Raw genomic sequence first — 72,089 nt, forward strand, 5'->3', positions numbered from 1 at the left:
TTTTTTGTAACATAAAACTAGATGTCATTTTACAATTTACCAAAAAAATTTTTAAAAAAATTGTAAATTGCAAATACACTTTCTGAAATTTGCTTAAAATATGATTTGCCTCCTATGATTCTGATAATTACAGCTCGCCCCTTGAAGTTTTTAAGTTCATAACAAATGACCCCATTTTATTAATAAAGTATCAAATCAATTAACAGTTTTTAATAATATTAAAAATTTATTTCAGTTAATAATTAAGGTAAATTTTATTATTATATAGAAAAGCAGTTAGGAATTTCATTTTTGAGTTAATTTTGTCAAATAAAAAATTCTAACAATGAAATATTTATAATTTTCTAAACCACATGGAGAAATTTGTATTTTAAGTAAGTCTCAGGGATGTATTTGTAATTTATCCAAAAAGAAAAATCACAATTTTGACACCCCTCTGTTTATTTGAAATTACACTGTCACCCCTTTTATCACTGACCTCTCCCATCAGTTAACATTATAAGTTCAATGATAAAGCTACTATATTACCCTTCTTGTTAAAATTCCAAAAAAAAAAAAAAAAACCCCATACCACACCATTTCTTCTTAGTTCTTTGCAACATGCTCGGTTTCTCTGTTCTATCATGGATTTATATTTGATATGTGGGTATTATTATGTATAAATTGAGTGATTTGAGGTTGCTAAGGTTAGGAAAGTGATACTATATCTTTTTAACTCTCTATCTCTATCTTGTTCATAAGGTGTTTGAGGTAATGCCCCAGTGGCTGTTGATGGGTTTGTTATAGGTCTATGTGCGGTAGGATTGAGACGGTAGGGTTGAGACTAGGGATGATTGTGTATATGGCAATGGAAATGGGGTTGGAATTGTGGCTGAATGGTGTATGGTAATGAGAATGAGACCGAGTGGTATATATCGACTGGGGTAATAAAAGTGTCATAGAGAGTGGAGTTGGGTAGTGTATGGCGGTGGACGCGAGGTTATGGCAGTGGTCATGAGGGAAAGAGATATGATGGTTGAGTAATGAGACTGGATAGCATATCTTGGTGAGATAGTAAATAGATAGAGTGATTTAGGTTGGAGGAGATACATCAACCTTTACAAGGGCAAAATTGGTATATTTGGGTGTATTTTTATTGATGTAAAAGTTTTCCGTTAAGTCAATTGATGGTTGCCTAATGAAAGGGTTAAACTATTACAAAAACTTTCTAAATAAGTGATGTCACTGATATTTCAAAGAATAAAGGAGTTAAGTGTGATTTTAAAAAAAATGGAAGAGTTGTCAGTGTAATTTATCAAAATAATAATATTAATAATAATAATGAAAACCACCAAAAGAGTGGCATTTCAGCAATTAAAATTAAAGAGAAGAGTAATAGTAACTTTAAAAATTTTATCAAAATCTTTATTAAAATTATCATATAAATGTAAGATTTATATCCTATGAATTCTATGCAGGTGTTATATCCATCATACAGATATTGGATAAAAATTTAAAATTTTGATAGGTTCTCCAGCATTTTTGTCAAAGAGAAAGGGCATTCGGCTGCGACGTGTCGCCCCTGGTTTCAAATTACACACACACTCTCTCTCCTCTTTCACTTCCGCAAACAAAAAAGGCATATGAATTCCTCGCAGACTTCGCTGGAGAAAAACAATCCCATCCTACCATTCTTCACATACCAATCCAACCCAAACCCAACTCAACTCAACTCCTCCAAAATTCAAGATCCACACCAGAACCCCGTAATGGCGACTCGTCTTCCTCAATCATCTAGATTCAGAAGAACAGAGAAGAGAGTGACTGAGATTGAATTGGATTTTTACTTATGTAATGTAATGTAATGCATCAGAAGAAATCTGAAGTTCAGATCGGAAAAGAAAGCAGCGGCGTCTCTTCCGGTTTCAATCCAACACCGCCTCTACTTTTCCCTCCTTCAATCCACCAAAAACACACTCAACAACAAACCCACAGTCACAATATTCGCAATTTCAATTCAAATCTCCATTTAAATCTTCCTCCTCAATCATTATCTTCATCCTCTGAATCAAACCCACAAATTCTCATAGACCAAGCACAAACACAGACACTGACCCAGAATGACCCAATTGCTCCTCCACTATCTTCTTCAACACCAACGGCTAAATCTACCCCTCACAAGCGACCTCTCATGATCCAAACAAACAACCCATCTTCATCTTCTTCCAATTCTCTCTCTAAATCCCCCACTCTGTCTAATTCCCTTCACCAATACCCATTTTCTTCCAACCCACCATTGACATTGAAATCCCACTATTTGTTAAATTTCTCCAACCGCTTGCCCACCAAAGTCACCGTTTTTCGGTTCCTCCGCCGCCGCCTCTACCATCTCCGCCGCCTCCGAATCCACCTCCGCCTAATTCTCTTGCTGTCTCTTCCATTTTTCTACTTCTTGGTTTCCCATCCGAGTCGCTCATTTGTGCTCGATTTCCTCTCTGCCTTTGCCTTCTCCGCCGCGCTCTTGTTCTCACTCAATCTCGCGGTCCCTCGCCTCCCTTCCATTCGCCTATTCCTTGCTCGATCATTCCCAATTAAGCTCTCATCATCGACCAACGGGTCTAGACCGCCTTTGCCGGTGTTTTGGTCCATTGGTTCGAGGCCAAAATCGGAGAAAAAGGCAAATTCAGGATGTTGGGTCCAAGCTTATAGCAATGGAGATGTATACGAGGGTGAATTTCATAAGGGGAAGTGCTCGGGTAGCGGGGTTTATTACTATTACATGAGTGGAAGGTATGAAGGGGATTGGATTGATGGAAAGTATGATAGTTATGGGGTTGAGACATGGGCGAGAGGGAGTCGGTATCGTGGGCAATATAGGCAAGGCCTTAGGCATGGTTTTGGGGTGTATGGGTTCTATACCGGAGATGTTTATGCTGGGGAATGGTCAAATGGGCAGAGTCATGGTTGTGGAGTTCATACCTGTGAGGATGGCAGCCGGTATGTGGGGGAATTCAAGTGGGGCGTCAAGCATGGGCTCGGTCGCTACCATTTCCGGTAATTATAGATATTGGTTCGTTGGTTTTCTTTGTTAGTTTTTGGTTTTGTTGTTTAAATATATTTGTGGGTTAGCAGGTTATTGTTGATTAAAATTGAATTCCTTTGAATGCTTTCTTGTATGTTTATGCTTATAGTTCATTGGGTATGTGGGCAATTCTAGATTTTGGTTCATTGGTTTTCTTTCCATTTGTAACGACTTAAAGGGCATTCTTCTAGGTTTTTGGTTTGGTGTTTAAATACATTTGTGGGTTAGCGGGTTATTATTGATTTGAATTGAATGCCTTTGAATGCTTTCTTGCATGTTTTTAGATTTTTATGCTTGATTTCATTGGGTATGTGCTTTGTAGTGTTAGGTTTTTGACTCGTAGCTTGTCGTGTGTACATGGGTTTCGTTGGGCAGATGGGTGGATTTTGTCGTTGGGTTCGGTCATAATAGTATGGGATGCATTATTCTTGTTATTTCTGCTTTATGTGTCATGAAGATACATTTGGTAATTAATTTAAATGTAGAAAATATGATATTTTGTATCTTTTTGTATCTCTTGAGCTCAAAAGCATCTTCATCACAAACACTTCTAAGGTGGCGTGTCTGTGTTGAACATGTGTCACCAACAATTGTTGAATACTCTTCGACATGTGTTGGACATGCATCCAAACATGTCCTATTATTTTATAAAAAATTAAATTTTCACATAGTTGGGAATGCACGTGTTCATCTCATAGGCACATATAAAATAAATTACAAGTTTGAATAAAATAGTTTTGGATCCAATGATGGAAGGAAGAACAATTTAGATTTGTAATTATTAATTTTTTTGATAAGTAACCTTTAGAAATTAATGTTATGTTGTAATTTATATTATCTTTAAATGGAATATTCATATTTATGGCTTGTAATAAATATAATATATATGTGTTGTGCATCCTCCACATTTTGTGTTTTGCGTCTTTAATTATTATTATTATTATTATTATTATTATTATTTGTGTTAGGGTGTCTCTATCATGTGACACGTGTTTGTATCCATGTTTCTTAGCTCTCGAGAATCAGAACTCAGCTTGAACAAAATTACCACTATTTGGTCATTTTGCTTGGATGATGGCTAAAACAGAAACAGAGTCTGTGTACAGCTATTAGCCAATAGGCAATCATAGCAAGCCCGTGTTTGTAGGACATGTTACTATGATGATGACATTCATAAAGTGTCTTTTGGTTGGAGTTGATGTACTTGAAATATTTAACCAGATTTGGCTTCTAGAATAGAAAATTCGTGAAGTGAACATTGTATCACTCAACAAATATTAGACAAATTTGCAAAAGTTAGCTTAGGCACGCAGTTGGAATACTAAGCGAGCAAATATGCCTAACCTCATATGGCTTTGGCATTTACTAGTTTGTACTTGTAAATTTGTTGCAACAACATTTCTATATGTGAAGTGTACATAAGTTTTAAGCTGTGCTTCTTGTTCTCTTCTGATTTATGATAGATGGTAGTTCAACTAAGGTCAGAGCCTCAGAGGACAAAAAATTTGTAGGTTGCAAATGAAGTCTACTAACTTATGAATGGTAGTGATGCAAGAAGATTAGGGATGGCAGCAACAGTGGGTTTGTTAGGCTGATTTTAATTGGGTTTATGGTTGAAATTGCAATAAAAGTATAGGGGTTTTATGGGTTTGTTTAAGGAAATGAAGGGGTTAAGAGTTTAAGCATGAAAAGATGAGATTTTGGCATTGTTTAGGGACTGTTTCAAGGGGCTATGGAGAGTACTCGTGAACAATAACTTTGCTGTAGTGTAGAAATTTGAGAAAGAAAAAAAGAAGAGAAAGATAATTCTAGGAATCACTCCTTGAGACCTTAGGCATCACGCCTGGGGCTTGATTGCATCATAAAATCCATAAAAGAATTTCAGCGTTCTGCAAATTCTCTAAAATATCAACTCTGTTAAATTAGAAACATTACATTACTTTATATAGATTTTACAGCCTTTTTTAACTAACTAGAATACCAAAATAGAAGACTTTGACTTCAAAACTTATTTAAGACCAAATAAGAAATATAAATGAAAATCAATTAAATAACTTGATTCACAAGACAATCCGTAGGCGACCCCTACAACCCATGTCAGCAAGATATAAAAATTATCAAAATACCCGTGACCTAAAATCCCTAGAAAATATAAAAATAATTATAAAATAAAATTCTGATAATACTAGTAGCTTGAAACCATTGCAATTTCCAAATATTGCCACTTCTTTAACTTTGGTTTTCTTGCTCTTCTTGTGTATTGCATCAACTAGCAGTGCAATAAATATGCCTTTCTACTATAACTTGCATGTGTTGTCCTGTGGCTTTGATGTCAACCAAAAGATGAGTGGATGAATTTATAGCGTCTTTGTGTACCCCTCTCTGTTCCAGTTTTCCAATTTAGTTATTCTTATGCAATTAGTTTCCTCCTTGTGTCTTATTCTGTCTGAGATGTCCTTTCATGTCAATCATAATACAAAAAGATTTAGGGTGCGTTTGGAAAGTAATCATTTTAGCCAATAGCCACTAAAAATGCCAAAAAACCAAAAGGTTTTCAACTCATATTAGAAAGTCAGATTCTTTCTCATTCATTCTACTTTTTGCTCCTTTTTTATTTTTTATTTTTTATATATTAAAAGCCAAAAAGTCCTTCCCAAACATATTAATTTTTTCACCTCATATTTCAGCCAAAAAGACACTAAAAAAGCCAATTCCTGAACAGGCTCTTAGTTTCTAATCATCCATCTCTAGAAGGAAGGATTGATCATTTGCTTTAGATACAGATGAAATCCTGCTAATAAAGCAAAAACAGTTCCTATTTATGTGTGCCAAAATAATTAAATTTGCCGGATACAATGGATTACTGCACTGATACAAATATAGGAACTGAAATACATGGGGTTTTTTTGACAAGTATCAACCAAGGTGCATGAAACATGCTGTGCTAAAAGGAGAAATAACCTGGCTGCTTGGAGTTCTGCAGTCCTCTACATATATTTTCAATGAACCTAAAGAAACTTTAATGGTAGCATAAACTTCTCCATAGAGAAATAATAATTGTTACAATGTGAAAATATCAACATTAAACATCTAGGGATTGTGCAGTGTTTGAACATCAATTAATGAAGGAATGGTATCCTATAAAAAAATATAAAAGGGTCAAAAATTAAGAAACTATACATGACATTGACTTTAGCAATATAAGCATTCTTTAATAATGCAATAAATGGTGGTTGTTTGGAGGACTTGAATTCTCATTTTGTTTGAACAGGTTTCCATTTGAAGATGATATTGCAAAATCTTGAATTAGGTTCCTTGGTGCATGCATTGTAAAATTCAAGTTGCATGGTCACCAAATGTGGTTTTATTTGTTTGGTGCAGGGCAGATTTGCATACTTTCTTTCATGCCTGTTCAGTATTGTCACCTAGCTTCCTATAGTAATAGTAACAATCTAAGAAGTATGGACACTTCTAAGAAGGTGGTGTGTCCATGTGAGACACCGACACCTGTTGGACACTTTCTGACACGTGTCATATATACGTCCAAACATGTCCAATTATTATTTTTGGATAAATTACACTTGATCCCCCTAGGGCTGGGCCCAAAAACATGGAATCCCCTTATCAATTACTTCTCCCAATGGTAAACATTGAAAAGGTAAAAAGATAAAAATAATCATGCTATTTCACAACTGCCTAATTCACTTCTTTCTCTTTCTTCTCTCCTCTCTTTCACACCCTTCTTTGCAACCTGAAGAGAACCAAATACTCACCACCACTGAAAACCACTATCGCCCGTGGCTGACCCACATCAAACCTAGATAGTCACCCCCACTGCCGGCCAACTCCACTATCCACTGGCAAATCAAATCCATCCGCTACCACAGTCACCACCACCACTACCCCACACAGCAAATGCATGACCCATTTAAATCATAAACGCAAAAATTAGCACATAGATGGGGCCAGTGATGTGTTGTTGTGGTTGTGGTTGTGGTTGTGGTTGTGGTTGTGGTTGTGTTACATGAACTCTTATATTTCTCCCAGAATACTTGTGTCCACCAGATATGACAATAATAATTGTGTGAAATGTGTCAGACACCCTTACTCAACTTAAACACTTGTATTAATCAAGGCTACATCTAGCCACCTTTGCTCCTAGCTGTTGAACCTTTTTATGGAGAAAATCACATGGGTTAGCTTCCTAGAAAATAGCTACTTTTTATGGGTTGTAGTCCATCTCATTTATGATGAGACTAACTCACACTATAGCTGTTCAAATAGCGGGGTGGTTGTGGGCATATTCAGAGTTAATACAGCACATGCTGGTAATATTGTTAAGGCTCATCAAATGGATGAGATCTCAGAGTCAGACCTGGACAACCCAATTTGCCGAACTTATGAAGGGGCTTATGAGTAGGGCTGTTCAAAAATCCATCCGACCCGACACCTAACGGACAGTTTCGACAATAGTTTGAGGCGGTGGCAGATTAAAATACTGCATTTTCTCGGTTTGGCAGTCAGATGTTGGGTAAGCAATTTAAAAATCCATCCCACCCGACCCGACCATAATACAAAGAGAAGATTTTTCAGTCTACGTGTCATACTCTGATGGGCTTAAGAAATTACATTTCATCTTTATCCCTTTCTTATCTCAGATAATAATAATCACCTAGAAATCTACAACCTAGAGATCTACAATGATAACTTAGAATCTATAACTTACAATGATGACCTAGAGACCTACAACCTAGAGATTTACAACTTACCCTACAATACAACTCAAGAGTACAAACTCCTGATCTGCTTCTCTCTCGTTTTTTTCTTTCCCAAAGTCATTTGTCTTTTCCTCTCTCTCTCTCTCTCTCAGTTTGCAAAAGATATTTCCCTCTCAATTTACAAATGGCCATGGACAATTGACGTGTTGCTTTGCTGCTCCTATTCTATCTTAGTTTCGCCATCTCTGCCACTGCCTTCACATTCTTTACTGCCACAACTTAGCCTAGGCCCCTTCAAATAGAAACCCTTGCTCCTTTGGCTCTCTACTTCGCCAGTCATCGTGCTTTGCTTCGCTGCCATGGTCAATATCAAAGTTCCTCTTTTTCTCACCACTTTCCTTTGACTGTAAATTATTTTCAGTTGAAGCATGAATGGATTTTATTATATTATTTTTGGTTCTTGCAATTTTTTGTCCTTTAAAAGTCTTGGAATATTTTTTTGTCCAAAGATACTAAATGGGTTAGAAACAACGAGTGGTCGGTTTCGACTACCGACCGAAAACTTCAAATCTGTTCCGTTCGGTTTCAAACATGTAGTGGGTCGAAATTTGGTAGTTCATTTTCCAACCCGATATGGTCGGTTCGGGTGGCAGATACACAGCAAAAGCGATCTGATCCGTCCCATGAACACCCCTACATATGAGTAAAGAGTGAAGATGTTGGTGAATTAGACAACCTAAGTTTACTGAACTTATGAAGGGGCTTAACATATTGAAGAGTGATGATGTTAGCCGTATTAAAGAAGTATCTTTTTAAAGAAAATTCCTGATCCTTTTCATAACAACTTTTCTTCCCATACATTTTTGCCTTGTCAAAGGGAAGGAAATAGGAATGTGAGCTAAAATTCCTTTTTAAGTCTCTGGTTTGGAGCAATTTGTAAATTTGTAAATTTTCTCATTTCGAAAAAATTAATCTAATCTTTTGGAGAAGGCATGATAATTATATCTGACTACCAGAAGTGACCAGGAACTTTGATCAAATTAAATTCACAGCAACAACACGCTTTGGATAAGCTTTGATTCTTAATAAAATTCCCACCTTTCCAAGTAAGTATTCTAGAGTTTGACACATTTAGAATTACTCGCTACACCAACCATTAAACCCCATGCCGCACCACTTCATGCATTTTTATATAATCTAGTCAGCTCTAGTGCAATTTATACAATGCCAAAACCCTGATAGCTCTCTAGCTTTCACTCATCATATGTGCCTCCTTTAATTTTCATGTCCCAACCCAACCTAAACAGGACTCTTCAGCATACATGATACCCCAATGTGCTGCCTATCAAGGCTCAACCTCTGCTAAAAATGTCAATCCAACTTTCTCCCATGTATACTCTTGCCAAGATGATAGATAATATCAGTCTTTTTTATTAACTAATATAAATTAAACTATAAAGTTAAGATCACCTTATATCCAATATGAAACAAGTTCTACTTTTCAACCTGCCATAATTTGTGCAACTCAATGTCTCTTGATCATCTGATTCCAGCTCTGGAATAAATTAGTCAAATCAAATGGAAATTTAAATGCAAGATTGATGAACAATGATTGTTTGGGGAAATCAAGCGGCAAGTCTCATGTCACTGCATCAAGTTTTATCCAAAATGTTAGCATCAATACTCATCAATGGAGTTCCCTTTGTGCCATATTATTCAATCTTTAAGAAATATACCGTGCTTTTTGAATGTCAGTACTTCATCTTATAATTGGTATAGCCTTTGTTGATGGCCTGAAAATTGTATGCAACTGCAATGCCGTTTTCACTCTGAATGAATTTTTGTATGAGTTACTAGTGTAAATATAAGCTTACAACCATGTAACCATCTTAATTTTTGAAATTCTGTGTCAGCCTGAGTCTTTAGTTACATCAGAATAATGCAAAACCATATCATTCCCTGATGTTTCATGGATGGTTTTTCTCATTGGTATGACTGAAATTTTTATTGATCACTTTGACTCTGTTTCATCTAGATGAATGTGATAGAGTTTCTTTTTAGCTATTGTTTTCTGTTACATCATAAGAATTGGTCTAGCTGCTGCATTTGACCTAGCCCAGTCCAGGAGTAAAGGGATCTCTCCTAGAGACATCTGTTGTTATCTATGAAGCACGGTCTGGAGGTCACCTACCAGTGTTGGACACGAACACACTCTTGACACTTGTTAGACACGCTTGGACACTTGGGACACGTTGAGGACACACCACCTTGTGTCCCATTTATTTATTTATTTACCCAAATAACACACCCAAGGTTGAAAATTTTGATGAAATTAAATATTTAACACAAAATAAATATTTAATATTTAAAAATATGATATATAATAAATATATAAAATTATATATTTTGCATGTGTCCCCAGCGTATCGTGTCTTGCATTTTTTGAAAATTTCCGTGTCCTTGTATCTATGCTTCTTAGGTTGCTATGCTATTGTGGCCATTAATGATCAAAAGATTTAGAGACACATTCATTTTGGCAAGTGAAATCTAAGAAGCACGGACACTTTTAAGAAGGTAATGTGTTGTGTTTGACAAGGTGTCCAGGACACTCGTTGGACCATAGTTGCAGGAATCGTGCAACTAGGTGACGATTTTGAGTAAGAATCGCGATTTCGTGATTCCTAGAAAGAAACATGTAAGAATCGCGTTTATGTGGAGAGAGAAACGCGATTCAGTCCTAGATGGGATCGTAAAGGGGGGAGAGAGAGAGAGAGAGAGAGAGAGAGAGAGAAACCCTAACCTTTGCAATCGTCTCTGCTCCTCTTCTCTTCTCTTGTCGCGATCGTTTTCCTCTTCGTCGCTCTCTCTGTGCTTCTCTCTCTCTCTCTCTTCGTCTCTACTGCTCTCCCTGTTCATCTCCTCTGTTCGTCGTTCTCGCCGCGCTCACTCTTCAAAGACGAAGACGTATATTAGATCATATATAATATATATCATATATAATATATATAATTTATCACATATAATATATAATTTATCATATATTATATATGTAATAAAAAAATATTTAATTATTATTTCTTAAAATATCATATATAATAATAATTTTTGTAAATTATTATTACTTAACTTTTTAACATATAATAAATAAAATAAATTATCCAATTATTTAAAAAAAATCTAATTAAACCATATATAAAAAAAAAATTATAAAATAAAATATCTAATTTTTCTTTGTATTTATTTTAACATAATTTATTATTCCTTATTTATTATAATTTTTTATTTATAATATATATCAATTAAAAATAAAAAAATAAATTAACAATAATTCATTATTTAAAAAATATAATAAATAAATAAAATAATTTATGTATATTAAAATAAAAATATTTATAAAAAAACTTCTAATGTGCATTAATATATATATATATATATATATTACCGCTTCCCGAGACGCTCCCAACCTAAGAACCTTCTATCCACTCACGATTCCCCGCCCCCGCTCCCGCCCCCGTCCCCGCTTCCGCTTCGTGCAACTAAGCGTTGGACACCTCCCAGCACTTAGACACACATGAAGCATGTTACAAATTTGAATAAAATTACGATTCAATGATAAAACAAAAAAAATGTAAATTTATATCTATTCTCTTCCTTTAGATTTAAAAATTATTATCTTTAAATATTCATTTATGACATATAACAATTATTTATCCTCATATATGATATATAATAAATAAAATTATATATGTTGCATGTGTCCCTCACACGTCTTGTCCTACATATTTTGAAATTTGTGTTGGAGTGGCGTGGTGTCACAAATCCGTGTCCGTGTCCGTGTCCGTGTCCATTCTCAATGTGAAATTAATTTATTTAGATCTGACCATTCACTTATTTGTATCTCATATCTAGAAATGGGGATGTTTATGCTGGAGAATACTTTGCGGACAAGATGCATGGATTTGGAGTGTACCGTTTTGCAAATGGGCACTGGTATGAAGGAGCCTGGCATGAGGGCAGAAGGCAAGGACTTGGAATGTACACTTTCAGAAATGGGGAGACCCAATCTGGGCACTGGAACAATGGGATTCTTGACATCCCGAGCACCCAGAACACCACCTATCCTGTATCTCCTGTTGCGGTGTATCATTCCAAAGTACTCAACACGGTCCAGGTATATTTAATATTATTTCCATCACTCTTATAAATGTATCCTTGTACGTATTGAAAGAAAAAAATTGTTTCTATTGCTGTAACGTGTGATGCATAACTTCATAGCATGTTTGAACTGTTAATTTTGTCCGATCCCAAATATCCCCTAAATTCTTTGGGTAGCAGCTATTTGATTGATATTCCATGTGGTGCAACTAGTGATAATTTTCTGAGCATTTTTTTATCTGTTTTCCTTGCACATTTTTCAAGGCTCTTTGGTAAGAAGACATTGCAGTCTTGTAAAAATGTTTAATGGAGAAAAGTGTATCCTGCATGCGTTTCATTGACAAAATTTTGCAACAATCATTCCCAATTGTCAATAGCTATTTGTCTGGCCATTTTTTTTCTTCAAACGTTACCAACTTGGTAAAATATGAACTTTTTTGAGGTTTTGGCTAAGGGCATGAATTCATACAATTCTTAGAAGTTTGTTAGGTTAACCTGCCTTGTCAACATGAAATTGGAGCATCTGTTTACTTTTATGGTTAATCTTGTAAAATACTTGGTTCAATTTAATAATGATAATGATCATCGGTCTTGAATGTATCTTTTGTTAGACCTTATGTATGATTTCCATCTTTTGATTGAAACTAGATGCTGTAGTTTTTTAGTCAATCCGGTACTGGTGGTTGGGATCCTCTAAATTAGTCCGTCATGGCAATAAGTTATTTTCCTTTCAATCTGACAGGCATCGAATTAGTGAAAAATCAGAATTTGTACAGCTGAATCTAAACTTTTGTCTTGGGATCATACGGCTAACATCTCGTTCTAGTTTTCATGGTTTCTGTTAGGCACCCTACATCACTCTCTCAGTGTTGGGAAACATACTTAAAGATGAGAAAACTGTATTCAATTTGAAATACTAATACATTTTTTTTTGATAAAAAAAAAAAAAAGTTAATAAATAGAAGAGATAGTTGAGAGGCTTGTCTAATACAATCTATTTCACTATCAGGAAGCTAGACGAGCATCAGAGAAAGTGTATGACGTGGCGAAAGTGGACGAAAGAGTGAACAGAGCAGTGGCAGCGGCTAACAGGGCAGCAAATGCAGCTAGAGTAGCGGCGGTAAAGGCGGTCCAAAAACAAATTCAATACAATGGTAACAACGACAACATTCCTATGCCTTTTATGCAAGACTGGTAATCCGACTCTAATATCACTAAAATCATCAATCAAGCTTCTACTACATGAGATGGCTGCTAGAGAAGTTGCATTTTGTGATTTTCCTTCTAGCATGCCTGCATTTTCCATTGCATTTTCCTTTCCTTTCCTTTCCTTTCCTCGAGAGTATTATGTAATATGAGGCCTTTTTCAGTAGGAGGAAAGGGCTGAACTAATGAGTATTAGGTAGTTGCTAAGTTGCCCCTTCTTGCTCTAACATTGTGTAAGAGAGAGAAATGAGTGGCATCCAAAATGTATTTTGATTTTAATTTTCCATTTTTCTTCATTCTTGTAAAGTTCGGTTAGTTGTGAATTTGTAATATCTCGCGCTGGTGCCTAGGGAGAAACCTTAATCCGGCCAATGTTGTATGTGGAGTAATGATGATGTGGCAAAATGGAATATAAATGTTCTCTTTTTGTTGTTGGGTAGACTCGAAACTTTTGATTTATTTGATGAGGTGTAGGGATTCTAGCTAGCTGGTCTAGCTCTAGTTGGTTTTAGATAGATACTGATCATTATAGCTATTTTATTAAGTTGGGGGAATTACATCCGGTGGGACAATATATATATATATATATATATATTTTTGTTTTTCATACATAAATATGGAGTGGTGCAAGCAAGTCACACTTTGCACTCTCACATCACAATATTTCACTTGCATCCCATTACAAAATCACTTGCACTTTACATGTTTTTGTAATTTTTTTCCTTTGTCCCACTGTATTATAATTTTCCCTATTAAGTGAAAGGTGTTGTTTTGTAATGCTTGTTTTTTGTTTTTTTTTTTGGGGAATTATAAATGAAAATTTGTTTGATATATTGTACCCTCTAGTTCGATCACGGACTGAAGGGAAGCCCTGCCCAATAATAATGACAATTAACCCTTTTTTTTTTTTTTTAATAATGAGTCTCTTGGTTCTAGGGTAGTCTCTTCTGGATTTTTCCAGAGTCCTAGGTGTTTGTGTAACACCATTGTTCTGTGCTACGTTAAATAATCTTAATTATGATTGTGATTATGTGTCTGATATGATTTTGAGTGTCAATTGTATGATTACATATGTTTTTGAGTTTTTATCTGTTTACCGTAGGAAAATCTGTCCAATTTACTAAGATAATTTAAAAATTGAGGGCCGTAGTGGCGACAGAAATTGAAATTGTCTGTACCAATGTGATTAACGTGATTTTTAGAGCCTATGATAAAATTTAATTAAAAATCGATTCAGACCAAGTTAATTAGATTAAATTAATTGAAGTAAGCATAGTTAATTAGCCTTAATCAAGTTTGATTAGGCAAGTCTATATAAGGGCCTATGTACACTTAAACTCATCCTTTGGAGCTCATTTTCATACTTGGCTGAAGTTACACTCTAGAGAGAGAGTGACGTTACACTCTAGAGAGAGAGTTAGAGACAACTCTAGAGAGAGAGAGAGTGAAGGCAAAATTTGAGAGTTGGGCAAGGAGCTTGAAGATTGAGAAGGATAACTCAAGAACTAGCTAGGAATTAAAAGATTAGAGCTTCTAGGTGAGTAAATGAACTCAAATTCATGATTCTGATATTCGTTAGTTCTACGGATTTGTTAATTTGAATCGAATATTCGTTATGCCAATGATTGAATAAGGCCGTTGGAATACGAATACGATTATGATATGCTTATGATCTCAAGCATGAAATGTGCATAAACATAAATGATTGGGCCAAAGGCTGTTTGACATAAATAATTGAGCTAAAGGCCGTTTGACATGAATGAATTGGGCTCGAGGCCGTTTGACATGAATGAATTAGGCCCGAGGTCGTTTGACATGAATGATTGGGCCAAAGGCCGTTTGGCATGAATGAATTGGGCCCGAGGCTGTTTGACTCGAATGATTGGGCCAAGAGCCGTTTGACACAAATGAATTGGGCCCCAGGCCGTTTGATAAGAATAAATTGGGCCCGAGGCCGTTGATATGTTTCGACTTGAGGCCGTTTGATGTATTAGATAGAAACATGAATGGGCCTAAGGCCATTTAATATGTCTGTTACGAATTTCATTCATGTAACTTCTTTATTTTGATATTATTCACTGGGCTTTCACTCACTCTCATTTTTATGCATGTAGGTGAGCAAAGAGATGTCCAAACCCAGCTTCAGTGAAGAATATGAGAGGAAGTCAGTTTTGTGGAGTCAGCCCGATTGTCTCATGCACGAGACTTTGTTTTTGTACTTTTGTTTACTTTATTTTTGCTATCTTGGTGAATTCGTTAGATCACCTATGTACATAAACTTTTGCTTGGCTGATTACATGTTTGAAGTTCCTGGATATATAAGATGTTAATTCTGCCTATATGTATGAGTTATTATGGAATGCTTTTAGAACAATTTTGCTATGCCATATAAGCATAGCTCATTGGATGAAATTTTTAGGTCTGCTTCCGCTTTGGAACCTTATTTCTATTGAAACATGTTTCATCAGAATTGAGGCCGTAGGTAATCTCTTGATTACTGGCCCGTTATAACCTTAATCCATAGGGGCGGGTTCAGGTCACGACAGAGTGGTATCAGAGCACGAGTTAATAACTCACATACTTGTCCAAATGAGCAATAAGTATTTAGAAAAGATCTAGGATGCATTCATGTGATAAGTATGAATTTGAAGACATTGAGAATATGCTTAAATGTTTCGAAATGAATGACTGTGTGTTATATGTTTTGTGATTTACTTGCATTGTGAATTATTTGAATACATATGCTCTTTTGTATATGTGTACTTGTGAACATTTTTGTATAAAGAATAATATAAGTCTAATAAGATAATGGTGAGAACAAGAGGTGATGAATTAGGGGAGTCCTCTACTGCTAGAATGGATAGGATGGAAAGATTGATACAAGATATGGCAAAAATATGAGGCAACAACAACAGCGATAGCAACAGTGGCAACAGCCACACCCTCTACCTTCACCTTCAGCACCGCTTATACAAGACCTACAGAAATGATGACCAAACAATAGCTCTCACCAAAGAGTTCAAGTAGATGAAACCACCACAGTTTCATGGGGGATTGAATCCATTGAAGGCTAAAGCATGGGTCCTTGGCATAGAGAAACTATTTGAGGTGTTTCCTTGTCTAGAAACACAGAAAGTATTGCTAGCCACCTTTACGCTAAAAGATGAAGCAAGAAGGTGGTGGATGTTAATGCATGAAAACAATAAAGATATTGGTTGGGAACGATTCTTCAAAATTTTCTACGACAAATACTTTCCACAATGTGTCCATGATAGGAAAGTGTCAGAGTTTATGGGACTTAAGCAAAACATCATGACCATAGCTGAGTATGAGGCCAAGTTTACTGAATTAGCCAGATTTGTACCACATATGGTCGATACCGACTATAAGAAAGAGAGGCACTTTGAAGGAGGGCTTCGAGATGATATCTTAGAGAAGGTGAATGCACTCAAGCTGGAAACCTATATTGAGGTGTTAGATCGGGCCATAATATCAGAAACTAACATAGCCAGGTAAACCAAATCATCAACTAATTGGAAAGTAAAAGGCAAGGCTTCTTTTCAAAGAAACAAAATACGGGCTCCTCAAGCACTTCAAATTCTTCCAGAGATACGTCTCTAATGTGCAACCAATGTGGTAAAAGGCATCGTGGGGTTTGCTACCGTGTATCAGGGGCCTACTTTAAGTGTGGTAAAACAAGGCACATGGCCAGGGATTGTAATCAAAGCAGTGGGAAGTTAGCTGCTAGCTCAACTGCATCGATCCCAAAATCGAGAAACACTACGAGGCCTACTACCACCGGAGACACCGTGGGGCAAGGGAGAGTCTTTGAGCTTGTTCCGGGCGATACATGGAACACATAAGCCATTGTCTTATGTATTATCTCTATATGTAATCAGGATGTTTTTGTGTTAATTGACCCCGGATCAACACACTCCTTTGTAACTTATGCATTTGCATCTAGATTGAGTAGACCTCTAGAATCATTGCCATATTTGTTATGTGTATCTGCTCCATACGGGGAATCTGTATTGTGTACATCTGTATGTCGATTTTGTGATATACGTATTGGGAATGCTACTTTGTATGTAGATCTGTTACCCCTAGGCATGGACTGGCTATCTAGATACTGTGCCACCATTGATTGTGTAACAAAATGGGTTGTATTTAGACCACCGGGGCAGGAAGAAATTGTGTTTATGGGTAACAGGGTAGTGCCTCCACCTTATTTGATATTTGCAATGAAGCATGTAAACTAATCAGGAAGGGGTGCCAAGGTTACTTCTGTTGTGTATTGTCTGAACAATCTGTGAATGTTGAAATGAACAGTATCCCTATTGTTAGTGAGTTTCCAGATGTATTCCCAGATGAATTGGTTGACAGGGAGATAAGTTTACTATTGATATTGTGCCAAACACTCAGCCTATCTCAAAAACCCCCTATAGGATGGCTATTGCTGAAATGAAAGAACAATTGCAAAACTTACTTGACAAAAGGTTTATTCGACCTAGTACTTCACCATGGGGTGCACCGGTATTATTTGTGAAAAAAAAGATGGAACATTGCGCTTGTGTATTGATTACCGTGAATTGAACAAGGTAACAATAAAGAATAAATATCCTTTACTCGTATTAACGACTTGTTTGATCAGTTGTAAGGCTCACAAGTATTTTCTAAAATTGATTTGAGATCTGGGTACCACCAGTTGAAGGTAAAGGCAGAGGATGTTGAGAAAACTGCATTTAGAACGAGGTATGGTCATTATGAATTCAATGTTATGCCGTTTGGGGTGACTAATGCCCCTGTAGCATTTATGGATCTTATGAACCAAATTTTTAAGCCTTACCTTGAATGAATTTGTTGTAGTTTCTATTGATGATATTCTGATATATTCAAAAAGTAGACTTGAACATGAACAAACATTTGAGGACTGTCTTGCAAACACTTAGATAGAAGAGATTATTTGCTAAATTAAAGAAATGTGAGTTTTGGTTGGATGAAATTATTTTCTTAGGGCATGTCATAAACAGAGATGGGATTTCGGTAAACCCACAGGAAGTAGAGGCAATTGTGAGTTGGCCTACACCAACAAATGTAACAGAGGTCCGCAGTTTCAAGGGCTTAGCTGGATACTACAGAAGGTTTGTGAAAGATTTTTCGAAAATAGCCATACCACTTACTAAACTCACATGCAAAGGACAACCATGTGAATGGACTGATTAAAGGGAGGTCGCCTTTCAAGAATTGAAAATGAGACTAAAAATTGCACCAGTGTTGACATTGGCCTCTGGTATGGAAAACTTTGAGATATATAGCGATACTTCTTATAAAGGTTTGGGTTGTGTATTAATGCAGAATGGAAGAGTGATTGCTTATGCCTCTCGACAGTTAAGACCAGATAAGAAGAACTACCTATCACATGACCTAGAATTGGCTGCAATTGTATTTTCTTTGAAAATCTGGCGGCATTACTTTTATGGGGCAAAATGCGAAGTCTACACAGATCACAAATTTTGAAGTACTTCTTTACTCAGAAAGAGTTGAACATGCGGCAAAGAAGATGGCTTGAACTAATAAAAGATTATGATCTTCAGATTCAGTATCACCTCGGGAAAGCCAACACAGTTGTTGATGCCTTGAGCAAAAAATCGACAGGGAGTTTAGCTTGCTTACTTACTGAACAGAAGGAAATCTTGCAAGATTTTGAGAGAATTGAGATTGAAGTTGTGTTACACGAACAAGCTGGGTTGATAGCCGCCATTTCAACTGAGCCAGTAATAGTTAATGAAGTTAAGCAAAGGCAAAAAAATGATGAATTCCTCAAGACAATACTTGATGAATTTGAAGCAAAACTGAAATCAGAATTCAGTATTGATGGTGAAATGTTGAGATTTCAAAACCGAATTTGTGTCCCAAACATTCCTAAACTAAAGAAGAGAATCCTGGATGAAGCTCACTAGTCGATGTTTGCTATTAATCCGGGTAATAACAAAATGTATCGAGACTTGAAACAAAGCTATTGGTGGCCCAAAATGAAGAAGGAAATTATAGAGTATGTATCCAAGTGCCTTCAATGTCAGCAAGTTAAAGCCGAACATTAAAAACCAAGCAGTCTACTTTAACCTCTCCTTATTCCAGAATAGAAGTAAGAGCATGTAACCATGGACTTTGTTGTCGGCCTACCACGAACTCCTCAAGGTATGGATTCCATTTGGGTTATAGTTGATAGACTGACCAAATCTGCACATTTTCTACTTGTGAAGACTACTTTTGATGCTTATAGACTGGCCACTATATATGTTGATGAGATTGTTCTCTTATATGGGATCCCGGTAGCCATTGTCTCGGATAGAGACCTGAAATTTATATCTAGATTGTGGAAAAGTTTGCAAAGATCTATGGGAACAAAACTAAGGTTTAGTATATCGTTCCATTCACAAATAGATGGGCAGTCAGAATGAACCATACAGACCTTAGAAGACATGCTTAGGATGTATGCCTTGGATTTTCAAGGGAGTTGGGAAGATTATTTGCCACTAGCAGAATTTGCATACAATAATAGTTTCCACTCCAGCATCGGTATGGCATCATACGAAGCCTTGTATGGTAGAAAGTGTAGATCACCAATTTGTTGGACAAAAGTCAGGGATAGGGCTCTACTTGGACCCGAAATTGTGCAAGATACTTTTGAGAAAATTAAAATTATTCAACAAAGGCTCAAAACAGCACAGAGTCGGCAAAAGAATTATGCAGATGTTCGAAGAAGACCTTTTGAGTATGAAGTTGGTCACCATGTATTTATTCATGTGATTGCGATGAAGGGATAGTTGAGGTTCGGTAAGAAAAGTAAATTATCACCGCGTTACATTGGACCGTTTCAAATTTTGGAAAGGCTTGGTCCAATTGCTTATAGGGTTGCTTTACCACGGGATTCGAACAAATGCATAATGTATTTCATGTATCGATGTTGAGGGGTTACCTTTGAGATCCATTTCATGTGATTGATTACCACCGGATAGCTCTCGATAAAAATATGGAATACGAAGAATGGCCAGAACGAGTCATTGACTGGCAAGTGAAACAGTTGAGAAATAAGTCCATTCTAATGGTGAAGGTATAATAGAAAGAACACTATGGGAAGGACGCTACATGGGAAAAAGAGGATGTGATGCGACTACGCTATCCACATTTGTTTCCGGACGAAGGTAAAATAAGTTTGGAGGACCAAACTTCCAAAAGAAGGGAATATTGTAACACCCTTGTTCTGTGTTATGTTAAATAATCTTAATTATGATTATGATTATGATTATGTGTCTGATATGATTTTGAGTGCCAATTGTATGATTACATATGTTTTTGAGTTTCTATCTGTTTATCGTAGGAAAATCTGTCCAATTTACTAAGATAATTTAAAAATTGAAGGCTGTAGTGGTGATAGAAATTGAAATTGTCTGTACCAATGTGATTAACGTGATTTTTAGAGCCTATGATAAAATTTAATTAAAAATCGATTTAGGCCAAGTTAATTAGATTAAATTAATTGAAGTAAGCATAGTTAATTAGCCTTAATCAAGTTTGATTAGGCAAGTCTATATAAGGGCCTATGTACACTTAAACTCATCCTTTGGAGCTCATTTTCATACTTGGCTGAAGTTACACTCTAGAGAGAGAGTGAGAGATGGCTCTAGAGAGAGAGTGAAGGCAAAATTTGAGAGTTGGGCAAGGAGCTTGAAGATTGAGAAGGATAACTCAAGAACTAGCTAGGAATTAGAAGATTAGAGCTCCTAGGTGAGTAAACGAACTCAAATTCATGAGTTTAAGTTCATAATTGCATGAGTTCTAGCATAGTATGTGACCAAGAACAAGAATTGAGTTGAATATGATGAAATTGAAGTTTGTATAGACATGAGTGTGAGCCTTTACCATGATTATGTACATTTGAGCTTATAGCATGTTAAATATGTAGAATTAGTGGTTAAGTTAGACAGGCATCCATGAATTATAGGACTATGGAACTTGGTTGAATGATTTTTGAAGCTATAGAACTCAGACCCATATTATAATGATGATAGATGGGAGTTATGTTGAGTTCATACTTTCATGGAAATTTAAAGTAATGATTTACCAATTTCATGAAGTTTATGTATAAGAAATGTAATTTTTCAAGCATTAATGTTCAAATATATGTCTTTGAAGTTTTGGGTAAGTTATGCATGAAATTGGCCTTTGAGCTTCAAACAGATTTTTGGAATTCCCAAAATTCGACCAGTCCGCTCGAGCGAGGGAAGTCTCGCTCGAGCGTGAAAATCAAGCTCCCAGAAGTTTTACAGAGAATTACACGTTAGCTTGAGCGCCAAACCTTGTGCTCGAGCGAACCCTGTTTTAAAAGACTCCTCACTCGAGCGTCAAAAGTCTCGCTCGAGCGTAAAATTCATGCAACCAGTACTTTTTCAGAGCTTTGTAGTCCGCTTGAGCGGAGAGTCCCGCTTCAGAAATTTTGAAAAGTTGTTTTATGTTTTGTTTTTCTTTCTCTTTCACTTCTAAACACTCTTAGGCATGCATTGAGCATTGTAAATGACCTAAAAGAATAAGAAAATGGCCTACGAGAAGGAAATAAATTAAGAACAGATTGAATCGCTTGTGACCTAATGTTATGTAATCTGTAGGGTCAAGCGCAATAGTAAATCCATCGGCAGAACACTGTGAGTAATATCTTAGTAAGAATGTGTCAAAGTATGCTACTTTCCAAATGCTTACTTCTGTATGAGTTCTATGGATTTGTTAGTTTGAATCGAATATTCGTTATGCCAATGATTGAATAAGGCCGTTGGAATATGAATATGATTATGATATGCTTATGATCTCAAGCATGAAATGCGCATAAACATAAATGATTGGGCCAAAGGTCGTTTGACATGAATGAATTGAGCCCGAGGTCGTTTGACATGAATGATTGGGCCAAAGGCCGTTTGATAGGAATGAATTGGGCCCGAGGCTGTTCGACATAAATGATTGGGCCAAATGCTGTTTGACATGAATGATTGGGCCAAAGGCCGTTTGATACACTACAGGAAATTCGTTTTTTAGCGACGTTTTTAAAACGTCGCAAAAAGCCTGAAAAACGCCGTAATATTTTATAGCGACGTTTAATATTTTTGTCGCGGATACGGCCGCCGCAATAGCTTTCCAACGTTTAAAAAACGTCACTAAAAATATGAGACGGCGTTTTTTAAAACGCCACAAAATCTTTGACATCTGTCCCACCTTCCGTCCCAAATTAACGTGTGATGTCATAATGATGTCATTTAGTGACGTTTTTTGAAAAAAAGCCACCTTTTAAAAAAAAAAAAATATTATTTGGTCTCCTGCTGCTGCAAGAAATTAATGTGCACAATGACGTCATTTTAGTGGCGTTTTTAAAAACGCCACTTTTTTTTTTTTTGTGGGCCCTGATATTTCTCTGTGCTGCTGCTGCTAAACTGGGTTCACAATTTGGGATCTCATGTTTTATGTTTTCTCTATGCAACCAAATTGCTAGATTTATAAGCAACTAGGATCCCAAATTTTCCATTTCTTTGCCTTTTTTCTAGCCATTTGCAATGACCAACCAGTTCAAAAAGTTGGGCTAAAATCCAACCAGTGAAATTTGTGCTTAAGCAATGTATAAAGCTTGTGATCATGTGCCTCTTGGCACTTCTTCAATTAAATTATCAATACAAACATCTAGTAGGCAAACATCAAAAAAACAAGTCAAATCCACTGCAACAGTGATATCATTAGTTAGTCAAGACCATGATTGTACAATGCATTATATATGGACTCAAGTTCAGAAGAAATCCTTAAGTAGAGCATTATATATGGACTCAAGTTCAGATCTGCACCCATCAAATTCTTCAATCTTTTTCCACTTCTTTCTCAAAGAATCTTCAGCTTTCTTCCTTGGCCCAAACCTCAGACATCAATGTATTCAAGCTAGCCCTCAATCCAGCATCTTCTTTTTCCTTGGCCCAAACCTCAAACTACACAAAGATAAAAAGGAACTGCTAAGACACAAGCTCTTGCTGGTCAACTTCCAATTCAAATTGTAGATTAAGATTGAAAGGATGAAATTGGAGATGGAAATAACTAATGCAGTAGACTTTTCCAAGCTAGTCAATAGGTTCATAATTAAAAAAATAAGACAAATTTCTATGGTAACTAAAGTTATTGCCATTTTAGAATGCCTACGCCTTAGGTAGCAATGGCAGGACAGGAAACCTCGACATAGGATGCGCTTGTTGCACCCTGGGACTCTTTAATGTTAAGGAACAGAATTGGATGAAGATTGATCTATTTTCAACTATTAATGAGAGACATCATAGACAGAATTCAGCACCAATTCAACTATTTGACAGAGACCAAGACCATATTATTCATTAAATCAAAAGCAACCATATTAAAATTTTCATTTTTATTTCTTCTTTCTTTTTCTTAGAAAAAGATACCACAGGCAGTCATATCAAAAACATAATGCATATTCACCCACAATATGAATTTCAAGTATCTTTGGGAAATATGCTGGTTTTGGGCAGAAGATAAAATGGTAACTGAAGAAAAATCAATACTAAAAGACATGGCATATGCTGAACACATTTTTTTTTTCTTCTTTTTCTTATCATTAGTTCAACATCTAAACACTTTAACATCAAAATTGGTCAAGAGGAATCTTCATTTTAACCACCAATTAACATCAAAATTGGTCAAGAGGAATCTTCATTTTAGCCACCATACTAATATATCTTAGTAGTGTTCTATTTCATTTCTATAGCACCATTTTTGTGTCCCTATCAAAGCCCAAAAAGAAAATTGTGTAGACGAGGGTAGATTTCAAATTACTTAACAAAAAATTATGATAAGCATTAGAAATTCAAAATCATAATGTTACACAAAAAATATAAGCACAAAAAATAATGATAAACATTGGTGAAGAAACTTTTTGGATAATTGATAATATGTGATCATCATCAGGACATCATTAGAAACATTAGACAACCAGAAACAAATGGCATATTAAAATCATTGCATAAACAGAAACAGTCAACAATTTAACTCTTAGATGGTGATCCACTCAAGAGGGAGAAAATGTGTAGTTTTCTTAGTAGGCTGAATGCCAACACATGGATGGATATTTTGAGTCAATAATAAGAGTCTAGAAAACCTGGGTACCACAATACCATCAACATTGTACTGGTTACATAAAAAGATGCACCACATTTATTAATAATATATTTGGATTAAATAGATAAACAAGAATTTGGGCCATGGAATAACAATAAAAGCTTAGTCAAGAACTTTTATAGGAAATTATCTGTGAAAGCAGTAAATCAATTATCGCACCTTAATAGAATATTTTGTAATACAAAAAATTAAATTAATTATGATCTAAAAAGCAGAATATTACTGGATAAGATGTAATAAAACACCAAAAAAAAAAAAAATGAAACTCTTTTAAGCCAGTGTAATGGTAAACATAACAGCTGTAAATGACAAAAGAGGCAATGTGAGTGAGAAATTTAAATCAATGACAACCACAACACCAGAAGTAGAAACACACTTCTAACTAGGTACAACTTACAAACATAATGAGAAGCACACTCAATAATCTATAATCAGGTTACAGGTATATAAGCTATTACAAAGATCTCAGTAAAGAGCAAAGTTTGAAAGGAACATAATTTACTCGACATTGAATATAATAGGTGGAAGAAGATATATAAAGAAAAGATCTTCACTGAAGACTAAAACATGTGAGCTTCTTCCCCCACTTGTAAGCAAAATCATAGACCCAGTACACAGACCCTGTCACCAACCACATTACAAATTACATTATTGAATATTTTAAAAGAACAAACGTATGAATGCTGATAGATATCATCAAGAATTTAGCTTCACATATAATTCCTTTTTTTAGCTATACAATAAGTTACGACGTCATTTAATTCCCATTTCTTGAATTTTTTATTATTCAATGACCTCATAAACTCTTTTTTATTTATTTTTTTCTTTGGGCTTATTTTCAACTTCTTAAAAATTATGTCAAAATGTTTTACTTTTTAAGCCTGTCTAGACTAGATTGACTGAAAAATTAAAAAGATTTCCAAAAAAATTTCACTAAACACGAAAATAACCCAAACTCTAATGAACAATGTTTCATGCTAATCCATCAAAGATGAAGATTCTCTAATGAAGATGCTACTGAAAATTATAAGCACAAAAAATATAGACCAAGCACACTTGCCAAACACACAATCAATTGCAAACATCCAAATACTCTCATACATTGTCATTTTGAGATCATGTGACCATCTATAGTATGAGCTATCTAATCCCAAACTGTCTTTTTGAAAAAAAAAACAAAGCAATGAAAAACAAACAAAACTATCAGCAGATTTGATTGATCAGGTTCAACATCTGATTTGATCTAATCTGAGAATGAAAAAATTAGAGAGTTAATCAGCAGATTTGACAATGAGAAAGTAGAGCAACAGAGATCGATCTGGTTCAAACTCGAACATCGATTAAGAGAATGAAAAATGTACCTGAGATAAGAGCAACATGGATCGATCTGGTTCAAGAATGATAACGATTTTGGATATACGATTTGATGAAGAACAGATCGAGTTTGAGTTCAAGTTTGATGAAGAGACTGATCAAAGCTCTCCAGCGACAGATCAGTGAAGAGCAACAGAGATCGAAAGTTTGACGAATATACAATGCCAAATCTGCAATCGAGCGAGCGAGAGAGAGAGTGTGTGTGTGTGTCTTTGATCTTGTTCGATGAATATCAGTTGAGGGCTTTGGAAGAGAGAGAGAAAGAGAGAGAGAGAGACTGAGCTATGGAAGAGACACAAAGAAAGTGAGAGACAGAAAGTGAGACGGAGTATGGATGGTGTCAATATATACACCTAATACGACGTCGTTCAACTGAGCTCTTTCATTCATCTATAATGGCGTTTCCCAAAACGCCATAAAAAAAATGCTGCAATAGGCCATTTTTCCTGTAGTGACGTGAATGATTGGGCCAAAGGCCATTTGGCATGAATGAATTGGGCCGAGGCTGTTTGACATATGAGTGATTGGGCCAAAGGCCGTTTGACATGAATGAATTGAGCCTGAGGCCGTTTGATAAGAATAAATTGGGCCCGAGGCCGTTGATATGTTTGGGCCTAAGGCCATTTGATGTATTAGATAGAAACTTGAATGGGCCTAAGGCCGTTTGATATGTCTGTTACGAATTTCATTCATGTAACTTCTTTATTTTGATATTATTCACTGGGCTTTCACTCACTTTCATTTATATGCTTGTAGGTGAGCAAAGAGATGTTCAAATCCAGCCTCAGTGAAGAATATGAGAGAAAGTCAGTTTTGTGGAGTCAGCCCGATTGTCTCACGCATGAGACTTTGTTTTTGTACTTTTGTTTACTCTTTTTTTGCTATCTTAGTGAATACGTTGAATCACTTATGTACATAAAACTTTTTCCTGGCTGACTACATGTTTGAAGTTCCTGGATATACAAGATGTTAATTCTGTCTATATGTGTGAGTTATTATGGAATGCTTTTAGAACAATTCTACTATGCCATATAAGCACAACTCATTGGACGAAAATTTTAAGTTTGCTTCCGCTTTGGCCCCTTATTTCTATTGAAACATGCTTAATCAGGATTGAGGCCATAGGTAATCTCTTGATTACTAGCCGGTTATGACCTTAATCCATTGGGACGGGTTCGAGTCATGACAGTTTGTTGATCTCTCTTGCCTTTTTCTGTCATCACTATCCCTTTCTGGTATTCAAAAACCTTCTATTACTATCCCTCTCTTTCCCTCTATGCCTCTCTCGTTTCTTCTCTCTTCTCTTCTTTTCTCCTCTACTTTTCTATGGTGACCATCTCTTGCCAATCTTTCTTTATGGCTTCATCGTTTACCGCATCAGTTGAACTAGATGGACTCGAACTCGCTGAACATTCTGGTGACTTAGAAACGTTGTTTACCTTTTGTTTGATTGGTAAAGTTTTGGCTTCCAAACCTCTGAATACAAATGTTGTTTCCTTGATCATTACTGGGGCTTGGAAGGTCCGTGTTGAGTTAAACATCTCTCTTTGGCATGAAAATGTTTCTCTTCCATTTTACGGAGGAAGACTACCGGAATTACATTGTCAAGGATAGCCCTTGGTCTGTCTTGGATTAGTTGATTGTCCTAAACCCCCTTTCTTCCGGTCACATAGTCGAAGAAATGAGTTTTCAATGGTGTCCTTTTTGGATCGAAGCCCATGGTTTGCCTTTTCAGAACTTGACTAAACAGAATGGTAAGACTCTGGGGAACTGTATTAGGCGTTTGATCCAAGTTGATTCTCAAAACAATGGCTTGTTATTACAACATAGTTTTCTGAGAATTCGAGTGGAGATTAATACTCAAGAACCCTTACCTAGAGGCTTATGGCTTAAACGTCCACAAGGAGAGAATGAGAGTTAGATCTCTCTCAAATATGAAAAGATCTCTGACTTCTGCTATGATTGTGGTAGAATTGGACATGACAACAAGATTTGTAAGCAGGGCCGGCCTGGGCAAAGGCTGGTAAGGCCTGTGCCTAGGACCCCAAAATTAGGCTAAAAAAAAGGCTCCAAATTTATTAGTCTTGCACTATATTAAAAAATTAAAATGGCGAAATTCTATTTAATTAATTTAGGCCATTTTAAAGGGGCCTCAAAAAATCTATTTGACCAAATTGATAAAAGATCCAATTAAAAAAATATTTATAAGTGTTAGTTGTTAGTCCAATTAAAAAAATAAAAAATAAAATATATGTATATGTATTAGTTGTTAACCTAATTTTGTGTGGCTTATTTTTTTCTCTTTGTGGCCCAATTATGTGTTTTTTAGTATTTTTTTAAAAAAATATTTTACACAATTTTTATTTATTTATTTTGTAGATACATCTAATTTAGATACATTTAAAAATTATAATATTTGTGTTTTTTTTTTTAAAAAAGTTACCAAATACAAAAAATATAAAAAAATACGAATTGTAAACTTAGACAATTATTTTAAAAAACTCTAAACCAAACATAGTGATTTTTTTTTCTTTTTTTTTTATAAATATCTAAAAAGGTCTCAAAAAATTATTTTGCCTTAAGGTCTCGAAAACTCAGGACCGGCCCTGTTTGTAAGTTGGTCTCCAAAGAAATTGGGAGAGATTCGAGGTATGGCCCAGACATTCGTACCAAAATTACTAGAAAACTCTGACTCCCCGTTTGAACGTTCCCAGAAGCAAGTTGAATTTGCCAACACCAGAGCTCATGTGTCGATCAAGTGTCTAAGACACCCAGACCTTACACAATCGGTATCTATGGCGACGCGTGGTGCTAATATGCATGCTCCCTGTGTGGGTACAAAGTAGCTTTCACACAACTAAGAAAAATGCTTGGGAGCACTAAAAAGAGAGCACTAGGGGAGCACTAATGATGTGGCAGTGGGCCCCGCCCACTTTCTATGCCTTGTTTTCTTTTTTTTTTTTTGCTATTCTCAATGCATTAGTGCTATTAATAGTGTATTTTTTAGTGATCTAAATCATTGTTGTACAACTACCCGCTACATCCAAGGACGTGTGTACAACCTCTTATACCTGTGGTACCAGACGTAGATGGCATCAATACTATATTCCTACGTGGCTAGCCAGCCAGTCGTTGCCAAGGCTTACCCTAGTTTTATGATGGATAAGGTCGTTATTGGGCCCTTTCCTCCAGCTGACCTAGCCTCTGTTTTTACTAACAAGTCTAATGGATCAGCCCTAGTGACGCCCAAGCCCATCTTCCCTTCGAATGGGCCTAGCTATTTTGTGACTGAACCTCCGGAAAGCCCAAGTGAATCTGAACCCATTATTCCAACATCTGGGTTGGGTCTTTCTGATATGAGTACTACTTTCTAAACCCCAGGCCCAATTCCTCACTCTATTGGATCCTCCTATGTTTTGGACCTATGTCGTCTAGGGCCTACAGACCCCCTTCCTCAAGATGAAGATGAAGATGAAGATGATGAAGATGAAGATGAAGATGAAGATGGAAGCCTCTAATGATTACCTTTCTTCTTCTCGTCTTTCTAAGCTCCTAAAATCTGGAGTTAGTGAGTAACTTGTGGACATTGCAATAGGCCTCCCTTCTTTACCTTTTGTTGGAGGGTCTTCCATGTGCGATCATGTCAGTTCTTTAGCTAAGAAACCCACCAGAGGCAGACCGCGTGGTCGAAAGGGGCGTGGTGTTGGCAATAATGGTATGGTGGACATGATAGTTCAAGAAGCAGAGAATAAAAGGGTGGTGGAGTCTCTTGTCCCAATCACTGTAAGTCAGTTAATTTCTGAGTCAGATATGTTTCTTTCTCAAGTCCCTAGCACTTTTCCAGAACTGGTTTTGGATGATCAGGCGGTGGTGGCTAGCTCTAAACAACCACTAGAGCCATGTTGATTATCAGTTGGAACTGTTAGGGGATAGGGCGACCCCTGATGGTCCGGATCCTCTGAGGGTTATGTAATACCCATCGTCCTACAATAATTTTCCTCGTGGAAACCAAGAATAAAATATCGAAATTGGACGGGATTTGAAGAAGGCTCAATTTCCCAAACAAGTGCTATGTTGACTCAGTGGAAACCTTTGGTGGTTTAGCTCTATGGTGGATAGCTGAGGTTAATCTCCAGGTCAAGTATAGATTTGTTAATATTTTTCGATGCATTATCTCTAATGGGGCTATGTCTGAAGATTGGCTTGCAACTTTTGTGTACGCCCCTCCCAGATGGAAAGAAAGGAATTTTTTTTGGCATTATCTTTTGAAAATTGCTTCTGAGAATAGGCACCCTTGACTTTGTATTGGAGATTTTAATGAGATTGGGATGTCATGGGAAAAGCAAGGAGGAGTGGCCTATAATAACTCCATTCCAACATCTCTTATCTGATTGTGAGTTCATAGATTTGGAATTCAAAGGAGCCCCTTATACCTGAACGAATAATCAGAGTGGCTCTTGTCATATAAGAGAGCGTTTAGACAAAGCAGTAGCCATAGTGGGCTATTGTCTTCTATTTCCTTATGCCCAACTTCATCATGAAGCCCTCGTCGCTCAGAACCACTGCCCCTTAGTACTCCATTGCATGGTTCCACCTAAGAAAGTGAAAAATCAATTCAAATTTGAATCTATGTGGACTACGAGTCTAGAGTGTGTTGAGATTGTCAAAACCAATTGACTCAAAGTACATTCAAGCTCTCCCATATACCAGATCACTCAAAAGCTTCAGACTTGCCGAAGAGGGCTCTCTTTGTGGAGTAGGGGTGCATTTGGGAATAACAGGATCATTTTATCTAAACTTAAAACTAAGCTCCTTTATTATCAACAATTGTCTTACTCTCTTGAGTATGAGTCCCTCATTCGCCAAATTCAAGAATAGATGGAAGTAGTCATAATTCGGGAGGAAATGTTTTAACATCAAAGGTCTTGGATCAATTGGCTCAACTATGGGGACAAAAATTCAGCCTTTTTTCATGCCACTATTGCTCAACGACATCAAAGAAACCAGTTGGTTAAACTCAAGTCAGAATTGGATGTTTGGTTGGTTTTGAAACTGACATAAATACTCATCTTACTTCCTATGTCACTAACCTGTTCACAGCCATGAACCTGAGGGATTTTGAGGATGCTTTGTTTGTAGTTAACCATATTGTTACTTCACATATGAACGAAGTCTTATTTCAATTTGTCTTTGATGATGAGATCAAACTTGCAACTTTCTAGTTTGGAGCTTTGAAGGCACTAAGACCTGATGGCTTTCTAGGTATTTTTTACCAAAAAAAACTAGGGCATGGTAGGTTCAAAGGTTTGTGGGGCTGTTCGTAATTTTTTTACTACTGGGTTCTTGCTTAACCACACCAATCTCATTCACATACCCAAAGTGGCTGCACTAGAAAATATTACCCAATACCAATCCATCAACCTTTGCAATTTTGTCATGAAAATGGTCACCAAAGTGTTGGCCAATTGATTGATTTTTTTTTTTGAACAAGCTCATCTCTCCTCAACAAGTTTCCTTTGTACCTGGATGGCTCATTCAAGATAGTATCCTTATGGCTCATGAGGCTTTCCATTTTATGAAACACAAGAAGCATGGGAAACAAATGGATTTAGCTCTCAAACTTGACTTCAGCAAAGCCTATGACAGGTTTCAATGGGACTTTTTGCACGCAGTTCCCCTTAAGGTGGGTTTTCATGTGATTGGGTGCATTTAGTTATGAAATGTGTAACCATAGTGAAGTTCTCAATCTTTGCTAATGGAGAAAAACACATAACGTTCACCCCTTCATGTGGACTTCGTCAAGGGGACCCGTTCTCCTCGTATCTCTTTCTCTTGGTAGCTAATGTGCTTTCTAATCTTATCACTCATAATCTTTAGACCGAGAACATCTCGGTTTACAGATGAGAAGAACTTGCCCCAACCTCTCGCACCTTTTAGTTGCAGATGATGCAATACTTTTCTATAAAGCAAACCAAGCTGAATGTCAATCTATGTTGGGTTTATTGACGGTGTACAGTGAATCTTCAGGCCAAATTCTGAATTTCGATAAATCTAGTGCCATGTTTTTAGCTAATGCTATCAGGGGGTTTCGGTAGACACCCCATTTTTGACCGCCCTTAAGACTTGGGCGTTACTGATGGTTTACTTGGTGGTAAAAGGTGTGCTGGGCAAAGGTTCAAATTCGTCAGCAATGAGAGAGTCAAATCCCAACTTCATACCCCTTTTGGACCAAAACAATCTTGATCAAAAGATTTTAGATCTTAAAATCCTCTCTTTCAAAATGTTTTGAAAATAAAATTCCTACGATGTTCCGACGCTCACATTTCGGTAAATGTTGCGCTTTTCGGTAAACCGAGCAAGGGCAAGTTGGAGATGAATGAAAGAGAGATGAAATCTTTGAAAAAAATCTTTCAAAACATTTTGTTTAGGGGTTTGGAGTTGAAGAAAAGAGGAAAGGAGTGGAGAAAACTAGTTTGGGAGAAGTTCGGCATGAATCCGGGTAAGAGAGAGAGTTGAGCAGCCCTCGCTGAATCGGGCTTATTCATTTGCATACTTGGATTTTAGCTATGAGGCCACCACTGTTGGAAAGCTTACTTTCGGGGCTTCATTTTGCACTCAAGAATCTCCTAGAGCCAAGTCCGGGTGGGGGAGATATGATTGGTTGAAGTTGGGTATCATCCCGGTTGGATCGAATCTGCACGGCTTCACCAAAATGGGCATAACTTTTTCCACAGGAGGAATTTTAATGCAAGGTTTGTGCCATTGGAAAGCTAACTTCCGGGGCTTCAATCAGGACACCCACCAGCCACTTTTTGGCCTTGGCAGCCACCACCGGCCATCAATTTATCCGACCAGCCAAATAGATGGCCGACCGACCATTTAAAATAGCCGACTGACCAATTTTGCTGGCCGACGACCTTCCGGAGTATTCTACAGATTGAGTGGATGCCAGCTGTGCCAGCTGGAGGGCACAGACTGGATCCTCCATACACGTGTATGGAGGATCTTTGCTCTTAGTTTGAAGCTTCTAAGAGAAGCTTTAGTCTCTTGGCTCTATAAAGGAAGCTCTCCTCTTCCTTACACCAGGTTACAAAAAACCAGCTGAGGCATTGATACATACACCCTCTATATCTCTTATTCAACCCTTCAAATCCCAAGGTTCTTGCACCATTTACCCTACACCTCATAGCACAAGGCCTCCATCCTTTATTCCAGCACTTTGGGATTGTTTTGGAGAGGTTAAAGGCTCAGAAATTTGGTTCAAGAGCTGCTGGTTCATTGGTCTTCAAGGGTAAGTCCTCTTCTCCTCTTTTCTTGCCTTATTTTGCTTTGTATCTAAGCCATACTTGCTAGCTTTTTTGGGCTCCGACCCAAACTGTAAATAGTCATATTTTGAGCCCTTTTTCATGTTTGATCAAGGACCTCCTATTGTTTGAGGTCTCCTACTACCACTTGCCTCTTTGTCTCTCTTTTAGGCCAATTTTTGCAAAGTATTTTAGGCTTGCTTGTGAGCTGTTTTGGACTTTTCCATAAACTGTGAAATATCTTGTTTTGAGCCCCTCTTCAACATTATTGAAAGGCTCTCCTCTGTTTGAGAACAGCAGCTACCACTTGTCTCTTTACCCTTCTTTTAGGCCTTTTCTTGCATGATAGGTTGGCCTTATTTGTGATTATTTTCGTGGCTTGTTGTAAACTGTAAAGTGCCTTGTTTTGAGCCTCTCTTCAACTTTATTGAAGGGACCTTTTCCATTTGGGGTCAGATGCTGTCCCTTTGTGTTTAATCTTTCTTTTAGGGCTATTTTTGCATGGTAGATTAGCCCTATTTGTGTTCATTCTTGAGACTTGTTATAAACTGGAAATATGCATGTTTTGGGACTGTCTTGCATCTGTCTTCATGCTTCATGATCAAATAATGCATGCTTTGTATAGCTGTAAGTCATTCCGTGTGCCTAGTTTCGAGTTGCGGGTTTCATCTCATGCATCGGGTGCCATTTTTCCATGTTTCGGGGCTGTTTAGCATCATACTTCAGTGCTGGAACATATGCCATTGTATGCCATAATTCATCCTTTCAATGCCTTTGTGGAGTTGTGTTTTGTGCCTTAGACTCGGGGCCATTGCATTGTGCATGTTTGCATGCATATTGGTTGCCTCATTTTCATCACTTGGCCACTGATTTTGGCATGCTTGCGAGCTATCCATGTTAGTTTAAGTCCATCATCGCATGTTGTTGCATGCCATGTTTGCTTACATGTTTAGGTTGCGTGCCTAGTATACATTGCTCATTTGCATGTTCATGTTGCATACTTAGCCTCCATGCCTAGGTTATATTTCATTGAGCATGCATCCCTTGCCTCTTGATCAATCATTATAGGGGTTGGGGCCCTTTGATGTGTTTTGTGCTTGCATTTCATTTGATATCGAAGTTGCACACTTGGCTTTTGGGCCATCATGCATTGAAATGCGTGATTGATGGCCCGAGAATCGAGGCCCATCCTCATTTGAGTCATAAATATGATAAGGAATGTGGTTGGTGCATACATTGCTTGAAATGCATTGCCATGCCAAGTTCTGTCCTTTGCTGCTGTCAAACTAGTTTTTGCAGGAAGTTTTGGCCGGCCGGCCATCTTAAGTGCCGACCGGCCATCCATTGTTGGCCGATGGATTATTTTGTGGCCGGTGACCATCATATATGGCCGGCGACTATTCCTCACGGCCGGTGGTGCTCCACAGCACTCAGAGAAGCAACCCTAGGACTTATGCAGTCTTCAGAGAAGCAGAACAGTCAAAGCAGAGGCAGCTTGTGCATGACAGTGACATCCGAGCGGAATTGAGCACGCATCGCATTCTTCTCAAGGCTGTTTATTGCTTAAATTAGATTAATTAATTTGCTTAATTAATTAGGTGGTCTGTAATATTTAATTAGCTTGTTAGTTAGTTAAATTGTATTATTCTTTCGGACCCTTCGAGCGAGGGCAATTGTGTAATAAGTGTGCGTGAGTATGTGTATGTTTTCCAACCCCACGTCTTTCTTCCCTTTTATTTACCCGCTTATGATGGTAGACTAGGGCATATTTAAATTAGCATACCTTATGCTATGCATGCGTGCATTCATACATTTGTCTTGCATGCACCAGGCTCGGCACATCATGCTAACTGCATTGTGCTTCAATTCCAAATTGAATACGTGTTAGTTGTAGCATTTCACATGCCATGTTTAGAATAGCCGAGCCCATTTCTAGTTGCATTTCGCATGTGTTGCATTAGCCATCTTAAACTAGGATCACGCATATGATTACTAACTAGTTTTTGTTTTGGCTTGGAGTACTTGGTAAGCATTTATGCTTTAGCATACTGCATGCGTGTGAGTGTTGCCATAACAGCATGATTACCATGAGGCTAGCTGCTTATGTGATATAACTGCTTGAATGCCTGTAGATGGAGGTTGAATTACCTAAATTGGAATAATGCATTAAAACTGTGAGTTTTAAGCCCACTAGATAGTGGCAAAACCATCTTTTCTAAAAGCCCACTCGAAGGTGGCAAAACTTGCATTTTAGCCTACTTGCGAGTAGCAAACCATCTTCAAAACGAACATGCAATGTTTTGTTCCAATTTAGGCGATTTGGTCTATACTTGTTTGCTGCGCGCATAACATAGTAATTCTAGGCTAATAAATGGAATAAGAACACATAACGTTTTCAAAACTGGATATCATGGTTAGTAGAGGCTGATCTTTGATCGGGCGAGAGGGGGTGCTCATAGCTGACCTTCCCCAATCGTACCCAAGTTCCCGAGCCGAGGCAACTTTGGTGATGACGGACACGTGGCCTTTGGTACCGAGTCAGGGTTTCCTAAATTCCCCCATAAAAAATATTTAGGTGGCGACTCTGTATCTGGCAAAGCAGTCCATGTTTGGCACTTCTTTCAAAAAATCTGTTTTCTCAAAACGATTTGCTGGATTTGGACTCTTTGGTTCAGATTAAGAACTGTGACAATTTGAGAGTCCTGAACTGTAGTGAACCCAAAACGAACAGAACGGGAGGACTCGTCCTCCCGGGGCGTTCGGGGACGTCTACAGTTTCGCAGTTCTATATGCTCTTTGTTGGGAGTCTTTCAAGAAAACCCAAAAGCTAAGTATTTGGGCCACCTTTCTTTATGGGGTATATCCAAATCTGAGGCCTACGGGTGTTTGATTGAAAAGGCTTTAGCTAAGATGCAAGAGTGGAAGTCTAAGCTGCTTTCCCAAGCAGGCAGAGAAACCTTGATCAAGGCTGTTGTTCAAGCAATACCTTTCTATGCCATGTCGTGTTTTGGTCTGCCCAATTCTTTATATTCTAAACACAACTCCTTCACTAGGAATTTTTGGTGGAAGGGGATTCGGAGAATAGAGGAATACATTGAATGAAGTGGAATACTATGATAGCCCTAAGTACCAAGGAGGTATGCGTTTCAGAGATTTCAACCTCTTTAATCAAGCCTTACTTGCAAAAAAAAAGTTAGAGACTCTTTATGAACCCAAATAGTTTTTGGGCCAGAATGTATAAAGGGCTTTACTTCCCACATTCTAATTTCTTATAGGTATCTAGGGGTTCTAAACCCTCCTATGCATGGGCTAATATTCTGAAGGGAAAGGGACTCCTTCAAAAGGGTCTTCGATGGCAGGTACATAATGCCCATACAGTAAAGTTTTGGGAGGATAAGTGGATTCCAACATCAAAGAACTTCAAAATTACCTCACCTAAACCTGTTGATTGCACCATTCAGAGGGTAATTGAGGTTATTAACGCTGCTCATAAATCATGGCGAAAGGAACAACTAAAAAATTGGATTTCTAAAGAAGATATGGAAGCTATTCTAGCAATCCCTATAGCTGTAGAAGACACTGGTATTGCACCCAATTCATTTCGGTCAATATTCAGTCAAATCTAGTTACTTTTTGGCCAAGGAAATTAAGCATGCAAACAGCCCTAATAACCCCTCTTCATCCCATGCACTAGGGGAAGACTTGTGGCAAATAATTTGGGCTTTGGAAATACCTCCTAAACTTCATCATTTCTTATGGCGTGTGTGTAAGAACCTGTTGGCTATGAAGGTTGGTAGGTTCGGGTCATGATAGCCACGTCCCCTACCACATCTAGACATCCTATATAAGAGTAGGCTGGAACAGTGTGGAACAGCTGGAGAGAAAATATTTGGTTTTTACACTGATGGCAAGCTTGTAGTGGTGGCCGGCTGTCCATCACTGATGGCCAGCAGGCAAAAAATGGTGGTTTGCCGGCCACAAATAGTGGCTGCCGGTTGTTGGCTAAAGGTTAGAGCCCGCCTTGAGTTGGTGGTGGGCCTACACAAATTTTTGAAATGGGGCCTTTAAGATATTTGTTGACAGCTGTGCCAACTGTTAGCACAATGAGCTGCATCTCCCCACACGTGTATGGTGGGATGTTTGTAAGCTCAAGACGTGTTTTTCTATATGTTTTTGAAATATTCTTGCATACTACATCCTCTTTTCTGTGCAGGTACTTGGAGCAGAAGTATTTTGAGTGTTGCGATATTCTATAGTGTGGGCCGAGTGTTGCTCAAGCGTAAATGTGCTTTCTCTAGTTTATGCCCCATTTTCCAAAAGGGTGATGAAGCTGTGGAACATATGCTTTTTGATTGCCTTTGGACCAAAGCAATGTGGTTTGGTAGTTCTTTGAACATGAGAGTGGATCAAGGCTCCATAATCAGCCATTCACTTCATTAGTTGTATGGCCACAACTGCCTCGTTTATTTGGAAGTCCTAAAAAGAGTTCGTTTTCAACCATCAAGAGATGGATCCTTCTGTTACAATTCAGCAGATCTCCCAGTTTTGGAATAAGCATAATCAACTTTTCCATTCAGTGAACACTCTAAACATTACCTCAAATGAACCTACTCAGCCAGCTCCAATAGGTTGGGTTCCTTCTATTTTTGGTAGTGTCAAATGTAATTGTGATGCAGCTTTTCGCAAGGAATCCTTCAAGGCTGCAAGTGTCATGATCATTAGAGATTCGAGAGGAGCTCTTATTGAGGGCAATGCACAATCCATTGATGCAACCTCAACAGCTCAAACGGAAGCACATGCTGTGCGTTTGGTATGCCTTATGGCTCATGCCCATAGCCTCATGAATATAGAAATTAAAAGTGACAATCAGTCAGTCATCTATCTCTGTAAGGGTGTAAATCTGGCTCGGTTTGGCACATGTCGGGCCTCGCGGGCTCCCACCAAAATTCAGGTAGGGTCGGACCGGCCCACGGGCCAAAAAATTAGGCTCAGGCCCAGGGGGTATTCGAGCCTTGGACGGGCCGACCTAGTGGGCCTGGGCCTGACCATTTTTTTTAATTTTTTTTAAAATTTTTTCTATCAAAATTTTATTATTTTTCACTAAAAAGACCCTGGGCCTCTGGCGGGTAGAGCCTCGGGCCGGGCCTTGAGTAGGCCTTAAACGGGCTAATGGACTAGCCCACAGGCCGGAACGAGCTTCAAAATGATGGCCCAGGCCCAGGGGCTTGGGTTGTGCTCGGGCCCGGGCCTAAACGGGCCGGGCCCATCCCAGGATGGGGCGGGCTTCAGGTCGCGAGTCATTTTTACACTCTTACATCTCTGTGTCTCAGAAAACGTGCCACCATGAGAACATAGTGCGATTATTTTGGATATTTGTGGCCTTTCCTCTGAGAGAAACTTCACCTTTTCATGGATGGAGAGACTCAACAACAAGGCCCTTTTAACTTAGTAGTAGAGCAACGCCATGGTAAGGAGTAAGTCATCGGTTTGTTCACTGGGTTGCCAAGGCCCAATTGTCTAATTCTTTACCTGCTAATTGGGTAGCTTAGCCCCCTGTTGTTTTTTTCTTCAGCTTTGTATTATGATGTTCCACATTTCTTTCGATGACAAGTCCTTAATTTTGGTGTTCAAACAGGAGGGGAAAAAAAAAAAATAATAATAATAATAAAAATAATAATAATATGTTTTACTAGTTGCATTGTTATATTATCAAGTAAAACTGTTAAGAGGGGTAAGGATATAAAAAACCAAAGTTTTTGAGTACAAAAAAAATAAAGAAACAAAAAAAATCAACAAAGCTTGTTTGTCAAGAGTTTTAAATTTTTTTTATGAGTTTCTTTTATTCATATCTTCATTTTTTATCCTACATTTTAAAATTTTGGAAATTGGATTTTCATTTATAAAATTGTTTACATTTTGCTGATATATATCTAATTGGTAGTTATTGTTGTCCATTTTATTTTATTTTTTTCAAATTAAGTTATCTATTCCTTTTGAGCCATATCCATTTGAAATTGTTAAATAAAGGTTTATGATCAAATTTCCATGATTATATGTTTTTATGGCACTTTCATGCCAACGGATTGGTAATTCTAAATATATACCAGAAAAGAAATCTCAATACAAAATAATAATAATAATAATAATAATAATAATAATAATTTCAAATCGCTTTATGTCATAGTGTAAAAACACTTAAGAAATTCTGCTTATTAAATACAATATTATAATTATTTATTGTTTTAAAAGAATTGATCATCTTACTAATACAAATTAAAAATTCAAATGTAATATTCAATGTCTCCTTTTGTATATAATCTTAAAAAAGAATAAATTAAAAATTAAAGTTACAAGAAAATTAAATTTCAAACAAAACCTATACATGAAAACTAATTAATCGTAAAATATTGTTAACATTTTAAGGGTTAATTACATTTTATCCCTTGTAGTTTAACTTAAAAGTACATCATTTCTCTTTTTGAGATTTAGAAATGTACACATAACTCCCTCATAGTTTGAAGTATAAAAAGTAATGAATTTGGTTGCATTTAATAGCAAGTGCAAGACACACACCAAATTGAGCGTGGACAAGTCTCAAACATATTTCTGCCAAAAATAAACTAAAAAAATTACATTTTGCCCTTTTTTGTTTTCATATATATATATATATATATACTAGCGTATGTCCGTACCTGAAGGAATGGTGTAAATAATGTTAACATTAGAATACAATTGTAATCCTAACACTATTTAAATTTATTTTTTAATTTGATAAATTCACAAATTTATTATAAAATTTTGTAATTCTCACAAAACTCCTCACGAAAATTTGTTTTACTTATATAATATATAATCAGATAAATAGATCTGCCTACTCATGAAAACTCCCATCATGTGTTTGGGCCAGAAGAAGCCCAACACACTCAGAATTTCGAAAGCCCAAAACAACCCAACTAAGCAAGATGTACAAAAATCAACAACAATGATAGAGATAGTGTTACATTCAACTCAAACTTCAATGATCATTGTACGCAGACAACTAAATCAACCCGATAACAATGATAGAGAATAGTGTTATATTCAATTCAAACTTTGATCACTGATCTTTGAATGCAGACAACCAAATCAAAACATTTATAAAATCTAACCAATGCACAAAAATCAACAACAATGACAGAGATAATAGTGTTATATTCGATTCAAACTTTGATCATAGATCAATGATGCAGACAACTAAATCAACCCAATTATACATATCAAAAAACATTTCCATCAGACCAAAAAAATATTTAAAAAAACAAAAAAACAAAAAGGAAATTAAATCAAACCTTCAAGTGGGCAGCAACCTTTTCCTTATCAGTGAAAACTCCAGTAGACTCCATAATGAAATCGGCTCCGGTTTCGCCCCATGGGATTTCATCAGGGTTCCTAAAAATACACAAAAAAAAATTAAAACTTTTTATTTAATTATACTCTGATTCAAAAAAATTGCAACGGAATTGAGAGAATAAAGGGCATAATTACCTGACTCCGAAAACGGCGACTTGTTTCTCCCCAAAAAGAAGATTTTTTGAGTCCTTGACCTTGGCATCATGATGCTTCCATTGTCCATGAACACTGTCGTACTTGAACATGTATGTCTTCACAACACATCACAGATTCACAATGATTAGTTTCAAACCCAAAAAACAAAGGCTCAATAATAAACCAACAAAATCTCACAAACCTCACATCTCTCAAAACATTGAATAAACAGTGAAAAACCCAGAAATCGCACATTCACAAATACAAACCTGAAAATTATACAATCCTGCTTTAATTCGATTCAACAAATACAACTTTTCAGAAATTTTTTTGAAGAATGCCCCATGAAATTCTAAACAAACCCCAAGAATTCTAAATAAACTACAGACTACCTGAATTACTGCCACATTGGAAACACATATTCGATTTGAATAATTAACTCTTTCAAAAAATAAAAGTACTATTACCAAACACAAAATTTTCATTTCTGGAACAGATATTGCAAGGAGAGAACACAATGTAAAATCTAAAAACACCCAATAAAACAATAACAAAAAGGCAAAGTTGTGAGCAACAACTTAAAAATTAAAACCCCAAAAAAACAGATGAACAGATGAAAGAAAGAAAGAACTTAAAAACAGATGAATTAAGAGCTTAAAACAACTTAAAAATTAGAACATAAACAAAACTTGAAAAACACCCAAAGTCTTTGCTCATTAAAACAATCATTAAAAACAAAAGCATGCACACAAAATCAATTTTACTTGGAACATTGATATGAACAAAAGGAATGTATATGGTTGAAACCCTTTGACGGGATTACTAGCCTCCAGTCTTCTGTTTGAGAATTTGATCTGAAGGTACATGCATTCGAAAGAGAAAGGAAATAGAAATTAGGGTAAAAATCAAAACATCAAATCCAAAAACTAAAATTGAGAGCGAATACTCACTGTCTTGCGGAAAAGATTTGAACCGAAACTTCGCTGATACAATGATGCTTCTTCGACAATGTCAAAATTTCCTGTTGAAAAAGGAAAAATGTCTCAGAATTTGATCCGAAGCTACATTCATTCGAAAGAGAAAGGAAATAGAAATTAGGGCAAAAAGCAAAACCTCAAATCCAAAAACTAAGAGCGAAGACTCACTGTCTCGCCTATAAGAACCAAACCGAAACTTTGCTAACACAATGATGCTTCCTCGACAATGTGGAAATTTCTTGTTGAAAAAAAAAATGTCAAAGATTGGAAACACAAAAAATATATCCAACACATTGAGGCAGAAATTGAACCTTACGATTGGTGATGATGAGCAGAGGCGAAAGCATAACCTATTTCCTCCAAATGTGAAATACAACAGAGAGAGGGAGGATGACCGAAATTACCTTGCGAAGGGAACAACCAAAGGTGGGAGAGAGGGAACCTTGCAAGTGGTGATGATGAGCAGCGGTGAATTGACTTCAACAATGACAACAACGATGAACAACAGAGCCAGATTGAAGATGTATTTCGAAAAAAATAGAACAGAGAGAAGGAGGAGGACAGGAATCATACTCGCTTCTCCCCATCCCACCTACAACATCACTACTAAAATCAATTCTAATAGAACACCAAAAATAACAACTTGATTCCAAGTACATAAAGCAAAAACAAAACAAAAAGGTTATTAAAGTTGAAAATGCTTTTTTTTTTTTTTTTAAATTTTATCATCTAGTCTGAAACCAAATAAAGAAAAAAATAACTAAAAACTTGAGCTTTATTGAAGAAAGATTTTCATTTTATGTATGGCAAAGGATCAAAGATTGCAAAAACAAAAATCATCCATTATTTTAGTTACTTTTCCTCAAATTTGGGTCTTCTAAAATTTCAGCTTCAATTCTTATTTTTTTGCCTAAAATTTCAACACACTGAAAACTCATCAACAAAAGAACCAAAAACAAAACAATTAATGATAATAGGCAAAACTCATGAAGCCGTAACCTGATAAATAGGGGTGTACACGGTACGGATTGGTTCGGTTTTGAGAAAATCCAAGAACCGAACCAATCCTAATGGTTCTGTGATTTTGAGAACCAGACCAGACTGTTACACTTGTAAAACCGGACTAGAACCAAACTGAAAAAACGGTTCGGTTTCGGTTTGGTTTACGGTTCCAAAAATTTCTATTTACAAAAACAAATTGTTAATATTAGCAAAATAATTACTCAAACTAATTACATTTAACTCATGATAAAAACTAATAATATTAAGGCATTACTTAATATTACATATCTATATCATCCTAATATCATTAAAATTATAAAAAACCAATTAATAAAAATAAAACACTATATTATATATATATATATATATATCTTTTAAAATTCAGTTCGGTTCGGTTCGAACCGCGGTTTTTTCATAAAATCCATTAACCGAACCATTTTTACGGTTCTCATATTTCTTAATCTGAAACCGAACCAATTCTTAATAGAACCGAACCAAACCGTACGATTCGGTCTGGTTCGGTCCGGATTACCGGTTTGAACGGATTTTTGAACAGCCCTACTGATAAATACCTGATATTGCCAAATCTTCTCGTACTCAGCTCCAACAAAGATTGTAGAAAGAAAAATAAATGAATTGAATTGAATTGGGTCTTCTAAAATTTCAGCTTCAATTCTTCTATTTTTGCCTAAAATTGCAACACACACTGAAAATTCATCAACAAAAGAACCAAAAACAAAACAATTAATGATAATAGACAAAACCTATGAAGCCGTACCTAGAAAACCAATCGCTACCTCTTCGTCTCCAAGGGCTTCAACGGTGATCTCGCCATCTCCGGATCCAAGAAAACAATCTCCGCCAGCCGATCTCTACGTGAATGATCGTCTCACCATCCACGGCGTCGACAGCGTACTGGACCCTAACTTTGTGTCCAAGTGCATGTTTCCTAATCAAACACTTCTGATAAAATCTGGAGGAGTCAATCCATCTCCATCTCAATCTCAATTGCCTCTTGATCATGCGGTTAAGGCTTTGAGCAAGAGAGGAGTGCTCGCTGTTTCACACACCATAGATGAACTCAAACATTCTTTAGCCAAGGGTCCGATTTCGAAAGAGAGAGAGAGATAAAAAGGGAATGGCGAGACGTGAGAGCAGAGAGGGAGAGAGAGATAGAGAGGGAAGGTGGGGAGACATGGGTTGGTGGAAAGCTCAGGAGAAATGTTTGGGCGGGACTATAATTGATCTGAACCGTTAATATAAATGTAAGATTCATCTTCGCCGTTCAAACAAAATGTATCGCTAATACATTTTATACATTTTCAAAAACCCTTCTATCTTATTATATAGATATATATATATATATATATTTTTTTTTGAGAACATATAAAGTAATTATATTAAAATAAAGGACAAATTTCACTTTACTCTCTTGGCTCAGGTGCAAATCACCTATTTCATTTAGAAATAAGAGAAGTGATTTAGAATTCTACTGATATGGCAACAAAAAAAAAATAAATAAATAAAAAATAAAAACATTTTATCAAACTGTGGAGCCCACAGTTTAGAGCTCTCAATCATGGGAAAATTAGTCTAAGGTCCCTCTCCCATTTTTAGTAATGGAAGAGATCCACAATATTATTTTTTAATGTCTAAGGTCCCTCAACCCATACCTATCTATTACAGAGAAATTTGATATATATCTCGCTCTCTATCTCTCTCCTGTTGCTTTTCTCTTTTTCTCGTTGAACAGCTGAACGCAGAATTCACCAGCGACACCTTCGATGGCAACTAAGTCTTAGAGCTCAGATACGAAGCTTACTTGCGAATGGCGATTCGCTGCACCAAATCCATCTGTTCATCAACTCGTTCCTCTTGGAATCTCCACTCCATCGCTGTCGCTTACCGCCTAGGCCCTGTTCTAGTCGGCCACACCAGCGTCTTCATCGCCATCTCTGCTGTTCATCGTGCTGAAGCTTTAGATGCTTGTAAATTTCTGATTGATGAGATCAAGGCTTCGGTTCTGATTTGGAAGAAGGAGGTTTATGTTAATAGAGAGGTTTGGAAAGAGAATTCTGAGTTTTTGGAGAGGAGGATTCAGATTGTTAAGGGTAATGGTATTTGTAGTGAGAGGAAGAAGCGTTGCTGTGCTGTGAAGGTGAAGGTGGGGAGTGGAGCTTCTGATTCTTGTGACAATTGAGGGATTGGAGAATGGAATTGGGTAAGGTAACTTTGTTGAAATTGTATTTTCAAAACCCTAGTTTATGAAACAACATAACCACTTGATTAGAATGCTATGAAATGTGGCGTGTCACTGTAAGAGTGACTAATGTTAACTGAATTGATTGCTGAGCTCTTTTGTAAATTTGATGAAAACTCATTCTAATTTATTATAAAAAAATTTCTATATGATGTGTGTTTGGACTAGTGAACTAAATTTCTCAAGGAAAAATAGAGAGGAGTGGTGGTCATCGCCATTGTTGCAAACAATTGCAGAGCCTCTGTGTGTGTGTGTGTGTGTGTGTGGTGACTGAGACTTGCAGAGAAATTCCCATAATTTCCTCAGTTCATCATTCTTGGGATTGGAGATGGGTTTACACTTGTTGGCCTACAAGAGTACTTCTATGATCAAGTTCCAGATCCAATGAATTTGTGTGTGTACGTGTGGTATGTATATGGTGTGTGTTTGGACTAGTGAACTGAATTTTTTTTTCATTTGAACTGAATTTTCTCTGGGTTGAAACCAGAGAAATTCTCTGGTTTTTGAACTGAATTTTCTCTGGATTGGTCCAGAGAAATTCTTTGGTTTCGAGCTGGAACCTAGAATGCTTAATTTGTATAAATCCCACTGATGTTATTGCTTTTTTTTTTTTTTTTTTGGGTAATCAGCTCGATGTTGTATGCACTTTCTGTCTTCCATTAACCACTCCTGAAGGTTAGAGAAATTTTCAAAATTTCTCTGGAAAGTCCAGAGAATTTCTCTGGACCAATTTTCTCTGTGACGTGAATTTTCTCTGGACTAATTTTCTCTGGACCAATTTTCTCTGGATCAACTTGAGAGACCTTAGACATTATGAAAATATTAGATGTCCGTTATACTATAAAATCTTAATACGAGGGACCTTAAAAAAAAAAACCCTTTTTGTTAGAAATAATCACATAACTCCTACATACTTTAACAACCAAAACGTACCATGAATACCGTTGACAGAAATAACAAAAAGACTATTTTATCCCTATGTATATAAGAATTACTACATTCCTTTTTTCTTTTTTTACTTTTGTTTTTTCCTCATGTTCCTTTTGTTCTTCAAAAGTAGCTTAAATTCTTCACTCTACAACAACTACCATGGTTGGCATAACAGAGACAATTGAGAGCAAGAGTGGTGGAGGAAAGTGGAAGCAAGACCATTGTCGGTGATCATTGGCAAACCAGTCCGGTGCTCATCTTTCTTCTACACCTGCCGTCGACACCAAAAGCCCCATCTCTACCCTCTTCCATACTTCGCCACTGCCGCCATCAACAACCCCCTTTGCGTTGCGGCGGTGATTGGCAGAGGAATTGGCAGAAGGTTTAGAAGTTTCGCAATGGTTTTCACACCTTCGCCACCGGCGTAGGAATTGGACTTCGCAGGTTTTGAGGTTTAATTTGTTGAGCAAAGAGTTGAGATTTATACAGAATTTTGAACATGATTGGCAAATTCATATTTGGATAAATTACAAATATATCCCTGAGATTTGCTTAAAATACAAATTGCCCCTTATGATTTGAAAAATTACAAATACCTCCCTGTCAAAATTTTTTATTTAACAGAATTAATTGAAAAAGTAAAATTTCTAACTGTTCGCCTATACAATAATAAAATGATTTGAATTATTAATTGAAATAAAATTTTAACATTATTAAAAAACTGTTAATTAATTTAATAATTTATTAATAAAAGGACCTATTTGTTATGAAATTAGAAATCTGAGGGGGTATAATGTAATTTTTAAAACCACAGGGAATAATTTATAATTTAAGTAAACCTTAGGTGGTATATTTGTAATTTACCCTTGATATTTATATACATGAATAAATAATATGAGTAATGATTGAGACCCCACTCCAATAAGACCTTTATAAATCTGGATCACTTATGTATATGAGTGGGCTCCATACATAGATGGAGGGCCAAGATCACTTTAGGGTGTAGGGGTCATACCCAAAGAGGGTTCCAAACATTTTCCAAATAATATTTATATATTTGTTGGGATTAATTGATTGAATAACATTGAATTGCTTCCACGGCTATCTTTGTTTAGTGGAGTGGGAGACGGTGATTGTCAGCCTGTCGCGGAGGACGGTGGGTCTTCCTCCTCCTTCGTCTTCTATGTTTCTTATTTCTTCAACCTCTTTCTCTCCCTATCTCTGCCTTAGACACATGCAATAGAAAAAAATAATGGCACTTTAGTTATTTTAAGAAACTTTAATGGTATTTTAATTTCAAAATATTGTTGTGTTCATGCCCGCATTAGAAAGAAGCATGTGTATTACACTTCCGGTCAGTTTAACCGGACTTCGTAATGATGCGTTTTGGTCTATAAAGAATGTGAAGATTATGTAGTTATTTCTAAATGATAAGAGGTGATTTGTAAATGGGCCAAATCATAAGAGAATAAAGTGAAATTTGTCCTAAAATAAAAGTAAACAACATATAGATCAAGAAAGAAAAAATAGTAAGACTCAAAAGGGCCAAACAAACAACCTAACAAAAACTACAAACTACCAAAAAAAAAAGCCACAAAATTATAGCTACACGATACTCCACCTTCGGCAACATATAGTGTTGGGTGCCTAATAATTAAATCTTTTGTTGGTTTGCACGTGTGTACCTATGCTTAATTATATCTAGGCTTGTTTTGAGTTTTGTTATTATTTTGGGCATTGGCATCTAAACGTAATTAGTTTGTTTCTAAACTTATAAAATTAGTTAGTTAGCATGCACATATTGACATTTATGTAATTTGCATTTGGGGTTTGTGAGCTTATTCGCAACTTTTAAAGCCTAAACTTGAGAGTTGTAATCTTAATGACTAAATTTTAATTATCTTTTATGTATTAGTATCTTATTCTAAGTAATTGTAATGAAATTGAGCTTACGGATTTGAAGTCGGTGAAAAATAGTATTTTCATTTAAATTCGTCTTAAATTGGATTTCAACGTTAATAAAATATTTTGGAGTTTTTTACTCCTAAATTCTAGATTTTTTCCAAAACTAAACTTTATTGGGTTCAATCACCGTAATTATAATAAATTAGTAATAATCTATCGGCTTATAAATCGGAACGTGACAGTGGCGAGAATTTGTGTCATTGGTACGTCGATCTGGCAGTACCATTGAGTTTAGATTGGGTGCATTCAATCGAGAGTGATTAGTTTTCATTCTTTTATGACTGTTTTGAGCTATGAGCTAAAGGTCTCGCGAGGACTAGAAATGGGCATGAGTATTATGGTTAGATTCAATGTGTGTTGTTTGATATGATTTGTGCAGTTAGGACTGAGGTTAGCTCCCACTACAACAAAATATATCAAAATTGGCGACTAAAAAAAATTTAGTCGCCAAAAGTTGTAGAAATGGCGACTAAAAATTTATTTAGTCAGCAAAAGTAAAATATTTAGCTACTAATTTTTTTTAGTCGGGGTATATTGTTTATTGGCGATTAAAAAAAATTGAGTCGCCAAAAATGCCAGAAATTGGCGACAAAAAAAAAATTTAGTCGTCGTACGTAGAGATTTGGCTACTAAAACGCTTTAGTTGTCGATTGGAAAATAAAAAAATATTTTTTACCTTTGGTGACTAAAATTTCAGTTGCCAAAAGTTGATTTTCAGCGACGAAAAATAATTTTAGTCGCCATAGGTAGAGATTTGGCTACTAAAACGCTTTAGTCGCCGATTGGAAAAGAAAAAATTATTTTTTACCTTTGGCGACCAAAATTTTAGTAGCCAAAAGTTTATGTTCAGCGACGAAAAATAATTTTAGTCGCCAAAGAACTAAAATTATTGGAGGGAGATATTTTAAATAGTTTGGAGGGATTTATGAAATACTTTCAGCGACTAAAAACTTTTAGTCGCCAATGGTGTAATATATATATATTTGGTTTCCAAACCACAAACCAGCGCCTCTTCTCTCTTTCTTCAGCGGTTCTCCCTCTGCCTCTCCATCTCACCACCGACTGTCACTACCACTGTCGCTGGCCACTGTCCATCCCCACCGTCGCACGTCGCCACCGCCATCGCCGAAATCACCACCAACACTGCCGCAAATCACAGGTTTGTCACTGTCGCGTTCAGTCCTCTCCATTGTTGTCGATCTGGGTCTCTCTCTCTGTGTCGAGCCATTCCCTCTCTCTCTGTCTCTGTGTCTCTCTCTCTCTCTCTCTCTCTCTCTCTCTCTTCCCCTATTTCCCCATTTCTCACACTTCATCTAGGGTTTAATTTTGTGTTAATTTTGTGTTGATTTTGAAAATGGGTTTGGTTTGATAATGGGTTTTGTCTACTCTAAATTACCAATTCAACTAATTTTAATTAATATTTCATATTTTATTGATGATTAGATAATTGGGAAAACATGAAATGTTGATAGCTTCTAGTAACTGATTGGTTAGCATATTGCATGAAATTGAATATACATTTCTGTCACATTTTCTGGTTCTGTCTGATGTGTTTTGAGTCATTTGATCAGAAACAAAAATGTAGTAACATGTTGAACATACAACTCCTTGCTACCTGTTAATTTATTTATTTTTTCCTCTGTTGGATTCTACAACCTAAACATTTTGGTTATGAGTTCTTTAACCGAGTTAAGAAGTATCCATTTGAAATTTGTTGTTAGAGTTACTGCAAACATGTTGGGAGGGTTAGACTTCTCCTATTGACTTATAATGAAAATTTCGAGCTTTGTTTTCATTATTTTCCCTAGTCCTGTTAGAGATTTGGTTGATGATCAGAAGAAGCACAAGGCAAACCTTGTCTTCACTTTCTTTGTGATTTTCTATTACAATGAAGTACTTTAGCATATGCCTAAAGTTTTGTCCTATTCATTGTCTTCTGGTGTGGCATAAATTTATGCTCCTACCATTCTGCAAATATTAGCCTTCATTCGTGTTCTGACTGTCCTGCTGTGTTGTTTGTTATAAGAATTCTAAGACATGAATTCCTGCTTGCCACAATAGACCTTATCATACTATTGATTAGGAATCTAATCGAAAACTGAAAAAAAAAAAAATCTAATTAATTGAGTAATTGTAAGAATGTGAATGTATTGATGAATTCAAACAAGGGTGACTGCTCTAGGAAACCACAAATAATGAGGAATGATATTGGAGAACTAGTCTTAAAGACGTAAGGTGTGAATGCAGTACTTGCATCTCCTTATAATATGAACATCTTCCAAAGGTTTGCTCTCTTTATATATGTCACAAGCTATGCAACATTCTCTGTTTGTTGTAATTGATGTTTAAACCTCTCACTTTAATACTACATTTGTTTCAAACTTGTAATTTGTTTCATGTGTGTGTGTCTAAGTGTTGGGAAGTGTCCGATGAGTGTCGTGTTGTGTCGGTGTCGGGCATGACATGTTACCTTGTTAGAAGTGTTTGTGTTTCTTAGATTGGCAGACTATGTATACCCTTTGCTTGGTTTAAGTACTGTGATTGAATTTGTTCTATTTTTTTTTAATAATTTCTTAAAAATGAATCTTTTTTATTTTTTTATTTTTTTGTTATCATTCATCATCTCTGGCAAATACAAGAAAAGATAATCAAAGGTATTCAAAGTATATATTTATGGAACTTAAGATTTGTACCTTTATTGTTTGAATTTTAAGTCTTGAGTGTTCTTTTTGTTCTTGTTTTTGTTTTTTTTGTTTTTCTTTCAGAGTGATCCTATGGCAGTTGTTTACACAAAAGGAAGAGATGGTGCGCTTCAAGAGCTTGGCCGTACTGAAGCAGTATTAAATTCATTGAATCCCAAGTGGATCAGAAAGCATACCGTGACCTATCATTTTGAGGTGGTGCAGACTTTGGTGTAAGTTTCAGTGCTTACATCTCTGCTTTTTACCAAGTGACTACTTATATGGTTTGAGTTTATCAGAAAGCATACTGTGACCTATTATATGATGCTGTCTTCTCAAACTTTTGATCATGGAAACTGGATTTATATATTGAATATATAATTCTATTAATAGTTGTTGAATTTGAAAGCTTTTCTTAAGAGAGATTTTCATGACCTCAAGCTTATAAGAGAGATTTTCTTAAATTATCAGTCACTACATTTTTTTTTTATCACTGGAGAAGTTGAAAGAATGTATGAAATGAATGAACAAGGAATTGTCAATTGATCCCTACAATATAAGAAGACAACAAACTAATTTGATTCAAAAGACATTTTATCTTGTGAAATAAGAATCTTTTTGAATTGGTTTTTGGATGACCAGTAATATTAGTTCTACTTAGTAGAGATGTTTGTGGTGCGTGGCCTGATTAGTTTCCACTGTAGCCTTTATCCTGTTTAGGGTGTTGCATGTGATATGCAGACTGATTAGTTGTTAGTTCTAAAAATATTAATGATTTACTGATTACATTTGGGGTTGGTATGATGAATCCTGTTTTGTCATGCCTAGATATTTTGTTTCCCTCCTCTACTTTTATGTCTTTCCTCATATGCTCAGCCCATGTGCTTTTTGGCCTACACCTTTGTCTTGTAGCTCCTTCAACGGGTATCACGTACCTTGTATTTTTCTTGGTTTTGTTTATGGGGAGGATGCATATTTAAAGTATAAATGTCTCCATTTATAAGCACATTTGGAGATTTAATTGAGAGCAGTTTCATGTCTCTTACATTTTGGTTACAACCCCCTGTTTAAATTGAAAACTGGCTGCGTTGACAAGACTTTACTTTAAACTTCTGTGTTGTGTTTATAAAGGATGCACTGTGGTATCTCACTTATGTGATGCTCCTTGTGTGCATATGTTCTGGATATACTATGAATTATAATCAAGTATTTGCAAGCTATAATATTCGAATGATTCAATTCATTTATGACTTTCACTCATGCAGATGCTTAAGATGGATGGGCAGCAATTCTTGGTAAGGCTAATTGTACATTGTCTCAGGTATTGAATTCCTGCCTTTCACTTATACCCATCATACTATTCTAGTTCCATGAAATTTCCTTGATCTTGTTTATTCTGAAATGTGTTTTAGGATATCACGTGGAAGTGAAATGGTTCGCTCTTTCAGTTTGCATTGAATTTTTGAGTTGATTTAAACATTTCAACACATTCTTCATTGGAATCAGCAAAATTGATAAAGAAAATGAAAATCAGGTTCTTCATTGAAAAAAAAAACAAACAAACAAACCGAGCAATGTATTTCCTTGCTGAATGACATGAACAAAAGAATGTTCTGATTTTATTTCCTTCTTGTTTCCCTACTGTTGCTATACCATACATAAGTTGACTAGTCTATATTTGATATGTGCTCTATTTATTAATTAATTTTTGTATATGTGGTATTGCTTTTCAAATTTTTGAAATTGATAACAAGTGTTTCATGTTCTTGCTGTTTTTTCCCCCTCGTGTCCTGGTTGATTTTCTTCTTTCTTCTCATCCAAAACATGATGCGATGGTCTAAAACAACTGGTTAGCTAAATGTCATGATTATATTAATGAAAAAGACCAGTCCAAGTATTGACAAAGAAAAAGCTCTTTATCATTGATTACCTATTAGCTGGATTCTTTATTTTTGCTCTATTTTTGGTTTGTAATAATATTCTCTTTCCCGTTGTGAATAACATATGATTAACTGGACAAAAGTAATAATGCTATTAGTAATTACTTTTAAAATTCATCTATCATAGCGATCATTACAATCACTTGAATTTGGGAGGTTAATAAACTCTTTTTGTAGCTCCACATGCAAAGATCATTTTTTTTTTTTTAATCTCATCAGTACTTTACATTAAATTGATCACAATATAAAAAATTACTGAATAATTGTCTTTGTGGGCCATTAGCTTAATTTGTATATATTATTTGTAGTCATTATTTTCAAATATTGAGTGTCATGGTAATTTGTAGATTTCAAATGGGAGATTGGTCAGGACTTGGTGCGCACATCAAAAATCAGTTTGACATTTTCCAGCTATGATTCATTTCTTATTTCTGGTTCAGAAGATGGCATGATCATTATTTGGCCTATGATCGGGTAAAAAAAGTGAATCTTTGTTTTTTCAACAATTTAATGTTTGTATTTGAATGTCGTTTAGTTTTATTTTTTAGGAAAAATAAATAACTGACTTTGTAATCACATTGTTTGGTGGAAGTTTGGTAGATGAGACAGAATGTTGGATTGTGGCTTTAAAACTAAATTTTTCGTTGGAGCTTTCATCCTCTATAACGGGCCTATCAACTGCATCAAGTGGCTCTAGTTCAATTTTTTTATCAAGCTCCCTCGATGGCACATGCAAGGTTACTTAATTATGTTAAATGTTTCATAATAATATCTTCGTAGCATGAGTATTTTTGTTTCTCGAAATGACTTATTTTCGTATTGTAGGTATGGGACCTTGTTACTAGAAGACTTTTACAAACTTGAGCTTTTCCACTACCAATTATTGCAATAGTTGTTGATCTAACAGAGATGAAGTTATTTTCTGGTGGTATAGATTACTAATGGATATTTCTTTTTTGTATACGAAGGACATCATTTTTGTATGATTATTTGTTTGCATGGAATTATTATTTTGGGTTGGATTATATTTGGTTTGGATAGAATTTGATGTTACAATACCAAATTTTTGGATGGTTGAAAGTGAAATAGAAATCGACATATGTATTGTTTTGTTTATATACAGGGTGCAGGTTGCACGAAATAAATACAGGTTGTGTAGAAATTAATAATAATATTAAAAAAATAACACTAAATAAAGTTTTTGGTGACTAAATGTTTAGTAGCTAAAAAAACAAAATAAAACTTGATGGCTACTAAAAATTTAGTAACCAAAATGTAGTAGTCAAAAATATATAAGACTTTAGGTGACTAAATAGTTTAGTAGCTAAAAAAAAAATATGAAAATTAAATTTTTTTGGCGACTACATATTTAGTAGCTAATAATAAATGATACTTTGGGCGACTAAAAGTTTTAGTCGCTGAAAATGAAAATTAATTTTATTTAAAAACTTTTGGCGACGAAATATTTAGTCGCCAATTTATGACTTTTGGCTACTAAAAAATATTTAGTCGCCAATACCTCGTATTTTTCCCTACTAAAACATTAGTAGCCATTTATAGGACTTTTGGTGACTAAATTGTTTTTAGTCGCCAAAACCTTCCCCGATCGTTTTCCCGCGACAAATCTAGCGACCAAAATATTTAGTCGGGAAAAGGCTTCGGCGACTAAAAACCTTACTTTTGGCAACTTAAACTTTAGTCGCCAAAAGTGCATTTTCTTGTAGTGTACCTTGCTAAGTCATTTGGGCAATGTAATTATTTAGGTCAAGCTAGTTGTTTGTAAGAATATATTTCTTAGTTGTAGAATTGTGAACCTTGTTCTAATTCTCGTTTTACCTTAGGTGTGGGATGTCCTGGTGCAGTTAGAGTATTAATTTATAATCGCCATTAAGCTGAGAAATATACGTATTTTATGTTATGTGACTGACAATGGTCCCGATTAGATAGTACTTGGTTTCCTTGTTGGAAATTGTCAACCTCTTGTCTTCCAATTTTATCATTGTGTTTGTTTGGTGGTGGTGTCTAAGGTACCTCCTTCATGGACTCTCTTCCTTGGGAAGATGAGCTTGTATAAAGAACATATGTTATTACTACTAGTCTTGAAAGCTAATTCAGGGTGAGTGGCATATGTGTGTGCCTTGACCTTGTTGGCACGAGAAGTATTTTACAGAGAATGTTAGTGTTTTAACTTGGAATTGTGGCTTTTGAAACCTTGTGTATGAACGGTTGATGAGTGGCCTAGGTAGAGTCTTGAGACAACTTTGGGAATGTGATGATAGTGTAACCTCCTGTCTTAGATCGTGATGGTTTTTGTGCTGTAGTTGAGATGGTAGTTGGTACCATTGTGGTGTGACGTGAGTAACTGTAATGCCCTAATATTTTAACCCATTTTATAATTAGCGATCCTTTATTGATCTCCAATTTCACAATGTGAAGAAAGAGTTAAAGAAAAATAATTAAAGTACAGTCATTTCACAAGTCCAATGTTTATCTCTTCTCATTAGATTTTTCATAGAAGTTACATTTCAATTTACAACATTAGTGTTCAAAATAATAATACATTATAGTTCAAGAAATAAAACAAACAAGGGTAGGGCCTTGATTACACACATAAGTGAAATTCTATCCCAAACACAGAAGTCTGGTGGCTGTAATCACATAAAACATCCAAAGTGAGCTTCCATGCTCCATCAAGATCTCTACCAATTCCTAGCTAAGTGAAGGTACATCATCACAACCTGAAATGTTTGTTATGATAGGGATGAGTTAATGCCTAGTAGGAATACTATTATTAAGAAATAAAATAATCGAGATGCATATGATCATGTCATGCACTTCTTAGGATAAAATCCATATTTTCTTTTTTAAAACCAAAAATGTCCAATGCATTACCATTCAAAGTCTCATATACAACTATAGGATGGTAAATACACTATGACGTCCCATGCAAAAGCCGCAAAACCATATATACATTTGTGGATTTATATATAGAAAATATTCCCACTTTTTCCGACTCCAAAAACGGCAGGGTAATGGGCACCCAAAACCTTTTCCTTCCACGTTTGCCAACTCCTGAAATGGCGGGCTCGTGGACACACAAAAATCATTTCCCACATTCGTCTGGCGATAAGCTTAAGACAAGGCAATTGGACACATTGAGTTCTCACATGGGTACCAATACCATACACAACTCGTTCCCAAAACCTAACTCCACTACCCAGACTCATACACTATTTACCTCATTTGATATTTTTCAAACATCCTCAAGATTGTAAAATCACATGAAAAAAATTATAATGCACATGATGTATGAATTTTCAAATCTAGTTTACTTAAGGTTATTCAATTCATAATAAGATTTAACAACACCAACATCAAGAGATTTCTCCAACTTCTCGATTCCACAATTCCAACATTCATTTCAATACATGTATCCAAGAAGGTTCACTAAACCTCATGTCTCAACACCATTACCATAATCATTCACCCAATTCCAAGATTTACAAATCAATTGAACCAGGCACCATTATTAAATCAAGATTTACTAGGGTTTTTGAGAAAATTGGGGTTTTCCCTCTTTTACACTTAAGGAGTCAATATTCATCATCAACAACAAAAATCAACAAGAACATTCACAATCTTTCCCAAAAACACGAGGTAGAAGCCCATTTGGTTTATCAAACCCACTTTATATCGCAAAATCATCTCATACATCACTATAACTAAGAAAATACCACATATATATATCTCAAATCATAGATATATCAAGTTAAAAATATTCCTACCTCAAGAATGAGAGCAAAGAAGCAAGATTCAAGAACTCTTCACGAAATCGAAATCCAATTGATGAGAATCACAATCTCGACGTGGCCTTCGCTTTTTGCATTGGATCAAGGCTTGATTCTTGGTGAGAAGGAAGATTTCTACAGAGAGAAATTATGATTTTTCGGAGCTTAGGAGAGGAAAAAGAAGGAGGAAAAGAAAAAGTGAAAGAAAAGATCAAAAAAAGTAACTTTTAGTTGTTGATATCGTGCAGACCGCTCAAGTGGTCTTTCCACCGCTCAAGCAGTGAACTCAATCTCACAGCATTTCGGTTTGCTGAGCAAAATACTGGTTGCCCCCTCTTCATTGCTCAAGCGGTGGAACCAACCGCTCGAGCGGTCACCCTAGAAACAACTAGTCACACAGGCTCAATTCCTAAGGTAGTCTCCACACATCAAGCTTATTTCCATAGGTAATCATTTAAGTAAATGAAATATAAATGTATTTACGTAAGTTGACAATGTAAATAAGGAAATACCCCTCATTCGGATTCAAAGAAAAATACAAAAAATAAAAATAAATAAAAACGTGGTTCCCCTAATTTTAGTACAAAAATAATTTTTTGACTGAATGTCAGAACCCCAATTAGTTGGCCATGAAAAGCCATCCCTGTTAGTCACCATACGGATTCATGCTAGTTGAACTGTGTTGAACTTAGGTTTGATCTTGTGGGCCATCATGGTGTTGATGTGAAGTTTGAAGTTGCAACTTTTAGCTTAAGTGTTATTGCATGTTAATTTTGGGAATGTGAGCTAGTTTTCAGCGTGGAATGCATAGTCATGGTTCTGGTGTGTATCTAGTCAAGATAAGTCTGATGCAGACTCAAGAAACATTGTAAGGGATTGTGCCAAGCTCTATATCAGAGCAAAATCACTTTGGTTGGCAATGATAGGTTGTGTAAACCGTGAGTAGGTTTGTTAAGTGCGAGTTATTACCTATCGGAAAGGGAATTGGCGAGCGAGACCATCTTAGGAATTGTTTTGGTCTGGCAACCAGGGTTATGGTTTAGAGTTACCTAGTAGCGTGTTTGGTAATGTTGAATCATGTTTTGTGTGTATTGGTATTCCTTGTCGCCCTTGGAAGGAACCTCTAGTGTGGGAGTGGTTTCGTGGAGTTCCATATTAACTGTATGTGGAAATTCTCATGGACATAGAGATGCCTTGACAATAGAGTTGTGGTTCTCATGGGGTGAAAGTCCTAAGTTTCTATTTAGTTCACTTTACATTGTTAATTGTTGTTGTTATTATTTTGTAATTGGGTGTGACATCACCCTAGCATTGGTAAGGTATTAGTCTTCGTGTGACGGTTAACGATAACCTAGTGTGTGTTGTTTGGTGCTACTTCTAAAGAAGGGTTGCTCTCAATGCTTAGAGGTTCGGGATAATCATGTTAAGTTAGCTCTAATAATATTCTTGTATTAAATAATAGAAAGGGTCCATTTGTGGAATGTTATTATCATTCGTGTGTGGTGTATGATGTTCGGGTGTTCTTCGAAGTATTCCTTTACGAACTTTGGTGATGCTTTATTCTCCAAAAACACTTCCCAAAGCCATTCTCATCCTCCTGAAGGCCAAGGAAGAGACATTTGAAGTCATATTCAACTTGCTTGAGGAGGTTTGAGTGCTAAGAGGGGCATTGGAGGAATGTTTGCACCTATGCCCACCATTTCTCATTCTTTTTTGGCTTGAATACTCCAAGCCAAGTGGTATAACCTTCTTATGTTCTTCTTTGCCAATATTTTGAATCAAACCATGTTTTATCTATTTGATAATGGATAGATCCAATGATTTTGTTGGATATTAGATTGATTTAGGCCACATGCCATGTATTTGATCATGTTTTAGGCCAATCTGTATTAGTTCTCACATTTTTAGGAGTAGATAGTTACCATCCCCATCTCTACTCTCTTTTTCTCTTTCTTTTTTCTTTTTTTTTTCCTCCCTATTTTTAGCATGTCAATAGCTTAGTTAATGCATTAGCCTTGACTTATCACATTTTTCAAATTATGTTGCTATATCATGTCATGTTAAATATTTTCATGCTTGAGATGCTTCACATGACATAATAATAGCAACCGGGCCTATGTAGTGCATATTATGAGTTTTTCTTGCTTTAATTTTTCCATGTGTCTAGGATCATGCATTTAGTAGCTTTAACTCTCTTTTTGGCACGTTATGAAAACGTATATGTGAGATCGCTACCCTCCTTTTTCATTTTACATGTTTTTGTTTCATTTTCTATCTATGACATGTTTCCATGAGGTTATTTGTGTCATGTGCCGCATCTTTATGTTTACTTCTTGCTTGAAAGTCATATTGCCTACATTGGGGTAGCTTATATTTTCCATGTCTAGAGAGTTTGTCTTTCATTTCCAAAACTATTTTCAAAACAATCATTTTTCAAAATAAAGGAAGATAGAAGCTTTCCAAAATAGATGACTTGACTTCTTATGTTTTTTCCACATAGAAAAACTAGCTATTAATAATTGGAATATGAACTTGTTTGGCAATGAATCTCATGAATAGAATTAGTAGAGTTCATGACATTCCCCTTTCATACCTAAACTCTTGGACCAAGTTTTCTAATTATGATGGATCAATGGCCTAAATTATTCAACGTCAAGGTTTTCTAGTTTCCCTAAAAAGATTAGATAGCGACTCTAAGTCTAATGAATCAGTCTTTGTTTGGCATTTCGTAAGATAGGTGGATTTCTACATTACTATCAAATCTAGACACTACAACATTTTCTTAGTTTAGTGACATTTGAAAGTGTCACAAAACTATTCTTCTAATGACATTTTTTGGTCTTGTGGCATTTTGAACAAGTGCCACTTCTATCGGTGCCACGGTAGATACGAGTGCCATGGTAGATACTTGCAAGTGCCACTGCACCATCATGGCTGAAAACTTTCAATGACATTTTAATGTCATGGTAGATATTATTTGTGGCACTATTAAGCGCCATTAAAAAAAGAGTTAGTGACACTTGTAAGTATCACTACACCATCAAGACTAAAACCTTTCAGTGACACTTTAATGTCATGGTAGGCACTATTCGTGACGCTATCAAGTGCCATTCATGACGATAATTCGTTGTAGAACAATTTGATCCGCTCTTGCGGAGACTCGAACCGCCAACCTTCAGCACCATAAACTTTATACACCACACTCTTCCCACTACACCTCTATAGCACCACATGATTATATATGCAACATATATTATTTATATAGTACATACATCCATATTAATATAAAAGTATATGTATAAACATAATTATTTTATTGAACATAATTTATGTAAAATAAACTATTTACTACCAAAATAAAAAAAAAGACCACTTTTGGCGACTAAAAATATTTTTTAGTCGCTAATTCTATACTTTTGGCTACTAATTATTTTTTAGTTGCTAAAAAACTTAACTTTTGTCGACCAAAATTGGATTTGGTCGCCGAAGATGCACTTTCAGCTACCAAAATTTTAGTCACCAAAAAATGTTATTCCCGCCTTAGGATTTTAGTTCTCCCGCGTTAAAAATGACCACTTTTGGCGACTAAACTTATTTTTTAGTCGCCAATTGTAGACTTTTGGCTACTAAAAAGTTTTTTGGCACCAAAAAACTTTACTTTTGGCTACTAAAATTTTTTTAGTCGGCAAAACCCATATAATTAGCGACCAAACTTATTTTTAGTCGCCAATTGTAGACTTTTGGCTACTCAATTTTTTTAGTCGCCAAAAAGCTTTACTTTGGGCTACTAAAAATTTTTTAGTTACTAAAACCCATATAATCAGCGACCAAACTTAGTTTTAGTCGCCAATTGTAGACTTTTGGTTACTAAAATTGTTTAGTTGCCAAAAAGCTTTACTTTTGGCAACTAATGCTATTTTGGTCGCTGAAAGCTATACTTTCAGCGACCAAATTTTTTTGGTCAAGAAATTTAGTCGCTGAATATGCTTTTTCCTGTAGTGTATATTGAGTTGAATTCATTTATTTTTAATCATTTACTGCATTTTAAAAATTTAGAAAATATATTGGCATTTTTTGTTTTTCAAAAATGTCATTATAAGCTTGGAAAGTTTTTGGTTTAGTGGCATTTCTCAAAATGCTATAAAATATTTGTTTATAACACTTTTCACCTAAGTGTCATAAAAAGTAATTTGCACCTACCTAGTGTCCTGACATTTTTTAAAAAATGCCATTGCAAATATTCATAAAAAGTTTTTGTAGTGACATTTTTGTTGTAGTGAAGTGACACTTTTTTTTAATTGAAATGCCACTAGAGCCTTGTATGTTTGTGGCTCTATAACATTTTTCTAAAAAATGCCACCAAATATTCTTTTTGTGACATTTTTTAAGAACATGCCACTAGTATGGTGTCACTAAAATATGTTTTTGTTGTAGTGTTGTGACACTTGTTCATTGAAATGTCACTAGAGCCTTTTATGTTTGTCGTTTTGTGGCATTTTTCAAAAACGTGCCACTAAATATCATTTTTGTGGCATTTTCTAAAAATATGCCACTAGTGTAGTGCCACTAAAGTATGTTTTTGTTGTAGTTTTGTGACACTTGTTCATTGAAATGTCACTAGAGCCTTTTATGTTTGTCGTTTTGTGGCATTTTTCAAAAACGTGCCACTAAATATCATTTTTTGTGGCATTTTCTAAAAATATGCCACTAGTGTAGTGCCACTAAAGTATGTTTTTATTGTAGTGAGACCCTCTTTTGACTCACATTACACTTTGTGAAGGAGATTGGGAGTGAACTGTTCAGGCAGAATCTATGTCCACAACTTCCCAGGTCCTGCCATTTTAACCGAGGCACGCTCACTTGACCTAGGCAATTTCATGTATGGGTAGGAGATTTTTTGATTGGACTATTTTTAGCTATCTATATGTTAGTTTGATTTATATTATGTCTTGCTAACAAGTGCCTTTAGGCCCATAATAATAATAATAAATACAAAAAGATGGGGCATTTTATCAAATTTCCAGACAATTTGAATTGGTTTTTGAAAATATTTTAACATTTTAATTCATTTCCATAATAATATACAGTTTATACTGTAATTTTGATATAAACTTCTGCCTTGGTCCATAGTTAACGTTTGCCTTCTATTCTATCCAAAATTGGACTTGTTCCAAGAAAGTTTATTTGGCATACACATGGCCTCATGCTTGCCATTAATTTGTGTTCAATGGTTGGCCATCCAAACAAATTTCCATGTTCCTCGCCCCATCAAATTCTAGTATAAATATTGCCCCCTACATCCAACTTGCCTCCTAATTGCTTTTGGCATTTCTAAAATCCCATTCAATATCCTCCAAGCTTTCTCTACTTTTAACCTTTTATATATATATATACATATTATTGTTTATTGAAGGCCTTCTTTGAGAGAGAGAGAGGGAGAAATTAAGAAAGAGAGAAATAAACAAAAGCTTATTCTCTCATACGTATATAGCTAATAGCTATGGCCAAGCAAATCAGCTCATCATATATGCACAATTGGATTGAGGTTGCACCAGCTCCTCTCATCTCTCCACAAAAACCTTCATCATATGCTCCTAAAATGGAGACCATTGCTGAAGAAGAAGGATCTAACAACTAGTTTGACCTGGTGCACAACAAGGCCTTGTTGTATCTTCTTCCTATGCTTCTTTCCATTGTGTCCTACATATTCATAGACAAATACATCACTGTTTGAGTTGAAGAGTGCACACACAATTATTCCTCACACGTGGATCATTAATCCCTCAATTAAAAAACTTCCATAGTGCTTGTGCTAAACAAACACATCTCTCTCTCACTAACCCATATACTACTCTTTATGTACCCATGCACTAGCCTCTCTCTCCTACAACCCAATGCATTGAAGGTCTCTTTGAGATATGTGAATTTATCAAAATCAAAGCAAGAAATGGCAAAGGAGGTGAGTGATGAGATATGTCTATGATTCGGTTGATGTTGTGCCAACCCTTTTCATATCTCTCCAAAGGTGTTCATTCTCCAAAAAAATCAGAGATGCATGCTTCTTGAAGAAATTATATATATATATATATATATGGTTTGATGTCATGCACAAGGTGCTTGCTTGTGTGATCCTGTATTTTTTTTCTTATTTTGTGTCTTGCTAAATAGATATGTCATTGATTAATGAAGAACTGTCATTGTGTAAGGGTTAAGATAGATGTGTGGCGGACTAAAATTGGAGATGGAGAGGTGTAAAAGATCATATGCTATTAAGGGTTAGTTATTCCTGGTCATACAATTTATTTATTTTTTACATTTTATTCTCTTGTTTTCTAGATGTGAGTAATATGGTTTGAATGGGGAGAGTGAGATTCGAAAGCCTCAGGGCTTGTCATGTCCTACCATCTCAATTTTTTTATTTTTTTTTATTTTTTATTATTTTTTATTTTTTAACTTTTGAAATTTGTTAAAGTGTCTTGTGCTTTTGTATTTTTAATTTTTTTTGGTGCCTAAAGATGCAAGTGATATAAATCAACTACTAGATAAAAAACTAAAAATAGTCATATTATTATTGTTCTTTGAAATAAATGAGTCAAAAGTAGCCTTATTTCCAAGTTGTAGCATATTGTTAGACAATAAAATATTGGTGAAGATACTAAATGTGGTTTAAATGCCAACTCTTAACCCACTTTCTTCACATGAGAAAACAAAGACAATGTAAAGATAGTCTAGATTTTCTCTCAAACCGCTCACTCTCTTTTAACAAAACCAATTTTATTGGAAAGCTAACACTTAAAGGAAGGTTTTGATACAAAAATGAGGTAAGGGGATTTTTGCGAATTTTGTTAGAATTTTTGAAAGTTTGTTGAAATACCGGTCTTTCATGCACAAAACTTGAAATAGAAAGAGTTGTGGAAAAGGGGCAACCATGAGTAAATTTTCACTTCTCTTATGATGAAAATGCTAAACAATATATTAACAACTCAGATTTTTAGTTTGAAGGTGAGCTTTGAAAATAATGTAAGATATAGGTAGGAATAGTTGCCTTTGTTCCAACAAGGAGAGAATACAAGCAAAGAAGAAATCAAAGCTCAACTTCTTTTATTCAGATATAAGAACAACATACATACACATCTGGAAATATATATATATATATATATTGAGCATCTAATATCATGTATTTGGAAGAGAAAAGAAAAGAATAGGTTGTGTTGTAACTTACTTGTTTGCTAGATTGCTAAGGCTTGGACAAAGTCTTTTCTCTTTTTCTTTCTCTCCCTCCAAGCTCACTCTTTGCTCCCCCTCTCTACCTCAGCCATACGTGTGTGTGTATGGTGTATGAGTTTGAGTTGTGAAGAATATGCAAGAGGAAGGTGGTGTATTTATAGGAAAAAAGTGGTGATATGTCCAAAATGCCCTTGGTTCTAATGGAATGGAAAAGTTTTGGATTTAGTTTAAATGTAATGGAATGTAGGATGATTAGAAGGTCTAATTAAGTGTTAGAATATAATTTAGTTATAGATTAGTCCATATAGAACAAGATTGATGTAACGCTCCGAAATAAATACTATAAACCAACCATAAATGATAATTAAATGACAATATAAATTAGAGTATAATTTCCTTCTGTTACATAAGATGCAGCTGTATAAGAGAGGTGACACATGCAAATATACATTCATAAGTCCTAACCCTAAATTTATAGTGTCAACAACAAAATATGAAATAAAAGTTAAACAAATAATTGAAATGCCCTGAAGGCTACAACATTCCAAGACTATACTTGGTTACATCAAAATGGATTTAAATCCAATACATATAAAGCTCTAGGCTTGTACAAAATAATAACAAGAAAACAAAATGAGTCTTTACTCCAATCCTCCCAAGCTACTGCCTGGGCGGAGGCATCTCACAAGTACCTGAAAATGGTTTTCCCATATAGGATGAGCTAACGCCTAGTAGAAATAATTCAACACACTATATAAATCTTAACAAAGATATAAGGGTGAAATGCATATGCAATGCTCATGTCAAAACATTTTATCTTTCTTTCCCAAAACCATGTCATGCTCAGTTCATATCACAATTCCAAAATCATGTTCATTACCATAAAAAACAAGGGGGAAATTCCGTGAGAAACCATCAAACGGTACCCATGTAAACACAACCTATATAAATGCTACTATTGCCATTTTATGGATATTTTGTCTGCGGGAATCGAGACCCATGTATACGCGCGTTTTTCGAAACTTTCACCTTGGACACACCGGCCAACTTACTTTGGTTATACACATCTCTTTCCAACATTCACCCATTTTTCTTAAATTCATATGCATTTGCAATGTAGTAAATAAGAAACAATGTTCAATGCACATGGATGATAAATTAGTTTCAATTCACCTAATCCTCATGCAATTTCTATAACAATTATAGCTATCTTCTACTGATAGCCCAAAACTAGATATTTCTAAGCAAATATAAAATCTCTAATACAGATAAACTTTTCAAAATTTAAGATGTGAGTGATAATACATATCCAACTCCATCATCTATATTGATATCCATCTAATTTTACATTTTCAACATCAATTCCATTTATTATACAAATAAATATTTGAGCCGTTTAGGGTAAAGACCCATTTTTCTTCCAAAATTCATTCCAAATATCAAAATTAATAATTTCATCACAACTCAACCTCATTTCCACTCTCACAACCATTTTCCATACATCCATTTGAAAACTCCTATTTTGATTTTAAATCAAAACCCTAGGTTTGTTCAAAATTCTCAAAAGAATCACAAGTTTATTTCACAAAACATATAGCTAAGTTAAAATTCATAAAGGAGTGTAGAGAATCTCTACCTCGAAGCTAGAAGATCAAGGAGAGAGTGGAGAAACCTCAACGAAGCCGAAACTCAACTCTATTCGGATGAAAACGGAGCTCTAGGTGAGCTCTACTTTTTTAACAAAGGGAGTAGAGTGGAGAAATGGGTAGACCTTAGTGTATTTGTAGAAAGAGAGCAATTTCTAGAGAAAAGAGCTCTAGATTTAGGGTTTTGAAATGTTTAGAGAGAGAAAGAGATGAAAAAGTGATGTAAAAAGTGACTTTTACGAACTGATATACGCACAGTCTACTCGAGCGCAAGAAGTAAATCTTTAGTGTTCAGACAGAAAAATAATTACCGTTCGAGTGCAAGAAGTGATGCTTGATTGCCAAGACACAATGAAAAAGGGCGTCACCGCTCAAGCGCATGAACTGATGCTCGAGTGTAGAATACACACTCCCAGTAGTTTTACAGACAGATGTCTATCGCTTGAGCTCAAGAAAAATCGCTCGAGTACACGATTGTTAGAGCGCAAGAAACACCGCTTGAGCGTAGAATACACCCTTCTCGTAGTTTTGCAGACCTGCAAAAGTACTGAGAGTTCACAAAGGCCGCTTGAGCGTAAGAAGTGACGCTCGAGCGTAGAGGCAAAATTTTGGGCGACAAAGTTTTTGAAAAACAAGGAACTGACTTATTCCAAACACAACCAATAGCCAAACTCAAGGAGTAAAAGGGAAATAATACACTAACAACAATACAAAACCATGAAATCCGAATCTAGAATAACAAATGGGTCGGGTCTAAACCAGAATCGCTATAATCTCCCCCTTTAAAGAATTTCGTCCTTGAAATTATAAATCTAACGTTAAAATCATGTTTAAACTAACTACAACAATGATAATCAATCAATTCCAATATCATGACCCATTTACCGGTTATTCATTCTCAACAACATCATAAACAAGTTCTTAATACTGAATATACAATTCACATCTCCAAAACATACATAATGTTTATATTAAATTAACATAGCAAAAATTTCAATACATGTTCAACCATTGGCAAATAGGTCTGGATACTTCTCACGAACTTCCAACTCATGTTCCCAAGTTGCTTCCTCAACTCCGCGATGTCGCCGCAATCCTTTTACCAAAGGAATTGTCTTGCCTCGCAAGACTTGGTCTCGAGTATCCAAGACTCTCACTGGTTTCTCCTCATATGAGGCATCCTCATCTACCTCTAAGTCGGTCCAATTCAACACGTGCGATGGATTCAGTTCATACTTCCGAAGCATACAAATATGAATCACATCATGGATCCTGGAAAGCTGTGGCGGCAAAGCCAAGCGATAAACTACCTCTCCAATCCACTCAAGAATCTCAAAAGGCCCAATAAATCTAAGGGACAACTTCTCACTCTTTCCAAACCTCATCAAACCCCACCTAGGTGATATCTTCAAGAAGACATGATCTCCTACCCCAAAAGACAGAGGTCTCCTCCAACGGTCAGTGTAACTTTTTTGGTGACTCTAGGCCTTGCCGAACCTCTTACTAAAAAGTGCAACTTTCTCTGTCATTTCCTGAACTAACTCTGGACCCAACATAGGTACATCACCCACCTCGGGCCAATATGTAGGAGATCTATATAGTCGGCTATACAAGGCCTTAAACGGTATCATGTCAATACTTGACTGGAAGCTATTATTATAGGTAAACTCCACTAAGGGCAAGTGCCTCTCCCACGACCCCTTAAAGTCAAGAACACAACCCCGAAGCATATCCTCTAAAATCTAAATGGTGCTCTCTGACTGGCCATCAATCTAAAGATGATACGCGGTGCTAAAAGTCAATTTAGTGCCCAAGGCACTCTGTAAGCTATGCCACGACCGAGCCGTGAAACAAGGATCTCTATCCAAAAAAATTGTTACAAGGACCTTATGTAACCTCACTATGTCCCTAATATAAAGGTCGGCAAGATGATTTACCGAGTCACTCATGCACATAGGTACAAAGTGCGCCGACTTGGTTAACCGATTAACTACCACCCAAATCGCATCACTACCCTATTGAGTCCTAGGAAGACCCACAACAAAATCCATCGTGACATGATCCCACTTCCATTCAGTTATAGGCAAGGGTTGCAAAAAATCCGCTGGCCTCTAATGTTCGGCCTTCACTTGTTGACAAGTAAGGCACCTTGATACAAACACGGCCACATTCTTCTTCATTCCCCTTCACCAAAATTGGCAACTAAGGTCGTGATACATTTTTGTGCCTCCTGGATGCACCACAAGGCGTGAATGGTGAAACTCTTGGAGTACTTCCTCTCGACAAGACTCCGGCACAAAAAGATGATCACGGGACCTAACACTCGAATTGGGATACACATGCAGGCCTTTCTCCACCTTCCCACTAGAGATCTTCTCTCGGAGGGATTCCACTTCAAGGTCACCCCCTTGTACTTCTATCTCTCGGTTCACAAGTGTAGGTTATGCAACTACCGAAAATAAGGCTGCATACTCCATGGACTCGCTAAGATGCGAGCCAAACTCACCATCTCCTATTCTTGAATGGCAATACTAGCCACACTACCAATGGATTTCCTACTTAAAGCATCGCCACAACATTGGCCTTTCCCAGATGATAATACAACTCAAAGTCATAATCTTCTGTACACTCCATCCACTTTCCCTACCTCAGATTCAAGCATTTCTGTGTAAACAGATATTTCAGACTTTTGTGATCAAAAAACACTTCAAACTTTTCGCCATACAGATAATGTCTCCAAATCTTTAAGGCAATGATCACCGCCGCTAACGCTAGGTCATGAGTAGGGTAGTTCATCTCATGTGTTTTCAGCTGCCGTGAGTAATAAGCTACTTCCTTTCTCTCTTGCATTAATACACAACCCAAACCTTCCCTTGAAGCATCACAATACACTGAATAACCTAAGCCCCTCTCCGAAATAATTAATACTAGAGTAGTGGTAAGTCTAACCTTAAGCTCTTGAAATGATTTCTCACAAGTCTTACTCCACACAAACTTGATTCATTTCCTCGCACGTCTAGTCAATGGTGAGGCTATTTTAAAGAAATCTTTCACAAACCGCCGATAATATCTGGCCAACCCCAAGAAACTACGAATATCAAAAGCATTCTTAGGTTGTTCCCAATCGTGCATTGCCTCTATCTTAGATAAATCTATAGTCACCCCTCCCCCAGATACCACATGGCCTAAAAACTTTACTTCTCCTAACCAAAATTCACACTTCCCGAACTTAGCATATAGTTTGTGGGCTCTAAGCAACTCAAGTACTACCTGTAAGTGTTCTTCGTGTTCCTCCTCAGAGGGTGAGTAAATTAGGATGTCATCTACAAAGACGACTATAAAACGGTCTAAGAACTCATAGAAGATTTGGTTCATCAGATCCATGAACAGGGCTAGTGTATTGGTTAGCCCAAAAGGCATCACTAGAAACTCATAATGGCCATACCGTGCAAGGAATGTCGGCTTCTGGATATCCTCTCCCTCACTCTCAACTGATGATAGCCAGATCTTAGGTCTATCTTAAAAAAACAACAAGACCCTTTCAATTGATCAAACAGATCATCTATACGAGGCATTGGGTACTTGTTCTTAACAGTTACCTGATTCAATTTCCGGTAATCAATACAAAGTCGCAACGCACCATCTTTCTTTTTGGCAAATAGAGCTGGTGCTCCCTAAGGTGAAGTATTAGGGCAGATAAAACCCTTATCTAATAGTTCTTGGAGTTAAATCTTTAACTCACTCAACTCAGCAGGTGCAAACCTATACAGTGCCATAGAAATTGGTGCCATGCTAGGCATCGATAGAGAACTTAATCTCACGATAAGGTAGTAAACTAGTAAGATCCTCAGGAAAAACACCTAGGTATTCACATACTACCCTTGGCAACTCAACTCGGATTTCATCGCACTCATTACCCAAAAAGTTGGCAAGAAGGCAACTAAGCTCACTTCGTCCACGCGGATCATATACCAGTGATAAGACTCTATCAACCCTATCTCCCAAGAAATAAAAACAATCACCGCTCAAAGTACATACAGTAACCCCCTGACGGTAGCAATCTATGATAGCCCGATACGATGACAACTAGCCCATACCCAATATAGCATCAAAACTAGACATGTTAATCAACACAAGTGCAAAAGGAAGTCGTCAACCGACAACCTCTATGTCACAACCCCGACACCCCTGTTCCAAAACGATCTCACCACCAATAGGTGACTTTACACTGAGAGGAGATGCTAACTAAGCCAATTCTAACCCCAAAGTCGATGCAAATGCAGACGAGATAAATGAATGGGATGCACCAATATCAATCAATACATTAGCAATTGAATTGCATAACAAGAAAGCACCTCTCACTACCAAAGGTGCTAGTACTAGGTCTGGCACGGTGACAACATACACGTGCATTAAAGGTCTCTGCTCTACCTACTCACCCCTTAGAGTATAAGCCTGATGCATTGACTGAGTCGAATAGGCTCCCTGATTGGCGCTCGAGGCCTGAGCTGACTGTGCAGGCTGGTGGCTCTGTGTTTGCCTCGAACTAGATACACCGAGTGTGCCGCCCAACTGAGGGAAAAATCTCTTCATGTGCCACGCCTACCCACACTGATAACAAGTGAGCGGTTGTCTTCTCCTCTAATTCTGGCTCTGAAAATGGGCCGAAAACAATGCAATTCGTTGCCCTCCTCCTCTCTGCGGGCAAGCTGGAGACTTGTGGCCCAGTTGACCGCACTTGAAACAAGTGAAATCTTCCTGACCACCTCTCCTAGAACCCAGACTTGGTACTGGAACTGGAAAAGTGGACCTCGACTGAGCTCCTTGGGACTACTGTGGATTAGAACTCCTCTACTTCTTATTGTCTCCCTAAACATCCTGATTCCTTCTGGAGCCCCTCATCCGCTCCTCCTCCATTTCCATCACGGTCTCAAGATGAGCTGCCGCCATCATAAGGCGTCCATAATCTCTAATCATTGACCCAGCCACTTTGAACATGAACCCGGTCCTCAACCTTTTCTCGAACTCTAAACAATGGCGCTCCTCAGTCGCCACGAGTTTTAGAGTAAACCTCGGCAAACTAGTAAATGCAGCCTCAAACTCAGCCACTAGTGTGCTTAACTGCTTGAGCTGAGAAAACCGGTCCCTCAATTTCTCCTTTACAGTGAAAGACAAAAACTTGTCCTGGAAGGCGTCGATGAAAGCCTCCCAAGTCACCCCAATGCGCCCACGCGCATACTTCCACCATTGACCAGCATCTCCCTTCAATTGGAAGGACGCCAAGGTCACTCTCAAACCACCATCTTCTATGCCGAGCATCTCAAACGTCTTTACCATTTGTTCGAGCCATTCATCTGCTTTGAAAGGCTCTTTAAGACCACCCAAAAACTCATCTGGGTTAGACCAAAAGAACTCTCACTTCAAAAATGATGGCCCTGCCTTAGCTACTTGGGCCTAGACTTGATTCTCAACCTTGAGAATGTCCATAGATTCTCGCAATGCTCTGGTCATTTCGCGGGCTAAGGTGCCCATGGCCTGTTGACTAACTAGTTTGACTACATTGGCCTGACCAACTCCTTCCTCTTGTGTCGGAATATTATTCGGTAAAGGCACCTCATGCCTTCTAGGCCTACCACGCCTACCACCACCACGTCGACGCCCTAACATTCTAATGAAAGTAACAAAAGAGATTAGCACATTTATAGATGTGCTAAAGTTAACTCACTCGCGTCCTAATGCAGTAGACAATAGTAATTCACTCTACATAAGCCTATAGTCACATAAACATATACAAATTTCTTTCTTGGATAATGATTGTCTCACGGCGTTGCCAGCGTTCCAACAAGAAGCAACAGTGATCATGTGCTCTTCTAATAGGACTTCTAGAAACTCTCAGACCCAATCAATATCCTAGAAATTAAATCCCATTCCCATATAATCAAATAAGTATGTTATCACATAAGCATACTATACGTACAAACATCTCTGTTAAGCGAGACAAACCCATTGTAGTAATAGCCATTTCCCACATACCCAAAGTATTCAAACCCAGTACGCATTGATACTAAGTTGTAACGCCCCGAAATAAATACAATAAACCATCCATGAACGATAATTAAATGACAATATAAATCAGAGTATAATATCCTTTTATTACACAAGATGCTGCAGTACAAGAAAGGTGCCACATGCAAATATACATTCATAAATCCTAATCCTGAATCTATAGCATGTGTTAACAACAAAATATGAAATAAAAGTTAAACAAATAATTGAAATGCCCTGAAGGGTACAACTTTCCAAGACTATGCTTGATTACATCAAAGTGGATTTAAATCCAATACATATAAAGCCCTAGGCTTGTACAAAATAATAACAAGAAAACAAAATGAGCATTTGCTCCAATTCTCCCAGGCTATTGCCTTGGCGAAGGCATCTTTGTCACGAACCAAACTCGCCCCTATAGGTTTAGCGTCGTAACTGGCTAGTAATCCTTGGATTACCAAAGGCCTCTGAACAGAATAACATATAATTAGGGGATGCAGAAGAAAATATATAAAACACATTGTCCATAGAGCTGTGCTAACGTATATAGGATAGAAATTTAAAACTTTATATACAAATATGTTACGTCAAAAATAAAGTCGTCTTACGTCACATTCATTACAGATGGAGCAAAAAGGAAACTGAGCCCCATATACAGATAAGCAAAAGTTTTCTCAAATATCAATAGAAAATAAAGTATTAAATGTTTACAAAACATAGCCACAAGGCTTGACTTATTTTGGAACCTCCTCGGGAGCCACAAAAGGGTGACTGACACACCAAAACTCTAGGCAGCAGCTTAGGCCTGGTCACACACCTGGTCACCTATATGCATAATATAAATAGTAAAAGGAAGCCCAGTGAATAATAACAGAGTAAAGAATTTAATAAATGATGTCCCATAGCAGATTTCGAATCAGAAACAAATTCAATTTCACATACTTAACCCGAGGTTATAGCAGTTATATGTGGTACATCTATTTAGCTGTCATATCATATCGAATTTGCATAGTCAGTACCGATGACAAAATAGGTCCACATCTTGTGCACAAGTAGCCATGGTATTGTT

General features: G+C 36.4%; 2 protein-coding genes, 2 long non-coding RNA genes and 1 pseudogene across 6 annotated transcripts; all 5 read left to right on the forward strand.

Moving 5' to 3' along the window:
• Positions 1–1,470: 1,470 nt before the first annotated feature.
• Positions 1,471–15,479, forward strand: LOC114322203 (uncharacterized). Of its 2 annotated transcripts, none has more exons than XM_028269464.2 (4): positions 1,471–3,033; positions 11,689–11,950; positions 12,944–13,128; positions 15,255–15,479. In XM_028269464.2, the coding sequence occupies exons 1-4, from the start codon at positions 1,844–1,846 to the stop codon at positions 15,256–15,258; spliced, it is 1,641 nt and encodes a 546-aa protein (XP_028125265.1). In that variant the 5' UTR covers positions 1,471–1,843; the 3' UTR covers positions 15,259–15,479. The 2 variants fall into 2 exon arrangements, with proteins under 2 accessions (XP_028125265.1, XP_028125266.2); XM_028269465.2 differs by having other exon boundaries at positions 12,944–13,088.
• Positions 15,480–16,167: 688 nt separating this feature from the next.
• Positions 16,168–19,100, forward strand: LOC145799615 (uncharacterized). Its single transcript, XM_082889218.1, has 5 exons — positions 16,168–16,652; positions 17,470–17,531; positions 18,155–18,210; positions 18,496–18,582; positions 18,735–19,100. Exons 1-5 carry the CDS (start codon positions 16,168–16,170, stop codon positions 19,098–19,100), a joined length of 1,056 nt encoding a protein of 351 aa, XP_082745344.1.
• A 10,147-nt stretch (positions 19,101–29,247) lies between these two features.
• On the forward strand, positions 29,248–37,678 carry LOC145798687 (uncharacterized). The gene is made up of 2 exons (XR_014340093.1): positions 29,248–29,514; positions 37,249–37,678. It is a non-coding gene; the product is annotated as an uncharacterized LOC145798687 (long non-coding RNA).
• A 6,688-nt stretch (positions 37,679–44,366) lies between these two features.
• LOC145799616 (molybdopterin synthase catalytic subunit pseudogene) lies at positions 44,367–44,738 on the forward strand (annotated as a pseudogene).
• Positions 44,739–48,445: 3,707 nt separating this feature from the next.
• LOC114322204 (uncharacterized) lies at positions 48,446–53,377 on the forward strand. 2 transcript variants are annotated; one of them, XR_014341157.1, is made up of 6 exons: positions 48,446–48,852; positions 50,459–50,607; positions 51,640–51,695; positions 52,662–52,788; positions 52,863–53,051; positions 53,140–53,377. It is a non-coding gene; the product is annotated as an uncharacterized LOC114322204 (long non-coding RNA). The 2 variants fall into 2 exon arrangements; XR_014341156.1 differs by having other exon boundaries at positions 52,662–53,051.
• Positions 53,378–72,089: the final 18,712 nt, after the last annotated feature.

The sequence above is a fragment of the Camellia sinensis genome, chromosome 9 (genome assembly GCF_055761805.1).
Source record: "Camellia sinensis isolate YWXY chromosome 9, ASM5576180v1, whole genome shotgun sequence".
NCBI lineage: Eukaryota > Viridiplantae > Streptophyta > Magnoliopsida > Ericales > Theaceae > Camellia > Camellia sinensis.

Excerpts from the sequence above, each read along its gene's own strand:
- LOC145799615 (XM_082889218.1), top strand. The coding sequence starts at position 16,168 with ATGAAACCACCACAGTTTCATGGGGGATTGAATCCATTGAAGGCTAAA. Across the intron at positions 18,211-18,495 it reads CACAGGAAGTAGAGGCAATT|AATGGAAGAGTGATTGCTTA; the intron begins GTGAGTTGGCCT and ends GTATTAATGCAG. Across the intron at positions 18,583-18,734 it reads ACCTAGAATTGGCTGCAATT|ATTCAGTATCACCTCGGGAA; the intron begins GTATTTTCTTTG and ends TATGATCTTCAG.
- LOC114322203 (XM_028269464.2), top strand. The coding sequence starts at position 1,844 with ATGCATCAGAAGAAATCTGAAGTTCAGATCGGAAAAGAAAGCAGCGGC. Across the intron at positions 3,034-11,688 it reads CTCGGTCGCTACCATTTCCG|AAATGGGGATGTTTATGCTG; the intron begins GTAATTATAGAT and ends TCTCATATCTAG. Across the intron at positions 11,951-12,943 it reads AAGTACTCAACACGGTCCAG|GAAGCTAGACGAGCATCAGA; the intron begins GTATATTTAATA and ends TTTCACTATCAG.